Raw genomic sequence first — 72,089 nt, forward strand, 5'->3', positions numbered from 1 at the left:
TGAAAAAATCCAAAAATATGAAGGCCCCCGGTTTCGACAACACATTCAACATTGAGCTGAAACATTTGAGTATTCGCTCATTTGTCTTCTTAGCTAAACTTTTTAACAGGTGCTGGGAGCTTGGTTACTTCCCTTCAATGTGGAAGTTAGCTAAAGTTATCCCAGTTTTGAAACCGGGGAAAGATCCTTCCTTTTCCAAGAGCTATCGGCCCATCAGCTTACTCTCTGCCCTATCCAAACTGTTTGAAAAGTCAATACAAAGGCGAATTCTTGCTTTCGCAGATGAACAGGATATATTTCTGGAAGAACAGTTTGGGTTCCGGAAAGGAAGATCCACCATCCACCAACTCACAAGGGTTAACAACGTCATCCAGCAAAACAAATCAGTGTCCAAAACGACTGCCATGGCAATTCGATAATGTGTGGCATTCGATAATGTGTGGCACGATGGACTGGTGTTCAAACTGCATCGGTATAATTTTCCCATGTATCTTATTAAAATTATCAAAAATTATCTTGCATTCCAGGTTTCTCTGAATAATGTACTTTCAGAAAGATTTACTATTCTTGCTGGTGTACCCCAGGGAAGTATCCTAGGTCCTATTCTATACAACATTTTTACATCAGACATCCCACCTCTTCCGGGTGGTGGTGTTCTGTCACAATTTGCTGATGATACTGCCATTCTTTACAAAGGTCGTGTTATTAATGCTCTGAAGAATAAACTACAGACAGGTCTGGACGCTCTAACTGAATATTTTACAAGCTGGAAAATTGTGATCAATGCAGCAAAAACTCAGGTCATCTTGTTTCCACATTCAAGATCTCCAAAACTTGTTCCATCAGACGAATGCAGAATACGATTCGGTGATGAGGTCATTCAATGGTCCGATGAAGTTATCTATCTAGGACTCACCTTTGACAGACATCTGATATTCAAGTCACATGTTGACAAAATCGTTCAAAAATGCAGCATACTTATTAGATCTCTGTATCCGCTGATTTGTAGAACATCTAAACTGTGCCTGAAGAACCAGATGGCTGTCTATAAACAAATCATCTACCCCGCAATTGAATACGCAGTCCCTGTTTGGCGGGGCTGTGCACTAACACACAAACTTAGGCTTCAGCGCATTCAAAGTAAGATCTTAAAGATGATTCTAAGTCTGCCCCCTTGGACAAGGACTAGTGAAGTACATGAGATGGCCTCCCTGGATATACTAGAACAAAAATTCGAACAATACTGCACGAAATATGAAGAGAGGTGCTCAATCTCTGGAATACAAATAATTCAAAATTTGTACGTATTAGGTTAGGGATAGTTATAAGTAGGTAGATATTTTATTAATAATTAAAATAAATATTATGATTAAACATTAGTATGTGAAACAAGAGTAACTAAAACACCTATTATTAATAACGAATCGTATGAACAACAAAGATGAAAGGCCAAAGGGTCAAAACACTTGTACTGTAAAATGTTGATGTAATACACAAAAATAAGATTAATAAACAGATATTTATGCAAAAAATGAGGAATAGCGTCATTTAGGTTAAAGCAGCTACTCTGTACGTACGAGACACCGTCAGAACGATGGCTCCGAAAACAGGTAGAAAAGCAGATTTGTACCGTCACTAACACATTCAATTACGAACGGCAATGCGAAAGCGAATGTTGAACACATCTTTATACTAGTATGGGGTCGTGTGAAAATATGCCTTGCGAAACAGGGTTGCCATATATACAGATTAATCTGTATTATCATTATTATTATTAATAATATCATTATTATTATTATTATTAGAATCACTCTTGCATACCGAAGATCGTAGATACATTTCAGACCAGGCCATTGCAATTGTCTCGTACTGAAATTTCGAGAAGAATCAGATATCTTCGAAACTTCACTGGAGAATTCTTAAAAGTGAATACCATTTGAAGGTGGCAAAACTGAAACCAATCCGCACCCTGAATGAATGTGAGTTACGAGCTTATGGGACACCGATACCACTTGAAGTTACATATGCTCTTCATGCTTCGATAGAAGCATTTCTCGTTGTCAAAAAAGGGATTCGTTCCTTACTGGGAAGCGTATAGCACCGGAGTGGATCAGCGGAATGTCGGCTGTATCTAAAGGAAAAAACGATTTCAGTAGAGATGCTTTTAAATCTCCTTCCAGTTCCAATTTCATTTGCAGTTGCTTGTGTTATAAAGAAAAAAAGAAGAGGGAGAATAATAAAGCTTTTTTATTTTCTACCTCTCATATATAACATAGTTAACATGGTTAACTGATAATAAGTTATTCTCAAATTTCAGGTTGGTGGTAAACATGCGAGGACCAAATAAAGCAATAAAAAGGGAGTATTTCAGGCTTCCGTTGCTAGAGGAGATGAGGGTGAAGTTGTATGGAGCTAAGTTTTTCTCCAAACTAGACCTCTGTAACGTGTATTATCACCTTGAACTTTCGAAAGAATCCCGTGATTTAATCACATTCTTAACAGAAAATGGCATGTATCGGTTCACGAGGCTAATGTTCGGTGTTAATTGTGCACCTGAAATTTTTCAACGGGAAATGTGTCGTTTGTTAGAAAAAGCAGTTTTCCTAGAAATATTCGATCTGATAATGGACCACCGTTTAGTGGTGATGAGTATAAACGATACTGCATTGAAAGAGGTATTGACCGAATTTTTTCAACACCACTGTTTCCGCAACAGAATGGTTTAGTCGAAAACTACATGAAAGTAGTAAACAAAGCAATGATTGCAGCTGCAATGAATAACACGGATTTTAAAGCTGAACAACAAGCGGCAGTGAATGCGCACAATGCCGCGGCTCACACAGTCACAGGAGTCCCAACGGAGGAGGTTATGTTGGGGCGTAAGATCAAGCGAAGACTTCCACTGCTTTTTCACAAACAATCAGATTTTGACGAAAACTTGCTAGAACAACGAGATAATTCTGAAAAAATCAAAGCCAAAGAACGGGAAGACGCACGAAGGGGAGCGCGAGTGTGTCGTGTAAAACCCGGTGACGTTGGCTATAATTTCGCTTACATTTATAGATTCGCGTGCTTCCAACAGCTTCGCTTTTTCATCGATTGACCAATAAGATCGATGCTTTTCCGTTGATATATCGCTTGCTCCGTCAGAACCGGTGTCTACGTTAGGGAAATCCAGTATGTTGGAGATTTTTATCAGACAAAATAATACACTTCTAGCTATTGATCAACATTTCAATGATACATAATTGAAAATACATGACTATGAACATTTCAATCAATACGTAGAAATATTTCCAATCAATTAGTGAAATAATATTACTGATTGAAAATAAGCTGACTGAACTGTAAGTGTTCAAAAGCTGACCACATTTCTACTTGTGTTTACACTTGAGTTTCTAATTTGCACCCCTATATGTATAGAAAACAAATATGTGTTCAACATCAAAAATAAATTAGTCTCGAGTCAAATTGGTTTCTCCATCCGTGTGAAACAAACGATTTGTTATACTGAAGACGTGAGCAAAGTTCCATCTAATTGATACAACAAGGAATATCATTGTACCACAGCTAATAGGTAAAGTAAGGTAGGGTAAAGTAAATCTTTCACATCTTATTCCGGAGGACTCGGAAATAGTGGCCTAACGATTGGATAATGGAATTCACATATTTATCTCATAGAAGACGGTTTCAAAATTACAAAATTTTTGTCTCATTTCTTGACAGCGGCAAAATTACAATCAATTTATATTATTTATTCATATTGTTTTTGTTTCTATACCTCCGTCCAAGGAAGTTTATTGATGCAAAATATTATTTCTAGGTTTCTTTTCAATAAGTACTCTATCCATATTTAGATCAATATAAATTTGGATTAAAACCGAACTCAAATATCCATATACTTAAATTCATTACACAATAGTAAACCTGTTTGTCTAGTCTATTTGAATACATAAAATCACTATTTGAGATTATCTAAACCAAGACTACATTTTTCCATAATATTTTTCTAATTCTGCTATCTAAAATTTATTTAATCCTTTATAATGCTCCCTTTCAATCATCGAGAATCGAAAAATACCCTTGTTGACTGAGATGTCGAAAAATTTCTACCAGCCGTTTGTCCACTGCCTCTCCACCGCAGACCATCGTCCAGTGCTTCATTTCCGGTGAGTTCAAATCTTTCGCGAAGTGGAAAGAAAGCTGCGCACATTCTTCTTCCGGGCATATCATCCAAGGTAGGAAGTGTGCCGCCACGATACCTCCGTAGAGACCGAATTTACTCAAATGCTTCTGAAAATTTTCAAAAGTATACGGCTCTAGCCGTTGATCGTCCGGTTTGCACTTTAGAATACCTGTTAAGGTCATGATTAGGCTGTCGTGGTACTGTTTCAGTAAAGGATTCCAAAGGCGTTCCCTAAGACCAGTTGGCATACTCATGCACATGAAAAAAGTTAAATCGATCGATGGTGTGCCGTAGCGATTCTCTTGGAAATCGATCATTCTTAGGTCGGTTGGTTTACCGTTTTCGTATTTGAACAAAACATTGTTCCGATTGTAGTCACCGTGTAATATCACAGAGTATTCATCACGTTTCAAAAACTTCTGCATAAGATGGATAGGTTCTTTGGCATATTTGTTTTTTAGGTTGGTCATATCAAGTTTAAATTGTTTGCTATCCAACAAATTTGGATGTTTCTCTAAATATTGAAAAATTCGGTCCAAGCCTAATCTAAATAATACGGCATAGCTATGGAATATTTTATCACCATCTACATAATTCAATGGTGTTATTCCCTGTATTAGTTGATCCAAATGTTTATCATTTGTTAATCTCATTGCGTAGGTACAAGCGTGGAATTGAGCAATTTTTTTGGCCATTAGTATCAGATGATCTTCATCCAGATCATTTCGTGGTCCTGATTTGAATCCATCAAAGGAGATGTTCTCCATAACAAGTATCGTTTCGTACTGATTACTGTATCCAGGAAACTTTCCCGCCTTGCCAAATAGTACTCGAGGACACCACTCATTGCCACTGATATCACTTCCACTATTTGATAGCAGTTGTTTGAAGTGCGATAGTACTTCAGTATAGATGTAAATTTCATTCGAAAACTGAACTTTTGCATTGCAATTCTCGCGGAACTGGTCATCTCCTTTCATCACCTTCACCATAAAATTGAACGTTTGCTCGTCACTGGAAAATTAAAAGTAACTTTCGGTTACTTTTGATAGATTTAATAAACATATTCACTGACAAACCTTTGCTTATCTTTTCTTACTACTAATAGTAAGCGATGAATAGTTGACATAAATCCATCAAGATGCTCCGGAGTACTCAATTGCACATTCACTATTTCGTCGTCGGTCCGGTTCAACTCTTGTAGTATTTTACTCGTCAGAACTGTTTTCAAGAACTCTATTTTCTTTTGTTCCGACATTGTGTACTGCAGGCCTCAAGGAATGTGAATTCAATTGCGATCTTTCGAGCGGTTGCCAATATAATGATTGATATTTCGCAGAACCGGCGCCTTATCAATTCGTAAACATCGTTGACTTTGATTCGATGTTGGCATTGGTGATGTGGGCACAAACCACTGCATCAGTTTGTTTGACATAAGAGCTGATGCTAGCGGTCGTTACCAAAGGTGCCATTTACACAGATTTGTCTGTGTTATACAGATGTTGATATGCGCATACAGATATAATACAGAGTACAGATTTCATAAAAAGTAAGAGAGAAAAAAAGATTTTTCGGTTATCTATTAGTATTTGATTGCAGTGACCAGATATAATTTTATTAATCAACGGACAAATAAATCAAAATGGAAATCTTTTGTGCAGATATTTGATGAAGTCATGTCATTGTGACTATCAAACCTCGGCGACAATGGCTTAAAAAGATATGAAGAAAGATTTGTTCTATAACCATAATCTATTGGAACAACACCTTTTTATTGTAAAAAGTCCATTTTATTAGTGGATACAGATAATTACACATTTTTTAATAAAAATATCTGGCATCTCTGGTCGGTACTGAATCGCAGACCGGTGACAGGCAGTTTATTTTTCATATAGAATACAAACTTAACTGAAACGTCACCAAATATATAGCATGGTCCAAATAATGTGTGAAGGTGTTGGAGTAGGGAAATTTTTAGCGGGAAAATGTTGGAAGCAAGGAACACAATGAATCATGAAACACCAACTCAGCCACTTTTTTGATGTTTGCCTTGTAACTTTTTTCGGATGGTTCACTATTCGGAAAAATGGGGTTAAGATTGGACCCCTTGTAAATTTGTGTTAGGTTCATACACATTTTTTTGTGTGTACATATATATCCGTCCCCATTGCATCCATGTGTTTTTCTGAGTCGTCAAATTTCTCAATAGTTAAGGCTCTGGAAACTCAATTTTGTTAACGAATAAGACGTGAAGAAATCGAATAAAATGCATAATTGTTGATTTGTAGGTTGACTTTTCTTTACTTGCTTGAAATGATGCTGATTCGGGCCAGAGCGCATGCGTTGCAAATATTTAACTGGTGAGAACCGTGCCATCTGAACATCAAAACCAACATCCCAGAATCGTCGGTGGATTGAAATTGTCTCTCTTCGGGCGCTTTTTGGAAAACTTTTTTCATTCTCTATCTTAGTTCGTTAATGGAAAGATAGATGTCGCGCTGTAATGACGTTCGCTGTCATGATATTCAAATCACATTACTTTGGACAAATTCAGTAAATTAGTTTGAATTTTTTTTCGATTTTCAAAAAAGTGATAGAAAACAATGAAGGTATCCGACAGCTAGTAATATAGGTTTATTGTTACTAATCACTGATTATTTAATCGATTCGATTAGTGTGTCTAAGCGATCGAGGTCGAATTCGACCATTGCACAGTGGTCCCAGTCATATCAATGCACGCGTTTTTGGTTTGTGCTCCAGGGGTTGACTTTGGAGCTTTCCAGCGATATCAGATGTAGATTTTTAAACAGAAAACTACGGAAATTGTTTGCTTTGCTACTAGAAAGAAGGTTAACCCTGCTTTGCACCACTAAAGTTTCCAAGGAAAATGTCAATCTACAGAAATGACACTGCAACTATTTGGAGCGTTGGAGCCTTCATGCCATTAAAAGAAGCTCTGTTTGGAACAGTTTGCTTTTAGCCTTTCTCATCACGAAACTCAGTGAAACTCTCAACGGGTGAGCACGTTCTATCATGTTAGTGCGAGAAAGGATTTTTATCCGTACTTTGACGACTCGACGTAGCCACACAGCGAGATTTTCGCTTGTAGTCCAGTGAAAAGGAAATCCATTGGACTATAAACGAAAATTAACTGGCAATATAGCCTAAGTTGCTGTGCCATCAAATCGGCGTCATGTCAAGTGAGGTGACACCAACCTAAAAGAAAGAAGAACCGTTTCTCATACAGAAAGGCAATACAATCACTGTGAAAATCGACTGTCATTCGACTCAGCTCGACGAACAGGACAAATGTATGTGTGTGATAATTCCCCGGTAACCAAATAAGCACACACTAGTGTCGTATTATGACAGCAAATAATCGCTAACTGGCATTTCAATCGCATTTAAGACTGAATTAACGACTTTGGCCAAATATACGGCTATGCATAGATAATGCTTATTTATGGCTGGTGTGCATTATAAAAACTGAATTCTGATTGATTTACAACATATGAGCTTTCAGATTGCAGATATAGAGGTTTAAGAATTTTTGGAGCTCATAAAAGGCTAATTTAATGCCATTATTAGTGCTTGCTGGTTACTTGTCAATCACTTTTATCGGAGGTGGCAGAACCGATTTTCACAAACTTAGATTCAACTGAAATGTTTAGTATGCCATAAGAATATCCCAATTTTCATTCGGATCAAACCCCTGGTTTCGGAGGTAAAGTCCTTAGCGTAAAAATGTCAAGTTAAAAAAAAATTCATAAGTTACATCTTTATATTGGCTAGTGATTTTCTCTAGTTTGCAGATAATGATAGTCTGTAACCAAATTAACCATTGATAATCTCATACAGAGCTGGCAATAATCAACTCAGTGTTTCATCACCACCGAGTTCAGCTCACCTGCAAATCGGTTTCAAAAGCATCGCTGAACGAGTTGAGTAACTGGGTAACCATTTGTGCAGAGAAAACATCATCTCAACATCCTGGTGGCAAGCAATCAGCAGATAAGCGTTGAGTGCACGTTGAATATAAGAACCCACTGAGAGACGATTTGTGAGTAGTGATTTGATGTGTTTGAACATCAACACATTGAATCAAATTCTTATGACACTGTCTCGCGTGTATTCCCCATCCACCAGAGTTGCCATTGGCGACCAACGTTCGAATCGATGCCATTTCAATCCACGTCTCAAGACATGTTCTCGTATGCTGGAAAACGCATTCGCTTCAGTAGCTAGTTGTTTTTAGCTCGATACATGAAATTCAATCGTTTAAGGTATGCATCACGCTACGGATCGACATTTGTTTTCGTACATTAATGCTCGTGTTCGTTGTGAGTACCAGAAAAACCATAACCGAAAATCTGGGTTGTATTGGCAGCTCTGTGGTTTAAGCATACACTCACCGGTGTAGCTCGGTACAGTGATGCCAAACTCAGCACTCACTTTTTAAATCTAGGAATGAGAGTTAAATGCTATGAAATCAAAACTGAGAACCATCAATACCATCATAATTTGATGTCAGCGGTGCTCTGTATAGGTGAGTATGTTTGTTTAGATCAGCGATGAATTTCATTTTTACCATCAATTTACGGATTGCATCGTAAATCATGAGGTGAGCTGATGAATAGAAAAAATCGAATCTTATGAGCGAGTTTTTGACACCCTTGGTCTCATAAATGATTTGCTAAGTTTTATCCAAGTCCGACTATTGGTACATTTTTTTTCAAAATTCAAATCGTCATAGAGAATCGTAAAAAAGTTTGTAGATCATATTAGTTTATGGTTGAATGAAACGAATGTCATTATGCCGATGTCCAGCTTTCGGTTCCAGAAGTACCAACATTAGTAATCAAATGTGACAGGGTGGAGCTCACTTCACTTTTTCACATATGAATGAATAGATTTTGTGCTAACCCAAACCAGTTTCGTGAAAAGTCTTTGTTTGATGAAACTACCCTGGGTCAGTTTCAGTTTTCTCGAGCAAAAACGACATTAATGTATTACATCGAAAAACGTCAATCCGCTATGGATAATAAATCATCAATTTGTGGAGTTCTTGCAAAATAAATCATTGATTTGTGGAGTTCTTGCAAGATAGGATTGACGATTTTTCTCAGAGTATGTGCTATTTTTTTAAAACCTCTATGGAATAAAGTTTTGGAGCATTTGGTCGATGTTGAAAGATGACAAAAGAAGATTTGGTGGCTCACTTTAGTAAGAGATGGAGTAACAAGTCCATTAATAAAAGATGTAGGTACACTTAATATTCTTCCAAACAGAGTGAATTCGATTAATTAGCATTTATACATTTTGCTATATGAAATAGAACGTTGATTAGAATTCCAATAACGCCGATGCTTACTTTTCAGATTCCCTTTACATAGGGTAAATGATGCGTATGACGGTCAAGTAAGTCGAAGTGGAGGTAATCTACAGTATTAGCGATCATGAAATGAATTACTGTCATTACCCTCGTAAATAACAGCAGAATTTCATAGTGCCAATTTAATCGAATACAACCTTTTGCGACTACAAAGTCTAAATAACGGAATACACGGAAAGAAACCACCGGTAACCGGTGGCATGGCAAAACATTATGAAACCATCCATTTTATCTTCTCATGAAAATGTGACCATAATTCATAATTTTATGATGAATCTTTAATCAGTATATCATATTAAATCTGCTGAAATAAGCAATAATGTCTTCTGAAATAAGCAATAATTTGTGATAGATTAATGGAAAATTGCAATCGGAGTGCTATCGAAAACCGAAGAATACATTCGATTATATTCTTACCATCATTACCTTCTAACGGAAACTTAAGCTTAAAGCAGCGGCCCCGTAGAAATCACCTTTGTCTGGTGAAGGACGTTTGCCCGAATTGCCCAATGCTAGGGGCTATTCCTCAGCTAAGCCCGAACAAGCGGCAACGAGGTCGGACAGCAGGTCTTTAAAACTAATGAGGCTTAGCCGCATTAGACATTTCAAAATCGCAGTAAATTAGAACATATTCTATCAAGCAGCGTGTTAATCTGTTACGCCAAATGACTGTTATGTCAAATGTCGTAGCCCCGATATTATTCATATATAAACTGGGCGATTTTTTAATTGACACGGCTTACAAGAGAAATGTTGACTAAATTTTTATATGACATATGCTTCTGTGTCTTTTTCTCTAGAAAGAACCCGACTTTTGAAAGGAGTCCCGGTGACCCTTAGTCATATACCATTCGACTCAGCTGATTAGTAATCTGAAGAAGAGGTTCACCGTCATTCTCTTTACGGATGAGAAGCTGCGAAAGAGCGTGTCCAACAGTCGCACCAATTTTTCGTTCGTGAACTCAATTCATACGTGTTTCTCATCGCTTATTCTCATGTGGTGATTCGATAGCGAAGCTTTTATTGAAATTGTTTCACCTTTTTGTTAGTAGTTTTACTTATTTCATTTTTTTTTTTGCTAGCTTAATTTAAGAATTTAGTTTTTTAACGCATATGCAACCTTTTGGTGGTGAGCTCAGTTTGTTCATATCCTTTCTCTCATTTTCGAATATTCGTCAGCAAATAAGTAGTTCCACTAACATAATTAGCCTTCAATTTGAATGACTTCATATTTATCTCTTAGTATCTGGCTGTCTAGAGTTTGAGGAAAAAAACTAAACTAACTAAATTTCTTCACAAATTTAACAATGTGTGACTGTGACTGCTATTATAAATCGAATGGTTATTGTGAATAAGTTGTCATTTCCATTTTTGTGCATTATTCTTATTTCGAGGTAAGATTGGTGATTCGCTTGGCTTCAAATTGATTGACAACCGTCCCAAGAATTTAAAATGTACAGGATTCATACCACTTTTAAATGAAAATATTGCATTATTATAATATTGCGGAGCTACGCGTCGTTGTGAATCAGAAATTAATTAATTTATATTATTTACGATCCGATAGCTCTCACTTGGTCCTGGCCTTTAGTCAGTTGATGACAATTTGCAGGGGTGGCCAGGATGCTTAGCTGCAAGCAACCAAGCGGGTCCACAGGTTGCGGATAGTGGAACGGCCTCCAGATATGGAGGCTAGCTGCGATAGCAGTCCCGGACAAGAAGCGGAGGGAGGGGGGTATATGATGTGACGGTTTCTTGCAGCTGGCAACTGTAGAAGCGTCCCTAAATGTTACAAGCATCCGTACATTGCCTTGACAAGGCGAGTAGACGCCGCCTTAAAAGTGTCAGTCAATCAAAACCCCCTTGCAATGCGATCGTCTGTTTCCCATGTTAGGGACGGCTTAAACAGGGTCTGCCTGGTATTCAACGGCTGAATAAGAAATGCTATTCCTCGGAAGCTATATCTAAGATGGAAGCCCCATCCCAAGGATATTGGGACCTTAGGCTAACCACCTACTGTCGAAGAAAATCAAGAACTGTTACAGAAACCAATAGAGAAAGAATGATTTAACGCAACGACTCTTAGCACAAAACAACGAACAAGAATTGGAACATGGAATGTACTAACGCTAGCCCAATAGGGTAAATTGGCACAACTTGTCAGTGAGGCTTGACGCATGAAGCTCGAAATCCTGGGACTAAGTGAAGTACTACTGTATTCTGGTATACGAGGTCCCCGCTCCCCGTCAATGAGAAGATAATCGTTGCCAGATTTAGAACACGGGTCCGCAACTAAATCATAATCCAATGTTATGCGCCAACCGATGCTGCCGAGCTACAAGATAAGGAGAATCTTTACATCGGCCGGAAATGGAGACGGAGCCTTCTTGACGTCTGAAATAAACGCACCACCTTCTCATCGGAGAGATTCGTTTACGTATTGCGCGGGTCATGCGACAGGAGGAGAGGCTCGGGAGACGATTCAACACACGCCGATTAGAAGACCCAGTAGTTAAGAGGTCATTCGTGGAAGAACTGGAGACCAGAGCTGCGGGTATTCATGAAGGTGGTAGCGTGGAGGAACTGCGCATCCGGAGGAAGGAGTGGATCACGGATGATACCAAGCGGAAAGTCGAGGAGCAGAGAGACGCAAAAGTCGCGATAGAGCGAGCGAGAACCAGAGTAGCGAAGCGCCAAGCCCGCCAACAGTATTCGGCCCTTTCAAAGGAAGTAAAGCGCTCGTGCAGGTGGGATAAGCGAGTGTGGGTGGACTTCCTTGCCGAAGAAGGTGAGAAAGCCGCAACAACCGGCGATATCCGTCTCCTATTAATATTTCACGACGCTTTAGTGGAGCACGGATTAATACAAGGGTGACAGTGAAGGACGCGACTGGTCAGCTACTAACCGACCCCACTGACCAGTTAAAACGTTGGTTTGAACATTTCGAACAACTTCTTCAAGTTTTGACGGTCGACCAGTCATCAACATCTCGGCATGAGCCGCTAAGAGTGCGACGCATCTCTCGTGTCAGCTCCGAGGTGCCATCTTTACCGGAGATCAAAGCCGCCATCCAAAGCATGAAATCCAACAAGGGTCCTGGGGTCGATCGCATATCAGCGAAGATGCTCAAAGCTGACCTCTCGCTTTATGCTCAAATGTTGCATCAACTATTTCGGAATATCTGGGACACCACGACATTCCCGGTCGACTGGAAGCAGGGCGTCTTAGTGAGGGTCCCGAAGAAAGGAGACTCAACTGAATGCGACAATAGGAGAGGTATTATGTTACTGTGTATTGTTCTCAAAGTTCTGTGTAAAGTTATCCTCAACCGGATACAGCAGAAGATCGATGTGACCTTCCGACGACAGCAGGCAGGACCGACCGACTCAATCACGAAAACCTGTGGGGCGCTCTAAGGCGCAAGGGAATCCCAGATAAAATCGTCAACCTCATCGAAGCGCAGTATGAGGCTTTCGCGTGTAAAGTACTGCATAATGGAGCCTTGTCTGACTCTATTCGGGTAGTCTCTGGAGTGATGAAAAGATGTATTCTATCACCGCCGCTGTTCCTCATCGTGATAGACGAGATAATGGTTGGTGCCATTGGCCGTGTATCAAACCGTGGGCTGCTTTGGCAGCCTATCACTATGGAGCATCTCAACGACGTCGATTTGGCAGATGACGTTGTTCTAGTATCGCAACAGCGCTCTGACATGCAGAGTAAGCTCAACGATCTCGTCAAACGCTCCTCAGCGGTGGGTCTAAACATCAACGTCAGCAAGACTAAATCGTTGGATGTCAACGCGGCCAATCCATCCAACTTTACAGTAGCTGGTCAGGTAGTGGATGAAGTTGAAAGCTTTCAATATCTTGGCAGCCAGATAGCGTCAGACGGTGGGACCAAGAGCGACAAAGGCGCGCGGATTAAGAAGGCGAGGTCTGCCTTTGCGTGTCTATGAAATATCTGGAGATCAAATCAGATTCGTCTACGCACTAAGATCCGAATTTTCAACACAAACGTGAAATCTGTACTGTTGTACGCCAGTGAAACCTGGGGTATACCAGCTAAAAGCACGCGAAAGCTGCAGGTGTTTATCAACCGATGTCTGCGGCATATAATTAGTACCTGGTGGCCTGACAATTGGATTTCGAATGCCGAGCCCCATCGTCGTTGTCATCAGAAGCCGATATTGACTGAAATTCGGAAACGTAAGTGGCGGTGGGTCGGACACTCACTTCGAAAGAGCGGAAACGAAATCTGCAAGCAAGCGCTGGACTGGAATCCAGTCGGACATCGCATCAGAGGTAGACCTAGGGGCTCATGGCGGCGGAGCCTGAACAATTTAAGCGAGTCGATCAGAATTTGACCTGGGCCCAGGTCAAGGCGAAGGCAAACAATCGCCCATGGTGGAACTCTTTCTCGTTGGCCCTTTGCACCCCTGCCGTGCGCAGGACACATAAGTAAGATAACTCTCAGATTGTAATTTTCATTTAATCTATCACAAAGTATCGCACATTATTGGTTATTTCAGAAGATTTAATATGATATATTGATTAAAGATTCATCATAAAATCATGAATCATGGTCACACTTTCATGGGAAGATAAAAAGGTTAATTGTTTTGCCGTGGCACCGGTTACAGGTTTCTTTCCGTGTATTCCGTTATTTAGACTTTGTATTCGCTAAAGGTTGTGTTCGATTAAATTGGCACTGAAAATCTGCTGTTACTTACGTGGGGAATGACAGTAATTCATTTCATGATCGCTAATACTGTAGATTACCTCCACTTCGCATTACTTGACCGTCAAACGCATCATTTACTCTACATAAAAAGTAAGTAAGCAATTCCTCGGTCACTAGTAGTAGCGAATGATGAACTAATATTCCTTCCCGTCCCACATTGATGTCCATGAGTGTGGCCATCAGGTTGCACGTTGAACATGATTTACATCTCTCTAGTATCATGAATTTTATTCAATATTTAATTTGAACTGATTTCAGATCAATCACGAGAAGCTCGAACATGTGGCAACTGGCTTGTAATACCAGCGCCCTATGCATTGAATCGCCAACCCGGGTGCATTTCCTTAGCTTAAAATTTATTTTGAAAATTTGATTCCACACTTTAGCACCATTCTCGAATACTATATCACATATGAAAACCGAAAGTTCGAATTAAGAACACATACTTCAGTAGTCAAAATAAAACTTCCGTGACGCAACGTTTTGCTAAGTCCCTCCCTTCCCCTTGTCGCAATTTGTCACAATATTAGAAACCCCCTCCCCCTCATTAAAGCGTGACGTAATTTGTGCATGACACCTTAGAGACAAAGACTTTGTTTGAAATAATGCTGGTTGATTCAGTTCTCATACACTATTTCGATTGAGTCAATTGAACGAAATCGAAACCAAACGGAAACCTGTACTGCTGTATAAAAAATATAAGAGGAATTTCAATCATGGTCTTTTAACGATTCTGTACAACTACGAGTTGGTTGAGAAGAATATAGAAACAGAAGGGCAAGTTTCGCTAAGAAATATAGAACCCTAACTTAAAATTGCTTTGTGTTACCATAGCATGAAAATAAATTCTTTCCCAAAAACTGTAACTGTAATTCTGCTCGTGTATAGTTTTAACAATTTTGGCGATGATTATTTTTTATGAATTTAATGAATCCTTTTCAAACCTTAAAGACACTGAAAAGAAAAAGTGAATGGAATTGTTTCCGAATACAGAAAGTTTTGAGAATGCACTGATCACATGATATGTATCTTCACGTAACTTAAATTGTAAATTATGAACTAAATTTATAGAGAAAGTTTTGCGGTAGAGTTATTTGAATCAATTGTACTGAATTACTGCGATATTTCGAAAGCTTTATTTTGTCCAACACAATTTACATTTAAAAGTTACTGAGCATCTATAAACCTACATTTCAGTGGTGAATATTGACCGATTTATAATAAAATCATTCTCTGTTCTTGATATGAATAATTTTGCGAAATACTAAGGTAACTAACTTCTTACATTAACTTTTTTCCCGATCTTCTAGCTTCAGAGAAACAAGTTTATGTCCTTATTACAAATCTTCCCAGATTTTGATGAAACCCTTCCTTCACCCTGTTTTAGTTTTGTGATTTATGTACGACATCATTTAGGGTCGATGCCATAATATTTATGCAGCTCATACATTTCATAAACCATCGCAGATAGCTCGTTGTCAAGTGCAGCTCCACCGCGCTTCATCACATCCTCGATAATCTCTTCGGTTGACATACTTTCCATGGCAAATTTATCTTCCTGTGGTTCGTGTAAGATCCCTAAAAAGCTACATGCAATCGAAAATCCGTACGTTATGTAGCGAGCATATTCTTTCCGGAACGTGTCATAACTGAAATGCATCGAAATAGGCAACAGAAGATTTAATGATCAGTATTTTGTTTCAAAACTGAAAACACTTCTGTCAAATTCCGTGTCACAAACATCTGCTCACCTGTAATGCTGTGGCAAATCACCCGGACTGGTCTCAGTAATACTACAGAGCGTTTGTATCAGGTGGCTGTGATAGGTTCGGAAAATAGTTTCGAAATGCTTCTCCCGCACCGCATACCCGGTTGAATTGGCCATGAATACCACCAAATCAATCATTGGCGAGGCATAGCGGAGGGTTTGAAAATCGAACATCATAACGTGGGTTGGTTTTTCCGAATCCTGCAAGCAACACAGATTATAAAGTACCTATGACAAACCGAACCGATTATTTCTGACCGTTGCATCAGTATACTTGAACGCGATATTATTGCGTAAATAGTCACCGTGGCAGATAATCGCGAGGGGTTCCTGTGGTTGGACGCTTCGTTTTTGCATGCTCCATATATCTTCCATGACGGTTGCAAGTTTCTGCAAATATTCCCCCGGCACAGCATCCTTAAAACGGCTCTCACGCAAAGCTTTCACTGCACGTTTTGGACCGGTTTTCAACGCCTCAAGCCAACTCAGGTTACCAATTTCAACGGCGTATCGAGATTCCTTAAACTTCCCGATAATACTGTCAAATAACGCACGTTTGCGTTCCTTGAGGGCATAGCATTCACCATGAAACCGGGCTAGTTCACGAACTGTGGGGAAACAAAAAGTCAAAATTGATCAGTATTGCCGGAGTCCGAAGTAAACTTCAAACTTTTACCCGCCAGTAAACAATATTCCAACGGTAAGTTCACTACCATGGGAGCCATTTTCCAGCCATCAACAGTGAAATCACCTAGCACCATGATAGCTTCCCTAGATTTCCAATGCGAGTAGTAGTATCTGCAAGTAAGGCAATAGTAACTTATTCAACTTCATATGAAAACATATCAACTAGACGTACTTGGGATACAGTTCCGCCTTCCCAAGCGTTGGAATGATTTCAGTGTAGGCAACTGTTTCATTCTGGAACAAAGTGTTAAACTGACAGGCTTCATAAAAATCATCTGGGAGAGACGGAGAAACCTGTAAAAGATTTGAATTCGAATGTTTAATATCTGTGCTACAAAAAAAAAATACAGGGATTCGAAATTGGAACCGAGATCCTGCATAGCGTGATGAGCAAACCCTTTTTTTGTTGTCTACGCGGATTCGATTCCCTAGGGTCAGATTGTCTTTCTGACACGTGAATGACTCCAAGATAGAATTATCAATAATCCGAGCGAAACTGCAACAATGAGAATACCAATAGTCTACCTGGATTGGATAACTTCACACATTTCGATTTGGTTGAAAATTCGCACACGTTTTCAGTATAGAAAACTACATTTGTGGTATTAAAAATGTCTTGCTCTTCGTTTTTCGAGACCGGGTACCAATTAGAAATGTGTGTGTGTGTGTGTGTATGTGTGTGTATGTGCGAATGTGTGTATGTAACGCTTTTTTGCACTAACTTTTCTCGGAGATGACTAAACCGATTTTCACAAACATAGATTCAAATGGAAGGTCTTGTGGTCTCATACAAAATTCCTGAATACTATTTGGATCCGACTTCCGGTTCCAGAGTTTTGGGGTAAAATATGTGTTCTTACTTTTCTCATAGATGGCGCGACCGATTTTCACAAACCTAGGTTCAAATGTAAGGCCCTGTGGTAAAATGTGTTAAAAATTTTATACCATCACTCAAAAGGACGAAAACCCGTAAAAAGCTTTCTAAATCGACCTCGAATCTTCTCCAATTGATAGTTTTCATCAGTAGACGATCAAACAAACCGATTTCGGTTATTCTTTTAAGGATCGAAGAAAATTATTTTGAAGAATACCACAGTATTATATATGATAGTATGATGATTGATATGAGAAAGGCATCATTACACCACTAGGTGGATTAAAACAGGTTTTTTGTCATAATGCTGAAAGATAATAGCACAGTAATCAACGGATGGATTTGCATAATCTAGCCATCAATCGATTCAGAAATATTAAACATAAGCATGTATTGCAACGTCTTTTCGGTATTTGTTCAGTACACCATTGAAAAATCGGTTTAAATTGATTGTTTGCATAGACACGAGCCAATCTCAACATGCCATCATGATGTCATCCTCTTAACTTCGCGTCATGCATGAAAAAACAACCCCACTGTTCTGCACAGTAATGAACTTTCGCACAAAACGAAATCTATAAATATAGGCTCTGTCGTTTTTTACTTGCTCAGTCAGCGCCTGCCTTCATGCAGAGCGGAGATGGGTGGAATATTCGCTTTGTCATCCGCTCCATGAATAGTCAACGGTTCGATTCGCGGTGTTCAGTATCGAATCGACTTGCACTCGGCACAGTTCGATAATACCTTTTGTACATGTTCGTTCGCTTCGCACGAGCGGTATTTTTTTATATCCTTTATTTACTCCTAGCTTTACCGCGGCATTAATTTTCAATGTGTGTGTTTGCGTATAAAAAAAAATACTCCCACAGAATGGGCAATCTAACGTGTCAGTTTTTGCAATGGAATGAGTGGAAACATATGTTGGAGAAACCAAATGAATGAGAAAATCATTCTTATACAACCCGTGCCTACGTGCTACCATTTCGCCACCCTGAGCCTTGTTATAGACACGGCTTCACCACACGACTGGGTTTGGTAAAGCATACATCATGGTTTAAATCCTAGCCGCCTCACGACCGGTATCATATATTCAGGATGTTTGGATCTGTTCATCAGATAACGGCTCAAACACTGGGTAGAAGAGTATATTTATAATCACTTACTACCTTCTCTATTGTGGCAGTCGCTGGCTGGTTATCGTCCGTGACAGACCCCTATGAAGGCAGTTTTGATAGTCTGTCCTTTTCTACCATACGCAGATTGGTATGGGAAAATCAAACCGTAATTGTTTTTAACGATTTATTAATTTTTACGAACTGAACTCAGTTATGGCGATTTTACGACGAACCAACGAAAATTAATAAATCGATTTAACATGTCTTTCACGACTGGAGGCGTACGTTGGTAAGAATGTTGATTGCAAGTTTATCTATCAAAATAGAAGGGAAAACAAATGTCAGAAATAGTTTTTTACCACTGTTTAATTTAGTCTTTTAGCGTTCAAAGTAAGTCCCGGATTGGCGGGTCAATGCATAGGGCGCTGGTCTTACAAACTAGTTGTCGTATGTTCAAGCCCCGACCTGGAAGGATTCGTAGTGTCAGTAGAATCGTAGCACTAGCCAGGCAATGGTTCTGTACACTCTGAATCGGCTGCGAAGTCTGTTGAAACAGAAGGTCAAATTCCACTACAGGAATGTAATACCAAGGCGTTGCTTTGCTTTGCGTTCAAAGTAACCTTAACCCAACCCGGCTTAGTCAACATATCATCTTATAAAACAAAAAAATGATTATACGAAACAAATGGAAATAACTTTTCTTGTATTCGCAATTCAATTCTTGTAACAGATCCTAAAATTCTACAAATTACTTAAACTTATATGAGTTACCCATTCGCATAATGACGTTGAAATGAAATGCAGATGCGCTGTTTGTTTAGAAATGATACTTTCAGCACGAGCTGTCAAATCAATAGGAAAATTTTAAATTACTTCATGATTTCAAAGATTAACGGGCAAATTTATTTGAAAAAATCATAGCTGAAGCAAAAGAAAAAGTTTTTACTCTGAGATCGTGATGTCCATCTTAATTCATTGTGCGAATGTCATATACCATTCGACTCAGCTCGACGAACTGAGCAAATGTCTGTTTGTGTGTGTGTCCGTGTGTGTGTATGTATGGAACAAAAATATACACTCACTTTTCTCGGAGATGGCAAAACCGATTTTCACAAACTAAGATTCAAATGAAAGGTCTCATGCTCCCTCATGGTCATTCCGATCCGACTTCCGGTTTCGGAGATATAGAATAATATGCACCAATATATGGAAAAATATGCATTTACTGTTTTCAGAGATGGCTGAACTGATTTTTACAAACTAAGATTCAAATAAAAGGTTTTATGGCCCCATAGCTTGCTAATGAATTTCATTTGGATTGTTAAATAGGTTGTTTAATTGGTTCAATCGAAATAGAGCATGAGATAGTAAGTCTAGGTTTAACTAGGTTAAAAACTGTTCCAATTTCGAGGTCATATTTGTTGCTGGCAAACAAACCAGCTTCGGCTGTACCGGTCATCTGAATCCGGCTTTGGAAGAATTGAAAATTGTGATTAAAAACAGAAAAAAACTACCTCACTCACTTTTCTTCAAGATGGCCCAATCGCTTTCACAAACTTATAGGTTCAAAAGAAAAGTCTTACGGAATTCCTAAATTTGTTGTGGAAGCTTTGGGGCAAACAGGGTTTGTAGAGTTTGTTAAATTAAGTACGAACATTTCTATTTAATGAACAGTTGCTTTTGCGAATTCTGCAGTAAAATATATATATATGATGTTAAGAGTAATATGAGAAAGACATCATTACACCACTAGGTGGATTGAAACAGGTTTTAGACTTAGATTTCGAACGATAATAGCTATCCAACAAGCCATAGACTGTTAAAAATCGTCCATTTTTAACGGAGATATCGATATTTTTGTTTAAGCGACTTTTCGCCTTATTTCAGTAGTAGGAGTTTTACGCGCTTGATGATAAAGCGATGTTTTGGAACAAAGTGAAACAAGATTTTCAATACCGACTTCCGGTTCCGGAGATACAGGGTGATTAGCGTAAATCATTTCACATAAATTTATTGGGCTCACAGATTTTGAAAGTCGACGGCCAAATAAACTTATTTCAGTTTTACCGGTATTCGGTTTTCAATCCCAGAAGGTTCACGAAAATTTTATGTGGAACGCACTACGTGCTGCACTGACTTTCAACAATTTTTAATCTAATGAAATGGTTAAAAATACATTAGGCGAATTTTACTGACTTCGGTTACACCGATTTTCAAATTCCGTTCCCGAAAGTATTGGGAATAGGAAAGCCAAAACGAATTTAGTAAACATAAATTCAAATTAAAATAAACTTTAGCTACCATACAAAATTTAAATCCTATTTTATCCGATTCCGACTTCCAATTTTAAAATTACAGGGTGTTTTCAAAATTCAAATAGAAGATGATGATACCAAAAAATCTTCAAAGTTGGGCTCAAAACTATTTCAATTTATTCGTCATACTAATTTAAGGACATACGAACTATTTTTGGTTTTGCTGGTCTCCGAATACCGTTTCTAGAAGTACCATAAATAATGAGAAAAACTTTAAAGAGAAGCTCAATTCTATATCCCATGGAACGCTTAATCGATTATCACACGTTAAGATTGAAAGGAATAATTTTAAAAAGCAAAGTCTTGGCATTACATTCCTTTTTGTGAAATTTAGCCTTTCTGTTTCAACAGACTTCGCAGCCGATTCTTATTGTACAGAATCATTGCATGGCTAGTACTATGGATCCTACTGACACTAAGAATCCTTTCAGGTCGGGGCTCGAACATACGACAACTGGCTTGTAAGACCGGCGTCCTATGCATTGAACCGCCAACCGCCAAGGTTCCAACATTAATTTTAGGTTTCAAAATTTTAATTACAATTAATTTAAAACGACGGCCATTGAAATAATTTCATAAAAACTAAACACAACGAAAAATTTTCATTCACCTCATATTCAAAAGCCGTGCGTGGCTCGCGAGCCGCAAGTTCCCGAACCATGATCTTCGGTATGATCCTTGAAGTACACTGTTATGTTGTACTTGATGTTTTCTCGCTCCACGTAATGCATGTTGTTGTTGTCTTTAGCAAACTTAATTGCTTTACACTTTCTGTAGAACTGAGCATAGGTTGAACAATTCATCCTATTCGGTTGTAGTAACTGCACCTGTTTTAATTCAAGGTGCATTTAATCCTTAAGCATGATTTAGAATTTTTGTATTGTTGATCGAAAGCGAGCTCGTTTGAAGTCAACAGTGACGATAGTTTTTCGTATTGGCTAGAATCCCTTCCGTTCGTTTAGTTAACTGGTTGTTTTTTTATGGTTACTGATGAAATAACATTCTTGAAATTGAAGCCACATAGGTGACACTGTAAGAGCCGTCCAATCAGTAGTCGGAAGCGGCGGCCTTTTGCATGAAAATCGGCCGTCATTTGCCCGTTCTACCCAAAACTTTGCAGCTTTACCTTAGCTAAGTACATTTACTTTAGTAAGGAACATGCGTAAAACAAGATTTGAGCAGAAAACTCATCAAAACAAAACGCGTTAGACATATATTTGGCGCTCCGCTAATGGATAAGTACCAAAATAGTCATTGAAATACTAGAATATGACTGTACAGATCAAGAGCAAAAAATTTGCTCTCATCCCGGGTAGAAGTGATTTGCAAACCAATACCAAATTCTGTCATTAAAATCAAACATCTCAATGGTAGAAATTAACATTATTTAATTTGAAATAAGAGTTAAAATATCAAAAATCATAACAAAGCCTGCATGAGAAAATAGTAACAAAATAAAAAATTCTGTCATTGTAATATCAAACCAAGAACAAAATATTTATAGAAGATGAATTTGTTGATTATTTTATATTCTAGCATTTAGAATAGAGTAATATCTTAAGTATTTCTCTTATCTGATTCTGATGCAGTTTATTAAATGGTATTTTATTTAAAGATAAAACTACTGGGTCAATTTACTTAATGAAATTGAAATAGCTCATCAATAACGAAATAAGATATTATAACTAATTTTGATGTTGAATAGATATTGTACAATGTCTTGATCCCTTGATGAAATATCACGAAAATATCAAGTATCGCTCTGACAACACAGAAACATCAAGCCAAGATATGATGGTAAAATTTGTTATTATTTTGACCTTTGTTTGCTATTTACACCTACCCGGGATGTCATTTCTACCAGGAGTAGTAATTTCCGAGATATTTAAACTTGATGTTTGAAGAACTCATATTTTCGTTGAATAGTGAGTGCAGTGTTTAAAACGAACGGGATTTTTCAGTGTGTAACAATTAGCAAAGCATATGTTACTACTGTTTTCTATAACATTCGCCAATGAACAGTAGTATAACGGCAGCGCCTACTACGACACTGAACTTCACATCGGATCTATTCTTTCATATCAATTTAAAATTTACTGACTTTACTGAGATAATCACTGTTTGTAATACGATTATACTGATATTCAGAAATTTCGCAAGAAACTGATTTATGATATCAGTATTTTACGTTCTGTCTCGACACCCATACATGTTCACTTTTGTCGTTTATCCATTGAACATATTTTGAATGTAAGTGTTCTGTTCTATAATACAGTCAGCATTCATGAAAAAATTGACTGAATGATGACATATATAAACTTTCTTTCACTCAATTCATTAAAATAAAGTTAAACCGTTGGAACAATAAGAGCTGAAGCCGACAGCAAATATTTTTACGAAAAAACATACACACAAAACAAACACTCTGTACACACCTTCACGGCCAGCTGATAGATACGCGTCGTTGTGGCCTCTTTCGTGCTGCGCACCGTCACTTGCGCCTTAAACAGAACGGTTAACATGAATGTCCCATCCGGTTGCAGCGGTGTGACCTTCACAGCATCCAACTCAACGTCATCGTCGTTGCCGTCCACAACCTTGAACACCCGTCGCTTGACCATAGCCGGAACCAGCTCCGTTTCGATGTAGTTGATCGTTTTTTGCTCGGTGTCGGTCATCGTTAGCTACTACCTTTTTGCAGTGTGACAAACTAATTGAACTAATGCACGGGTTTCACAATTAGACATGCAAATTTATCGCTTTGATGATGCCAAAATAGGAAATAAATTATCAGTGCCCAGCCGATGATAAGAAACCGCGAACAGCACTGGTAAAGTAAGGTAGAAAACCTGATTGAACGGGAGCCAACTGATAAACTGATGACGGGAATTCAGTCAGATACGTTGACTCTCGACGCTCGCGCATTTTATGGCTGAGGCACGCGAAATGCTTAGAAGCACACATATAGCTTTGCGATAGTGTTGGACTGCGATTGATGACTTGCTTTTTTCGTGTTGAATGACCAGGAAAATCGCACATAGCGTTTTTTGACAGCGAACATACATTCAGACTCGGGGTTCGATTTTACCCCATTGGTCCGTCCCGTGTGTTTGATAGTTTGTTGGTGAGTCGTATGTGTGGTGTGAACGCGAATAATTTAATCACAACGCTCACGAGAGACACTCACGCAGACAATGTTTTGGCACAACAAACGGTTAAAGTATTTCATGTGTGGCGTCATAAGCCGGGTAGAAATTGTTTGTCTGTGATTCGTAGGCAGCTCGTGTTCTTCATCATCGTGCATTCTTTATTCATCGACTTTATAGATCGATGCAGCTTCACAGCGCTGTTTTCAGTGCTGCGATAGGATTTAGTTGTGACATATAAAATCTACGTATCATTTATTACAATGTTTTGAATACTACTGTTCACGTACATCAGTACATGATAGAATTTTACCAAACGTAATTCGTGATATGCGTGTTTTTCATGAATGATGTACAGTGCACAAGTCCAGGTGTAGTAACACAAAACATTTGAATTATGATAAATTAATTCTAAAATACGTCGTCTCAAATGCAAATCAACATCAGATTCAATCTTTCTTGGTTTACATAACACTTCTACAGTTTTCTACTGATAAGATGGCCTATGTGATTATTTTACAAACAGTCATGTCATTCGGTTAGTAATCATATAATTTTACGATTATTAAGCCTACAAATCAAATGATTGCGGTGTAATAGTGGTCATTATTTTTGCGTTAATTATCAGATGGAATGCTTTGCCTTTCTCTATAGAAAGGTATTAGAATTGCTGGAAAAACCGACTTTCGAACGGAGCCTCGGAGACCCATAATGTTATATACCATTCGACTCAGTTCGACGAGATCGGAAAATGTGTGTGTGTGTGTGCACATTTCGAAGATATTTATACGCGCTCAATTTTCTCAGAGATGGCTGAACCGATTTTAACAAACTTGGGCTCGTTTGAAAGCTACTGTCGGGCCATTGATCAAGTTCGAAGATCAAATGGCTGTGACTTTTGGTTCCGGAGATATGATTGTATAAGTGACGTAACCGACAAAACACGTTGATTTTTACCGCTCTTATATATATAAGGGTGCCGATATTTTGGGATCACCTCTAATTTCGTAAAGCGCTAGTGCTCAAAAGTTTAAGCTGACCGGCGGTTGAGGATTGAAAATTTTCGATCTTGAAAAAGTACCATAGGGGGGAGTACATGAAATTTCCAAAATCGAAAATTTTTTTTGATGCCGAAACTCTTAAAACTGCATGAAACATCGAAATTTAGTGTCATCTAGAAAAAATATTTTTTTTAAATCAACTTTCTGGGACTTTTTTTTTTCAAGTCCCAAAAAGTCGACTTTTTCAAAAAAAGTTTTTTTTCGAGATGACACTAAATCTCGACGTTTCATGCAATTCTAAGCCTTTTGGCATCAACCATTTTTTTTCGATTTCGAAAATTTCATGTACTCCCCCCTATGGTGATTTTTCAAGATATATGAAAATTCCACTAAGTGGACTGAGAAGGGTTATTTTTAGATTGGCATCAATGTTCTCACACAAATAGGCAACTCAAATGTAAGCAATAGTTTGGAAAAATGATGCTGACTTTGTGACATAAACACTGAAGCATGCTTTTGTGAACTACTCGAATCAATCTGAATCAATTGGTGTCAAAATTAGTATCCAAAATTATTTAATAAAAGTATGAAATATATTTTCATGAGACTTTTATGAAAGAAGAAAAAGGCATTATCACAACTACTCTAGCCTAAGATGGGTGTTTGCAGGTTCCACACTTTCCATACCAGATGGACTGGGCTATTGTTCCCAAATAATAACGCTGAAGGAAACCGATGTTATCATCGAAATGAAAGGCTCCTTTCTATCGAAATGATAGGATAGTTTATAAACCCAACGTCAAAGTCACCACAGAATTTCACTCTTGGGTAGGAAATGTGTTTCACCTGGTCACCAGTCATTCATTGGTTCCTGCATCCTTATCGTATCGGTATTTTGTCATTCTACCAACTGCTTCAATGAGTATAATGTCTTCGTTAATGAAACTTTCGTATATAGTCTTATATGTCTGAAACGGTACAAACGATTGTTACCTTAAGGGGCGGGTAGGGTCTAACACTTTTGAACAAATCATTTATTATTTTATTCGTATTTTCTCAAAGTAAAACACACCAAGAATATTCTGTGAAATTTTCAAGCCCATCGGAACAAAACTCAGCAAGTTATGGGCCTTTATCTTTGCTAATCCCATACTGCGAAGAAGTAAGAGCTCGGCACACAGGCCCAAGATTTCTGTTTCGATCGACTTAAAAACTCGACAAAAATGTTTTAGTATAACAAATTATAAAAGAAAGAATGTGAATTTTTGAAAATGTTAGACCCTACGGGCTCCCATGAGTAATAAATTGTTTCCATTGATTTTACAGACAAAAATTTTTAAACGCGTTTTTTATCGAAAGCACGTTTTGAAAGTCTGTGTCCATCGTCATTCAACAACTACTGAACCATTTTTTTTCAAATTTTACACACACTTTCTACATATAAAAAACCAGACCCCAACGTTTTCCTTTTCGTTGTTTGCTACTTTGGAGAGGTTTTACAGCTACAAAATGGCGATTTTTTTCGTAAAAAATCGTAGTTTTTACTTTGAACATCCACCAAAAATTAAAAACCTGTTTTAATCCGCCTAATGGTGTAATGATGCCTTTCTCATGTATAATATTGTGGTATTTTATTTTTCTCGTCGATTTTTGAAAGAAACCAAGGATTTGCTTATGCATGTACTAGTATAACATACAGAACGAAACAGTACTTTGCTCGCGTAGGTCATTCTTCAAAAAACGAAGTGGGTTCACTATTATATGCACTTTCGACACCGGAACCCGAGAACCGGAATAATCGAAGTCGGTTCTTACGGCCACCAACAAACATGACGTACAAACTCTAGTAGTTTTTATTCAAATTTTGAAGATTTTATACAATTTTGCCATCGCACTCTAAACGACGATTTAAATGTTTGTTGTGTTCGAAAATATGCAGTAATTTTTGGTAGGTCCATAAGACTTTTCATTTGAGCCTAAGATTGGGAATATCGGGTTTGAGTCCAGTTTAGGTTTACGGTTTTTGTTTCGCCGGTTCAAGTGACGGTGTACAACATTCAACTCACTTTACCATGTAACCTCTGAACCGGAAGTCGGATCCAGATGAAATTAAGAAATTCCATATGGGAAAATAAATCCATTTTGGTATATATGACCACTATATCCGGTGCTTCCGGAACCGGATACCGGGAACCAGGATAGCCGGAATCGGTTTGTTTAGTTGCCTACTGATAATGACTACCGATTTGTGTAATTTTGAGACCAGTTTAGGAAATTTTTTACGTGTTTTGTTTTGCCGGTTGAAGTGACGGTGTACAATATTGAACACACTTTACCATATAACTCTGGAACCTAAAGTCGGATCCGGATGAAATTAAGGAATTCCGTATGGGACCATGAGTCCTTTCACTTGAATCTAAGTTTGTCAAAATCGGTTCATCCATCTCCGAGGAAACCTAGTGAGATTATTTGACACACACACAGACGATGAACTGAGTCGAATGGTAAATGACACTTGGCCCTCTGGGTCAATTTTTACTAGTAGGTTTTCAAGTGATTGCATAACCTTTCTATATGAGAAAGGCAAAAATTAAAAAAAAAACAGAAACGTTGGGGTCTAGAAAAACTTTTACTCTATCTATGCTGCTTTAATTTGTTCACTTCTGATTAGTCTGCGCCGAGATACAGTGGATACCGCAAATCATGTTTTTTCAGAAGCGTTCTCAAAAATACCTCTTCACCGACTTATTTCTCAATATTTTTCCACGAAAAAATAACAAAATGTTGTTCAAATGATCCGTTTTATCATGCAAAACATTTGAAACTATTTTGTTGCACGATAATTCTGAAAAATTCTCAGAAATGATGATATTTTTCATCATTTAGACCCTTCCTCTCCCTTAATTACTTTAAAATGATATCTATATGTTTGGTCAACTTTTGTAATCTGCTCTAATTGTTTGTATCTTTGCCAATGTTACGCATGAGAAAGATATATCAGAAAAATAAACAGCATTTTTTTTTGTTTCAATTATAGAGGCTTTAACATCTTAGGTCATTCGCCTCTTCGGACCAGAAAATCTTTCTGACCCTATGTGCGGGGTTGGGAATCGAACCCAGGCGGGCTGCGTGAAAGGCATCGACTATCCCATCACGCTATACCCGTCCCCGTATAAACAGCATTGAAAAAACCTTTTTTAATCCTCCTAGTGGTGTAATGATGTCTATCTCATATTACTTATGTTTTCAAAAACATCACCAGAAGATTCTGTCAAGATTTTTTTTCAAACTTGAATGAAATTAAAAACTTTCTTTGGTATGAACTATGATCATTATCAAAAGCGGCTGCGTTTTCTTCTTGTTCCGTATCACCATGTACCGATTTTGCATCATTTTGTATGACAGTTTGAATCACCCTATCATTTCGGAATCGGAAGTCGAATCTGGATGAAAGTGCACTTTATCTTTTAAGACACTGAAAGCTGTAATTTGAATTATGATATCGGTTTAACCGTTGCTGCGAACTCGAAATGTCTTCCGTTTTTAGAGCTTTTCCTCCGGCAATAACCGGTGCGTTCGGAAGCGGAAACCGGGTTCTGGTAGTCCAAAGGTAGATGTATATATCAACCAACTAACAGGTACTGCCAACTAGATGAATTTACCAGTAAAGTTTATAAAAATGTGCATCTCGTTTCGCCATCGCTGTAATACTGGAACCGGAAGTCAAATGTATCGAATTTTTAAAGAATTTTAAGACCTTTCATTTGCATCTTAGTTTGTGAAAATCGGTTAAGAAATTTCCGAGAAAATTGAATGCGCATTTTCTCATAGATTTGCAAATATTTCCTTTTAATTCCGGAACCGAAAGTCGAATAAAGGTAAAATTCAATAGCAATGTATGGAGCCATAAGACCTTTCGTTTGAATCTAAGTTTGTGAAAATCGGTTCTGAGAAAAGTGAATGATTTTTTTTGTGCATATCACCTTGTGACTCCGAAACCGGAAGTCGGATCGGGATAAAATTCAATAGCGATCTATGGGAACTTTTATTTGAATCTGAGTTTGTAAAAATCAATAAAAAAAGAGAAAGGCAAAATATCTTCGATTTTTTCTCAATTTAAATTTTATTGGACTCATTATCCTGATCTGGGATGCTTTGTTGGTGCGAAAATCTACAATCTTGAAAGTGATAATAAATGTATTTTTTTGCCTTCGTATGAATGATGATTGGTTAGTGAGTGAAAAATTAGTATAACTAAGTAAAAGTAACGAATGTCTAAGAAAGTGCCAAGCAATCTACAACGCAATCTAAGAGAGAACTACATTTAACATGTAAGCCAATTACTAGGTGTGCAGAATTTAGACGATGTTGTCCCCGCCGTTTGCGTCTTTCAACGGTAGCAAAGAGGACATGATTCGGTCATCATATGGTCAAATTACTTCAAAAGAGATGAAATTTTATTTATAGTTTGCTTCTCTTCCATAAATCAAAGCATAGATTTTGTTCTAACATGGACAATGTCTGTCAAGTTTTAAATATTCAGAAAAAGGAACATATCCATTTTATTGCTATTCCTAGCGTTACCAGTTTAAGTAGTAAACTCAATGAATCGTTCTGAAAATTTCACAGAATACTCTCCACCTAATTTCAAAGGCATTGTCAGGTGAATTTTTTGATATTTATCACCGTTTCCAAGAAAAAATAGTAAATAGTAAATAGTTTCCGGGAAAATAGTAAAAATACCTCACGTCTTAAACCACAGCCTTTAATGTCTACTATGGTGCCGATTGGATAGCACCATAGAAGACATTTTGATTGCTCAAGAATTCAAAACATGGACGTCAAGCGACTTAGTACCAGGTATAGTGGTATAAGAATGTGCCGGTAATGAACATCTTTAATATTCTTCAAGTCATTGAACAAACATCACCATATTTTGTCGCATGTTGTACCATAAAGTGATGATTTGTGGAAAGCAATATATTTTTGGTGGTCAAGATGAAGCAGAAAGTAATGGTCATCACTTTGAATTATATTTTCCATACAACCTACCTTAACCAAACTGTGAAATGTTTTAAAATGATTATAAAAGCTATTGTCACACTTTCCTATTGAAAGAAATGGTTTTAAGTTCTTCGTTTATCGTTTTTGTCGTGAATACGACTTACTTTACTATGGGACGCCTTTTCAAAATGTACCCTCTGAGAGAGTGATAAGTTTTTGATCGTGAATATCTCTTGTTGTATCTAACGAATCAACATAATTTCTGCTACATGCCATCGGAAATATGATCACAATTTTATGATAAAATTTTCAGTTGTGTGACATAATCTCAAATAGTTCAAAATTAAACTTTTCTGAAATGTTTGGTATAAACGAGTATTAAAGAGGATAATTCATAAGGCGCGTTTGCCTTTCTCGTATTTTGAAAGCTCATAGCTCAGTGATCTGTGGAAGGATTTATATAATCTAACTACCAATAGAATCGAAATTTTTCAACTTAAACGTGTATAACAACAGCATTTAAGTTTTTCAATACTACACTAATGAAAAACCTGTCTCATTTGACCCATGTCAACACCAGCCAATCAGCACGCGTTCTGAAGAAGAGAACAAAATATCTGCTACTGTACAAAAAAACGTTCGAGAAAAATGTTCCGAAAAGTGCTTAATATCGTAGTGAGTTCCACAATTTGGTCCTTCTGAAAGGCAGGAATAAATCCCGTACAGCATCCTGATAGTTTCTTTCAAAATTCTATATACTGCTATTTTTATAGCCTTCAGGACCGCCCATTAGTGAAAAAGCTACAAACGAAATCACGTAAAAAGAAACCTCTTAACAAAAATTGCATCAGTTTAGATTCTACCGCCACTGCGGGCAGATGTGTTGTGTGTCGTTTGCAAAGCTAGTTTCGCTTCCGACAAGAGCGATTACGTCACAGCTGCTAGTCGTTTGCATTGGTGAAAAAACAACGAAAAGGGGGCAACGGTGGAGAGCATCACACAAAATCAACCGTTTTAATGGCTCCAAAAGTTTTCTAAAGAACTGTTGGGATTTCTTCTTCGCAAATCAAAGGTAAATATCCTCAGTTTAGTGCTAATCCAGAAAGATTAGATTTGTGCACTTTTCGCTGTGTGAAATTCCCAGTAATCGAGATCAAGTGAGCCTTCTTTGTTTTTGCGAAAAATGTGAAAAAGGGGAATGCTTGCATAATTCATACAATTGATCAACTAATTGATTTTCGGAAGTGTTAAGGAACATGTCAGTTGTTTTCGTATTCACGACATCCAGTTATGTCTCTGACATTACCCACCCGCCTTTTTTTCATTTAAAATAAACTCACTTTTCAATTTAGGAGACATTTTCGTCTCAAGATTTACAGTTCGTCATGTTATCTACTTATCGATTCGTCTCAAAACATGATCACTATTTCGCACGATTACACTACCATTGAATGCTGGATGACTTCATAATTAGTAATGTTCACTTGTCACTTGTTTAATTAACGATTTAAAACTTCAAAAACTACCCGACAAACAATAAAAGTCTTTAAAAATATGAGATGAAAGTTTTTCACTCAGTTCACTTGATTGCGCTTTGTTTTCATCTCATTTGGTTTCGCAAAGTTGCCAAGTTTTCTCAAAATGTTACAAAAAATAAATTGTTTTTCTTCTTCAAACTATTATCAAAAAGTATGTTATTGGTATTCGTGGCATTAGTTTAATTATATTATTGATATTAATACTTCAATAAAACTGTTCTTGCTTCGAATATTACCAGAAAGAGCGTGTTAAATACTAATGAAATAACCATTGTGGCAAATCTAGTAGCACTGGTTTCATTCCGCTATACGTCAACATAACGCTGTAAAGTGTGTGTGTTTCATCGGCTGTGCACAGAGATGCCAGATATTTTCATAGAAAATATGTATTCCGTTGCATAGAAAGTCGATATCTGCTCTATCTGTTTTCACTAATGAAATGATGTTAACAGATAGTTCTTTATATCTCCGTGTAAGTCATTGCCCCGCTCACGAGAATATTCAACGAGTTAATATATACAATTGATTAATAGGCTTTTAAAGAATCACTGCAATCAAATACTAATAGATACTCAGAGAGAAAAATCTAATTTTTTACTTCTCACTTTCTATGAACCTGTACAAATCTGTATTAAATTTAGGAAATTTGTATAAAATCTGCACTTTTATTTAAATCAGTATGCGAACGCAAAAATCTGTACAACACAAATAAATCTGTATAAATGGCATCTCTGTCTCTACACTTTGTTTTAATAAGGGCTAATAAATAAATAGTAACAATTACATTTTAGTTTTTATTTAAAGTTCACCAAATTAACTTTACAGTAAAGTTTTAAATTCAAAGCGAAAGGTAACGGAAACGACCGAAAAATTTTCAGACGTTGAAATGATTTCAAACTGGTTCTAAAAATATTGTGGGTTGTCTCATAGTTTGCATTAGGCCGTTTTTAAGAAGAATTCCGACATATTGAACCTGAGAGTGTAATAGTGGAATATTTTGTTTTGATTGTTATCGCCATTGCTAATTTATAGGATGAATAAAGGATCAACGATAGGATAGATAAAAATCCATTGAGATGGAATTAGGAGCAGAGTAGTGAACACATCATAAGTGTTTTTTCAAGAAATGTGAATCAATTCTCAACGTGGAGCAAGGCGAATGAAGCAATAATATGAAATAGTTATAGTGATTTTAGTGGCTAAATCGGGGTTTGAAGGCGACGTCCTTACAAATGAGATGAAATAGGGAGCCCTTACCCTATTTCATTTTATAAAAAAAGCTCACTGTATGCTGATGTACCTAGTATATAAAGGGTGATTTTTTAACAGGTATTAGATTTGATTTTCAAAAAAATAAATCTTTATTGGAATCGATAGAACGATCAATATAATTTAATGTTCGTAGATGATTTCAAGCAAATGTTGGCGGCGGCTCCGCTTTGGATGGCCCATGCGCAAGGTACAATCTTGGCACACTCTCTTCAGCATTTCTATCGGTATTTCACGAATAAATGTTTCAATATTGGTTTCCAGTGCGTCAATCGTTGCTGGTTTATCCTAGTAGACATGATCTCTTAACATGGTTAGGCGTTAAATCACACGATTTATGCGGCCAATTGACGGGCCCAAAACGAAAGATAAAGTGTTCACGTATATGTCGGAAAACGATATTTTAAGTGGTTCCTAAAGATGGCAACTTTCGGTTTATGTATAATCCTTGAATGCTGTTACAATATGGATATTTTCGGATCGGATTTGATAATTTGATACCGGAAAACGATGTTTAGGTGCGTTCCAAAAATCAATATGGTGAATTTAGGTGTATCGATATACCATGAAGTAGAGGTGTAGATTTGAAAAGTAGATGTGTTTAAAAAAAACGGTTTTTGGAATCGGTTTTTACTGGAGACCATCAGTTCATCGATATTGTTTGAATATTGTACTAAATGAATAATTTTGAAACAACCATAAGAAGTAGATGTCTATAACGCCTTGCATTATAATTCCATATTGCTATAGTCGTATTGTATGATTTCAATATTTAATTGAACAACTGAAAGTCTTGATTTTATAAATAAAAGCGACTTCAAACATAAATCTTTTGCTTCAAGTCAGTGTGTGTCAAGTGTTCTCAACATATTTTTATTTTCAGTGTTACATAGATCACACATTTTTTAGTGTACGTGATAAAATCTAAAAAAGTATTGTCACTCTCATCACAACATATTTGTTATCGTTTCCAAATTTTCAGTACCTACTCATCAAACCCCTCCCGAAAATAATCATATTGTAAGGGTTTTTAAGATATATCAATAAACCAGAAGTTACCAGCTTGGATTTTGAAATGACCCCAAACATAATTTTCTTGCACCTACTTATCACATCCTTTCCGAAAAGGGTCATATGATTGGGGGTTTCCACATTCATTACACAAAACATTTTTCACGAACAAAATTCCGAATAACGTAAACCTTGTTTTAGCAACTACTACCATTTACGAACTCCCGTTTAGTTCTAAAATGGAGGTTTTGGTGTACTTAGTTCTTATTCAGTATTTTTTGCGTCCTTACATTATCTGCTTTATATCCCCGATGATGTGACTGATCATTGGCATAATAGGTAACGTTTATCAACACTGTCTCAGCACCAGCTATCATAATCTTCATATATATGTTATGTTCATTACAACCGTTTGGCTGGCTTGATAGGTGAAAAAACAAACTGAGCGAATTGAGTTGAGATTACCTCTGAAATTTTCACTGAATGGGGTATAACCAAAGGTACAAAGGTTCAGCAATCCTTGGAACTCACTTTCGATATCACCATCTTCAGTACTAGATTCCGGGATACTAAACTTTCTTCTATCGCGCCAAGGAATATAGAAATAGTTGAACAAAGAACATCGAGTATTGCAGAGACGAATATCTTCAGCTTTTGAATTCGTTAAAGCATCCTCAGTGGCATTCGACGAAACAATTCGTTTCTAGTCAATGATTTTGGATGTTCTACTCTAACTTGTAGTTCTCCTTTGAAGTTTTTCTTTCCAATTCAAAAAACAGCACATATTCAAAAATCGTTTACCTGGTTTTTCGGTACCGGGCTCTTTAATAGATACCGGCCTGTCCGATCTCGCGAACTTAATCCTATATAGTTATACTCAAACACTTCCAGCAGGTTTCCCGAACCTGTGTGTAGCAAGTGGAAATTGATCTGGGAAATAGAAACACATAATTTCCATTACATATGTAAATGAGAATGTGGACCACTGGGAGTAGCACGAATTTTCTCATTTATCGCCATCTTAAGCCTAGTTTGTTGTTACGAGATGAAAGCAGAGGCACGTTTTCTGCTTCCGATAGTGGAAGCCACTCGCCAGTGGATTGCAACTATGTGGAAACAATACAGCAGGATAATTGGAAAAGTACTGTTGTACCTTTTATCCTATCGTTTTGCCTAAACTGGTTTCTACCGATGCCTGTATCTAATTACTATGGGTAAAAGTGCTTTGGGATTCGATTAGCTGGAATTCATTTGCTCTTGGTGCTAGCAAACATACAACATCAATACAATACCTAAAGGGCAGGAATGTTGGTTTGGCTTTCTTAATGCAAGTATTTCTTTTGTTCTCTTTATCTAACCCATTGCCTCCACAATTTCCGATAGGTCTTGTGTTGAAGATGAATAGCGCACTTGAATGATTAAAGGGAAAATCAATTTGGATAAACTTCAAACTCATAGTTAGGATTTAAGTTAGTATGTTAACTTCTCGTGTATTTTTCGTGACATTTAAGACGATAAGGATTGGAGACGGTTAAATGTCAATGAAAGTCGGAATCGGATAAATTTAAATATGAGCTTAATGGAGCGTAAGTTCTTTCATTTAAGCTTAAGTTTGTGCCGAAAAGTATTTGAAATCGTTGGAATAAGAGAATACCAACCTTCCTTCACTCACTGTACTCTCGTTTACATTCCTCTATCTGACTATCACTGTTTCGATTTATATCGCATGGTCCTTCAAATGTTTTCCAATAAAAGTATTTATGCCTATTTGCGTATAAGCTAACCTATGTAACCATGACGCATTATACAGAAATTATCAGTATCTAACGGGGAAAAGAAATTGAAAAACTTGATGCGAATGCAATAATGTAATGAGAACCGCGAAAATGTTACCGCAGAGACGGGACTCGAACCCGTGGCTAACTCCTAGTCGGGCAATTGTTTTACCAATTAAACTGCCCTGCATACGAAAACACATGAAGAAAAGTCTAAAGTCCAATTGACTAGACGGAACCCAAACATGCTTCGCTGTGCTTGGTTACTACGGCATTCTCTTTTCCAGTTCTATATCTACCGAAACAAATTCAACAAAACACAGAATTTGTTCGGGAGTTACGGAGTAAAATGTGCAAAAAAATGAAGAAAAAGTGCACTCGAGACCGCTCAACCGATTCTTTTCAACAAATATTCAAATTAAAGGTCTTATTGGTCCCATAGGTTGCTGTTGAATTTCATCCGGATCCGACTTCGGGTTCGGGAGTTACGGGGTAAACTGTGCAAAATGGACTAAAAGCGTACCGTACAAAAATTCGTGAACGTTATTTGGCATCTCAGACAAAATTCCTGAATTTTATTTGAATAGGACTTCTGGTTCCGGAGTTATGGGGTAAAATGTGCAAAAAATGGAAATAAGTGTAAAGCGGGTAAAGTGTGTTAAACATTTTATACCATCACTTGAAAGGGCGAAACAAATTACTTAAAAAAAATCTAAATCGACATCAAAACTGCTCCAATCGGTAGTCATTATCAATAGACGGCCAAACAAAGCGATTCCGGTTATTTCTTCAAGAAGCGAATAAAATTATTTTGAAGAATACCACCAGTATTATCTATGATATTTTAATATTTAACCAATGTTTTTGTAATAAACAACAACTTCACACCATCTTTTGTTCGTTAATAATAGAATTGGAAAAAACACTCAAACAGTGAAAAAGTTATTGGATAATCTGTAAAAATTTCGTAGTGCTATCGAAGTGTGAAATTTTAAAAATGCTCCCGTAGTCCTACGTCGAAAAGTTTCTCTTACTTAACAAGTTTTCTTGTCCATATTGAATATATCGAACAACTAGCGATAGAGTGTTCTGTGGAATCTCCTTAAAAATTGAGTTTCATGGGATTATTGGACAATGTCGACTTTCCATAAATTTTGACATTCTGTTTAGCTTAATTTTCAATAAAAGGTCACTGGACATAAAATTGAGTTTGGACAAGAAAAAGTTTTTGTTAGTCAAAACTTGTTGCCTTCCTCCATGGAAAAGCAATAGAATTGCTGGAAAATTTCCGACTTTTGATCGAAACTCCGGAGATCTTTGATGTTATGCACCATTCATACAATTCTCTCTGCTTAATTTTTCGAAGATTTAAATAAACTTAAGCTTGTTTGGAAGCCACTTTTGAGTTGTGAATCACCTTCAATGACCAAATGGCTGTTACTTTCGGTTTCGGAGATACAATCGTACAAGTGATGTAACCGACAAAACACACTTTGTGTCGTGGGTACGACTTACTTTACTATAGGACGCCTTTTCAAAATTTACCCTCTGAGAGAGAGATAAGTTTTGGTTGTATCTAACGTATCAACATAATTTTCGCTACATCGGAAATATGATCACAATTTTATGATAAAGTTTTTCAGTTGTGTGACATTATCTCAAATAATTCAAAATTAAACTTTGAGAGACAGAACAAAATATCTGCTGCTGTTTTTTTTATACTATATCGGTATAAAAGATGAAGATTCGACTTTTCTCATCATTTTCTGAGCAACAGTTGTTGAAGCAAGACGTACGGGAGAGTAAAATCAAAGACCTCATGCTTATTGAGTGAAGCGAGCGCCGAACAGCAGAATTGTTCCGAAGAAAAGTCGCAGCCGGGTTCACAACAAAACCACACCAAAAGCCTGCAAGTTAAAGTTTGCGACGAGTTTACCGAATGTACACACCAAGAGTCATCTCAGATCTAAATGCAGATCCTGTTGGTCGTGAAAATTCAATGCACTTTTCAGTTCCACAGATCATCATTAGGAATTAATTGAATTTTCTCCATTGCCTATAAAAAGCATCAGAATCATCAAATAGAAGTTGAAAAATGTTTGCGTCAACACTAATCCATTCGATTACGACGGCGACGCTATTACGCAATGCGAAAATGAAAGTATTGATGTAGAACACATCTTTATACAGGATCAGGGTCATTTCGCCAAAAGCCATTTCGCCGAAAGTCGTTTCACCGAAAGTCATTTCGCCGAAAGGGTTATTTCGCCGAATGACATTTCGCCGAATGGGTCACTTCGCCGAATGCCATTTCGCCGAATGTCATTTCGCCGAATGCCATTTCGCCGAATGCCATTTCGCCGAAAGCCATTTCGCCGAAAGGGTCATTTTGCCGAATCCTGAAATCGTCTTGAAATCGTAATTAGAATTGATTTAAATTAAAGACAAACGAAAGATGATAGCGTTAACGCCCGTTTTGTTGACCTACCATTGTACTTCTTGAATAATGATTGATTCATAAAAGCAGAAAGTACTTCCCAAGAAAACTTGTTGACTATTAGCTAGTAAGCATCAAATCAATTGCATAGGTGTATCTACCAGGCAAATGTAGGTGGTATTTTCCGTTTATTAAGTGAAAATGAAAAAATACTAATGCGGCTACGCCACATCGTTTTGGTTCATGTGCTGTCCGACCTCGCTACCGCTCGTTCGGACCTAACTAAAGCAAAGAAACCTAGCTTTGAGTAGACCGGGCAAACGAGGCGGTTACAGGTTTGTATGCAAGAGGCCGCCGCTTCCGACGGCTTCGGTTATGTGGCTGCGCCACATCAGTTATACTGGAGACATAACATGCAGGAGATATGACCCTTACGGCGAAATGACCCTTTCGGCGAAACGACTTTCGGCGAAATGACCTATTCGGCAAAACGACTTTCGGCGAAATGGCATTCGGCGAAACGACTTTCGGTGAAATGGCTTTCGGCGATATGACCCGCTCCCCTTTATACACCCAATCCTCTATTTACGTAATAATTGGGACTATGTAAATCGAATTATGACGTAAAAAAAGTTCACATTATTTGGAATTTTAAACGTAAAAAAAGTTTACGTTATTTGGAATTTCCAACGTAAAAAAGTTTACGCTAATTGGAATTTCCAACGTAAAAAAAGTTTTCCATATGTATATGTATTATTAGATATGTATAATATATTGGATAGTTATGGAACGAAACGAACGGATAGTTATGGAACGAGTATTTACAGGAAAAAGATGTTCTAAGCAGCATCAATTTCCAAGATGGCGACTTCCGGTTTATTGATATTCCTTTAAAACACCTAACAATATGGATATTTTCGGAACGGGATTGGTGAGTAGATGTCGGAAAACGATGTTTGAGGTGGTTCTGAATTCCAAGATGCCGACTTCCGGTTTATTGATTTTCCTTGAAAACCCTTACAACATGGGTATTTTCGGAGCTGGTTTAGTGCATATTGCGTAGAAAAGAATGTTTGAATATTACTGGATTGCTGATCGTATCCTATATAGTATTATTATTTCCGAAATGGGAAGAGTCGCTTACAACAAACTATGTTGTGCCTCTAAAAATCACGTGATATACTGTAAGTCCAAGTGTTCCACTCTGTACTCCAGCTGCTTGTCAAAAGTGAGCCTACGTGCCACAACCTGTGCAACTTCATGAAAACGGAAGTGTCAATAACAACTTGATGAATAAAAATGCGGTTTTCAATATAGATGCCTCAAAACAAGATAATATTAAGTTCATTGATTTCATGAGCAAGTACATGAAGTTGGATACGAAATCTGCTCCTTCACAAGCTTCTACGCTTGGAGGTACATGTATTGATCTCGTATTGGTTAGACATGTCAATGTAGAAAGCCGTAGATATATTTCTTACTTTTCATATCATAGGCCTATTGTATCATTGTTGAACCCAGCGATTTAAAGTTTTCTTCATTGGAAACTTATAACCGGTTGTGAACGCTATACCTGCGCAAATCATATCAGTATCTCATCCACGGACAATAGGTCAGCTTGAAAATCGATGACGGAAGTCAGCGGTATCCATCGAAATTCGAATTCAACTCGTCACTCTTCAACACGAACTCATCCATAAAAGGTTCTTTTCAGAACCACCATTATTTCATGAGGAAAATTTATAGAAATTACTTCGTACTATTTTATTGTGTGTCGGAATGTTTGATGTAACTTATCCGTAATTTCGTGTAGGTGCATCGTTTCAAATTCTAGTAGTGAAGAAGGGGAATGCTTGTAAAATTCACACAATCGATCAACTAACTGAGATTCGGAAGCGTGAAGGAAGCGTACCAATTTCATTCGTATTCACGACGTCCAGTTATGTCTGTGACATGATCCACCCGCGTTTTTTCTTACCGCTCACTTTTCTCGGAGATGGCTGAACCAATTTCAACAAACTTAGAATTTTTTGACTGATAAGTCTTTGATGAATTTCGAAAATCAATTATCTACCACGTTTAGTTCCGGAGATATAATGGCATAAGTGATAAAAACGACAAAACTACTACTTAATTTTCTCGGATACGGGATGAAACGATCTCAATACTTTCAGGCTCTCTCGAGATAAATGTTGGGTTGTAGTTTGAGTTCGAAGATCATTTGGCTAACACTCCATCAGTTTTTGGAGTTATATTGTAGAAGCCAAATGAATGAAAAGCTAACAGAAAAGGTGATTTATTGAAAAAGATACGCTCAGAGACAGGACTCGAACCTGCGTTCTTATGCATTCCGTGCATACGCGCTACCATTTCGTCACTCTGAATCTTGTCATAGACACTCTAAAACGCCAGTCAGACATAGTAGAATTTTTTGATCAAGCATTGAGTATTTATAATCACTTGTCACCTTTTGTAATGGTGCCAGTGATGGCCAGGATGTAGACCATGTTCGATGTACGTTCTACTGTGTATGACTGGCGTTTTTGAGTGTCTATAACAAGATTCAGAGTGACGAAATGGTAGCGCGTATGCACGGAATGCATAAGAACGCAGGTTCGAGTCCTGTCTCTGAGCGTATCTTTTTCAATAAATCACCTTTTCTGTTAGCTTTTCATTCATTTGGCTTCTACAATATATGTTTCCGCTCAGTCATTGCAAAAACTGAACTTAGTTATGGCGCCTTTACGTCAAACTAAAATTAATAAATCGTAACACTCCATGTTTCGGAGACTCAATCGTACAAGTGACGTAACCCACAATTCGTTTTTTGATCCGCACAATTATTTCTGGACGTGACTAATGATCAAGTTTTAATATATTATTGATGACAAATTTTGCTCGAGAAATGTGAATAGATGACGTATACGCTGAAGCATGTTTTTGTTTAGTAACCGAATTAATCGAAATGAATTTGTATCATAAAAGGCCCGAATTCGTGTTAAAAATTAAGATGATAAGATTAGATATATTGACAAGAAGTAGACATTATCACATCACTAGGTGGATTAGGAACAGATCTTTTCAATGAAGTTTCAAACGGGAAAAAAATCTAATTAAATAGTTCTGTAAAGTTTCGAACGACTCTTCCCAAGAATTCATTCGAGAGCTACGTTGGAGATTACTTGAGTTTTCATATTGATACAAGCAATAGAAAATTTGATTCAAGTTCCACATTTAAATGCTGTGGTAAGATATCATATAGTCGAATCACAGCATTCGAAAAACTAGTCAGTAATTCGTATTAGATTTAAGATTTCGACAACATTTTGTTTCGATTATATCGCTTACGTGCGGACTTTTTTGCTTCGAGCATTTCCTAAGACAGCATTTAATTCAATTTATTCGATAATATACTTGAAATGCATAAAAACATCAATATTTATGCTCAAAGTTTAACTGGATAGTTTTGCCAGAGAACTTTCTACGATATTTCATAGTTTGTTGTTGAAGTGTTATGAGCAGTTTATCAAACATCGCTCTCTAATTTATCATCCTACCGTACGAAGTTTGCCAAATTTATTCCCAGTTGTATCTGGCTGCTGCTGCCAGTGTGTCAGAACTTCTTTACTTTGATGATACGACATCTGCCAAGTAAATGCAGCTTGCACAACCAAGTATTTATTTGCATGGTCAACACTCAAACTAACTTAAAATCTTCGTTTCAATTGTATTATTTACTATGCATTTAAACTTACTTCGAACCTTGTACTTCACAAGTGATTTACCGTACAGGTGATTTATATTCCAACCAACATGGCATGCTCACACCGGTTCTACTTCTATTCCGACGGGCAGACCTGTCTCTCGTTTCACCATTTTCCGTCATCGTGCCATCGCACAGCATCTTCTCTTTCGTGGAGTACCTACATGAAATCTGTCTAAACCCTTTCGGCCGTATCGACCGAGTCCGTCGGTGCACAGAACCGTAATCTTATTAAATTCATGCAAATTGGGAATTCTGTTCAACTTTTTAGTTCGCCAGAATCCATTCCGTCGCATGCTTCGAAGGTGGAACAAACCGCAGTGGTTCGTGCATGGCAAGTCAAGATGATAATTAGCCTTCCCGCTAGTTTCAAATTTTACACTCCATAATTCCAATCTCCCGGCTATACAACATTCGCAATGGAATAAAAACCGACCCGTGGGTGGCAGGGAAGACGGCTGCAAACTATTGCCAAAAAAAAAAACTTTTCTGCACGGTTACTTGCTCATAAAACGCATAACACCGACCGCATTAACTCTATTATGAAAATGTGTCGCCATAAAATATGCACGATGTAATTTTCCGTAGCGCACACTTTTCACTCACGGCACAAGGAGCGATGAAAAGCGGTTCGTTTTGCAGAATGACAATGAGTGGCTGAGTCCGCACTGACTTCATGTACTGACAGTCAGTGACACTGTCCGTGTTGCGATGGGATGCTGCGATAGTAACTACTGCCCTAACGGGACGAGACGTCCGTGTCAGCGGTGTGCAAGAGAGTGTGTCGGAAGGAGCTTTAGCAGTAGTCGGACAAGCTTTCAATAAGCCTATGGTAGTTTGCACTACAGGAGGATTATTTAATTAAAACTTCACAAAAATTTGCGCTGGTAGTGCAGGTAGTCGGGAGTTGACAGGTACCGTTTAGTATTACAACACCTCGGAGGCGGAATGTAGCACCTAAATCGATTAGCCCTTGATTCTAATTGTCGGAAAATTCAACCTGCCATAACTCTGGGCGAAATGGAATGGGTTTCCTGCTCGTGGGAAACGTAGCAAATTGTCTAGTCGAAATGATTGATACAATTGAAACTTGTTGGTGGTTTTTGTCTTTCTCTATAGAAAGAGTGTAAAATAACTGAGAAACACGATTCTTGATCGAAGACCATTAGTTTTACTAAGTGGAATTTTTTATAACCATTTTTTAAATTTAATTACTTTCCAACCTCCAATGAGAAACATGAAGATAATACTATTCGGTAATTGAACAAGTTCTCACGCCTTCTCGTGTGTCTATGGTCTATGGTCAATAGAATGGCGTGTGGAATGTTTGGATTTGTTTGGTAAACAATACAACATTGGATGCAAACTGGAGTATTGGTAAGATCGGAAAAGGTCAATTGTTTGTACAAAATTGAAGAACATAAATTAAATACGTGTCCATTGATTGGCATTCACATAGGATAGAAAGTCTTTATGTCATGTTTGAATCCATTTGATGCAAACAATGCATTCATGAGGGGCTGGTTGATGGAATGGTGAATCAGCGAATATGCATAATGAACCAAGAATATGAAACATCAAATTATTTCATGTCACTTCAAATTTTTTCATGTCATCAAATCCACAGCTGACGCAGAGTTCCTACAAGAGCAGTTGAATAATTTGACTAACTGGTGTAATATCAACAGAATGGTTTTGAACACCTCCAAATGCTCCGTCATCTCTTTTAGTCGCAAACAGTATATAGTCAGTTTCGACGATAATATTTCAAAAATTGTTCTGGAACGTACACCGTCTGTCAAGGACCTTGGTGTCCTCCTGGACTCTAAGTTAAATTTAAAGGAGCACATTGAGTTTACTATCTCCAATGCCTCCAAGCTGCTAAGATTCATTTTCCGCGTCACTAAAGAATTCGATGATGTCCAACAAAAGAAACAAATAAACAGATGACCAAATAAACAAATAAACAAATAAACAAATAAACAAATAAACAAATAAACAAATAAACAAATAAACAAATAAACAAATAAACAAATAAACAAATAAACAAATAAACAAATAAACAAATAAACAAATAAACAAATAAACAAATAAACAAATAAACAAATAAACAAATAAACAAATAAACAAATAAACAAATAAACAAATAAACAAATAAACAAATAAACAAATAAACAAATAAACAAATAAACAAATAAACAAATAAACAAATAAACAAATAAACAAATAAACAAATAAACAAATAAACAAATAAACAAATAAACAAATAAACAAATAAACAAATAAACAAATAAACAAATAAACAAATAAACAAATAAACAAATAAACAAATAAACAAATAAACAAATAAACAAATAAACAAATAAACAAATAAACAAATAAACAAATAAACAAATAAACAAATAAACAAATAAACAAATAAACAAATAAACAAATAAACAAATAAACAAATAAACAAATAAACAAATAAACAAATAAACAAATAAACAAATAAACAAATAAACAAATAAACAAATAAACAAATAAACAAATAAACAAATAAACAAATAAACAAATAAACAAATAAACAAATAAACAAATAAACAAATAAACAAATAAACAAATAAACAAATAAACAAATAAACAAATAAACAAATAAACAAATAAACAAATAAACAAATAAACAAATAAACAAATAAACAAATAAACAAATAAACAAATAAACAAATAAACAAATAAACAAATAAACAAATAAACAAATAAACAAATACACAAATAAACAAATAAACAAATAAACAAATAAACAAATAAACAAATAAACAAATAAACAAATAAACAAATAAACAAATAAACAAATAAACAAATAAACAAATAAACAAATAAACAAATAAACAAATAAACAAATAAACAAATAAACAAATAAACAAATAAACAAATAAACAAATAAACAAATAAACAAATAAACAAATAAACAAATAAACAAATAAACAAATAAACAAATAAACAAATAAACAAATAAACAAATAAACAAATAAACAAATAAACAAATAAACAAATAAACAAATAAACAAATAAACAAATAAACAAATAAACAAATAAACAAATAAACAAATAAACAAATAAACAAATAAACAAATAAACAAATAAACAAATAAACAAATAAACAAATAAACAAATAAACAAATAAACAAATAAACAAATAAACAAATAAACAAATAAACAAATAAACAAATAAACAAATAAACAAATAAACAAATAAACAAATAAACAAATAAACAAATAAACAAATAAACAAATAAACAAATAAACAAATAAACAAATAAACAAATAAACAAATAAACAAATAAACAAATAAACAAATAAACAAATAAACAAATAAACAAATAAACAAATAAACAAATAAACAAATAAACAAATAAACAAATAAACAAATAAACAAATAAACAAATAAACAAATAAACAAATAAACAAATAAACAAATAAACAAATAAACAAATAAACAAATAAACAAATAAACAAATAAACAAAAAACAAATAAACAAATAAACAAATAAACAAATAAACAAATAAACAAATAAACAAATAAACAAATAAACAAATAAACAAATAAACAAATAAACAAATAAACAAATAAACAAATAAACAAATAAACAAATAAACAAATAAACAAATAAACAAATAAACAAATAAACAAATAAACAAATAAACAAATAAACAAATAAACAAATAAACAAATAAACAAATAAACAAATAAACAAATAAACAAATAAACAAATAAACAAATAAACAAATAAACAAATAAACAAATAAACAAATAAACAAATAAACAAATAAACAAATAAACAAATAAACAAATAAACAAATAAACAAATAAACAAATAAACAAATAAACAAATAAACAAATAAACAAATAAACAAATAAACAAATAAACAAATAAACAAATAAACAAATAAACAAATAAACAAATAAACAAATAAACAAATAAACAAATAAACAAATAAACAAATAAACAAATAAACAAATAAACAAATAAACAAATAAACAAATAAACAAATAAACAAATAAACAAATAAACAAATAAACAAATACACAAATAAACAAATAAACAAATAAACAAATAAACAAATAAACAAATAAACAAATAAACAAATAAACAAGTAAACAAATAAACAAATAAACAAATAAACAAATAAACAAATACACAAATAAACAAATAAACAAATAAACAAATAAACAAATAAACAAATAAACAAATAAACAAATAAACAAATAAACAAATAAACAAATAAACAAATAAACAAATAAACAAATAAACAAATAAACAAATAAACAAATAAACAAATAAACAAATAAACAAATAAACAAATAAACAAATAAACAAATAAACAAATAAACAAATAAACAAATAAACAAATAAACAAATAAACAAATAAACAAATAAACAAATAAACAAATAAACAAATAAACAAATAAACAAATAAACAAATAAACAAATAAACAAATAAACAAATAAACAAATAAACAAATAAACAAATAAACAAATAAACAAATAAACAAATAAACAAATAAACAAATAAACAAATAAACAAATAAACAAATAAACAAATAAACAAATAAACAAATAAACAAATAAACAAATAAACAAATAAACAAATAAACAAATAAACAAATAAACAAATAAACAAATAAACAAATAAACAAATAAACAAATAAACAAATAAACAAATAAACAAATAAGCAAATAAACAAATAAGCAAATAAACAAATAAACAAATAAACAAATAAACAAATAAACAAATAAACAAATAAACAAATAAACAAATAAACAAATAAACAAATAAACAAATAAACAAATAAACAAATAAACAAATAAACAAATAAACAAATAAACAAATAAACAAATAAACAAATAAACAAATAAACAAATAAACAAATAAACAAATAAACAAATAAACAAATAAACAAATAAACAAATAAACAAATAAACAAATAAACAAATAAACAAATAAACAAATAAACAAATAAACAAATAAACAAATAAACAAATAAACAAATAAACAAATAAACAAATAAACAAATAAACAAATAAACAAATAAACAAATAAACAAATAAACAAATAAACAAATAAACAAATAAACAAATAAACAAATAAACAAATAAACAAATAAACAAATAAACAAATAAACAAATAAACAAATAAACAAATAAACAAATAAACAAATAAACAAATAAACAAATAAACAAATAAACAAATAAACAAATAAACAAATAAACAAATAAACAAATAAACAAATTAACAAATAAACAAATTAACAAATAAACAAATAAACAAATAAACAAATAAACAAATAAACAAATAAACAAATAAACAAATAAACAAATAAACAAATAAACAAATAAACAAATAAACAAATAAACAAATAAACAAATAAACAAATAAACAAATAAACAAATAAACAAATAAACAAATAAACAAATAAACAAATAAACAAATAAACAAATAAACAAATAAACAAATAAACAAATAAACAAATAAACAAATAAACAAATAAACAAATAAACAAATAAACAAATAAACAAATAAACAAATAAACAAATAAACAAATAAACAAATAAACAAATAAACAAATAAACAAATAAACAAATAAACAAATAAACAAATAAACAAATAAACAAATAAACAAATAAACAAATAAACAAATAAACAAATAAACAAATAAACAAATAAACAAATAAACAAATAAACAAATAAACAAATAAACAAATAAACAAATAAACAAATAAACAAATAAACAAATAAACAAATAAACAAATAAACAAATAAACAAATAAACAAATAAACAAATAAACAAATAAACAAATAAACAAATAAACAAATAAACAAATAAACAAATAAACAAATAAACAAATAAACAAATAAACAAATAAACAAATAAACAAATAAACAAATAAACAAATAAACAAATAAACAAATAAACAAATAAACAAATAAACAAATAAACAAATAAACAAATAAACAAATAAACAAATAAACAAATAAACAAATAAACAAATAAACAAATAAACAAATAAACAAATAAACAAATAAAGAAATAAACAAATAAACAAATAAACAAATAAACAAATAAACAAATAAACAAATAAACAAATAAACAAATAAACAAATACACAAATAAACAAATAAACAAATAAACAAATAAACAAATAAACAAATAAACAAATAAACAAATAAACAAATAAACAAATAAACAAATAAACAAATAAACAAATAAACAAATAAACAAATAAACAAATAAACAAACACACAAATAAACAAATAAACAAATAAACAAATAAACAAATAAACAAATAAACAAATAAACAAATAAACAAATAAACAAATAAACAAATAAACATATAAACAAATAAACAAATAAACAAATAAACAAATAAACAAATAAACAAATACACAAATAAACAAATAAACAAATAAACAAATAAACAAATAAACAAATAAACAAATAAACAAATAAACAAATAAACAAATAAACAAATAAACATATAAACAAATAAACAAATAAACAAATAAACAAATTAACAAATCATAGCATGGCCCATTGATTGCTACTGCTATTGACAAATCTTTTAAGGAAACGAAAGTTGCAATTCGAGAAGAGCTCTCGACCTCTTCTCTGGAATTGTTAAAAGAAATGCGAAACTCTCAAAAACTCCTCAACATTAAGTATGTATGGCCGGGCCGAGGAGAAGTAATATTAATAAAAAAGGAAGACCATTCAAAAACGGAAAAAATCGCAATAAAATTGACCTAGATCGTATTAAAAACTTTTATAAATCTGCTGAATCAGTGTCTTCCTCCCCAGAATTAGTTGCTCCCAAACGAAAACGAACTTGATCTCGAAGCCTGCAGTATGATTTTCATGTTTCTATGTTTTTTGTTTTTATTGTTAAATTTTATTTTCATATTTTTAATTTTTTTTTCTTTAAATCGTAATTTTTGTTGTTTTGTCTTCCTTTTTATAAATGGATAATACGACGACAAATTACTTTCACGATAGTATTTATAGGTTCAACGATAACTACAGCAGTAATGACAAACATACACTTACGATTCTGCAGTGGAATGTGAGGGGTATTAACAATATTTCTAAATTTGACGAAATCTTAATGAACCTTGAAAATTTTAAAACTTCTATAGATATCATAGTAATCGGAGAAACCTGGCTGAAGAATGATAATTGTTCCCTCTACGAAATACCGCATTAAAGCTTGCTTCATTTGGAATTGGAACAAACTTTTGCTCATATTGTGGCGCTCCTGGTGGACGGATTTCGAAGCTCTTGGCGCCCACGTGTCGGGAATTTTGTCAGCTTCACGTATGATTTTTGACATTCCGAAAATCGACTGTACTTTGTAAACAATCAACATGGAAGCCGAAAGAAGGAAAAAAAATTGTGCACAGTTATTTGGAAAATCCATTGTGGTCTGCATCTAGGCTAGCTAAACAGCTGAAATTGCCCAGAAATACCGTATGGCGCGTTATAAACGGTATAAGAAAACATTGACGACCGGAAATTGCGTGGTAAGATTTTGAAGACGATTAAGAGGAATCCTAATCTGTCGTACCGTGATTTGGTCAGAAAATTCGGTGCTGCCCATAGTACCGTGAGGAGAACTCGACTCAGGGAAGGAATCAAGTCGTATCGAGCTAGCAAACAGCCAAATCGGACCATGAAACAGAATAGTGTGGTCAAAATTCGTGCTCGGAAACTATATGACCAGGTACTGACCAAGTTCAACGGGTGTCTTCTGATCGACGATGAAACCTGTGTCAAGGCTGACTTCGGTCATATCCCAGGTCAAAAATTTTACTTGGCAACGGCTCGGAGGGATGTTCCAGCCAAATTTAAATTTGTTTTTGCCGACAAATTTGACAGAAAATTTATGATTTGGCCGGGCATTTGCAGCTGCGGCAAAAAAACGAAAGTTTTCGTTACAAATAAGACAAATGACATCGGAACTATACCAAAAAGAGTGTCTCCAAAAACGAATTTTGCCGTTCATTCGATCCCACGTAATGTAATGTTTTGGCCAGATTTGGCAAGCTGTCACTACAGCAAAGCCGGTTAAGAATGGTATGCAGAGAAAGTGGTTCAGTTTGTTCCGAAAAACCTTAACCCACTCAACTGCCCCCAGTTCCGCCCTATTGAGAAATACTGGGCAATCATGAAGAGGAGACTCAAGGCAAAGGAAAACGTTGTCAAAGACATCAATCAGATGACGACCTGGTGGAATAAGATAGCTAAAACGATGGACGAAGAAGCTGTGCGCCGCCTACTGAGCCGTGTTACAGGAAAAATTCGAGAATTCCTTCAAAACCGTGACGAATAATTTTATCCGTATTTTTTCTTAAAAGTATGAAGAAAACGCTACATTTGTATAAAAAAAGATCTTGAATACAATAATAAATAACTGAAATACAGGCATTCTTTCTTTGTAGAGATAATTCCAGTGGAGGCTTAGCAATATATGATATGATATGCATAGACTAATAAAAAAATATACATTCGATGGATTTCATTATCTAAATATCGAATTATGTTTTAACGGACATTATTATGACATTCATGGTGTGTATCGTCCCCCTAGTTTTGACTTCAATAAATTTTCTGTCTATTTAGAAAGCTTGATGCGTTCTGTCCAACCGAAGCATACGTGTTTTATTGTAGGTGATATAAATGTTCCAATAAATCTCGTCAATACCAACATTGTGACGAGATATATGGCTTTGCTAGAGTCCTATGACTTTTCGTGTACAAATTGTTTTACAACCAGACCAATTAGCGATTTGATGACACTAACCGGATTAGTAACGACACAATATATAATGAGTTAAGTGACCACTCTCTAATCTTAACGACCTTCAAATTATTTGTTGAGAGGGAACCAATGACCTTAACGAAAAAAAAAATTGTTAACAATCGTCAATTGAATCAAGAGTTCTTCAATTTCATTAATAACATTAATATCATAGACGACGTTGAAACTGTTCTACAAAATATAGTACATAAGAGAATAATTTCAAAAAAAGTTAAAATTAAAGGCTCTCATTGTCCATGGATGAATTTGGGTCTATGGACACTGGTAAAAATAAAACGTAATTATCTTCATCGTGTTAAAGCAAACCCACAGGACCAACACCTTAAACAAATGCTATTACATATATCTAAAAAGATCGATATCATGAAAAGGAATAGCAAGAAAACATATTATGAAAACCTTATTACAAAGACACCTCATTCAAAATTCTGGAGAATAATAAATAATAATTAAAAATACATTCGGAAAAACGAAAAAAAGTGACAAGATAAATTTGATTCACAATGGTAACAAAATTAATGTAAACTCTGAAGTTTGTGAGATATTCAACAAATTTTTCTCTAATTTCGGCAAAGAATTAGCTGATAATATTCGTATAAACCCAACTGTTTGTCCCACTGATAATGTTCGTCGTGTTAGTGACTCTATATTTCTACGTCCGTCATCTTCTAACGAAGTCATTCTACTGATACAAAATTTGGACAATAGAAAGAGCAGTGGCCCCGACAACATCTCTGCAAGTGTGCTAAAAAGTAACCCTGTTATATTTTCTAGAATTCTCTCTCAATGTTTCAATGTAATTGTTCAGACTGGCTATTACCCTGACTGCCTCAAAGTGACTAAAGTTATTCCTGTTTACAAGTCTGGTGATCGTTATGATTGTAATAATTATCGTCCTATATCGACTCTGTCTGTCTTCAACAAAATCTTTGAAAAACTATTGGTAAATAGACTCCTCTAATTTTTAAACAAACATAGTGTCCTTTATAAATTTCAGTATGGCTTTAGACAAGGTTCTAGCACACATACCGCTATCGTGGAATTAGTAGACAATATAATGAGCGAGATTGACCAAAAAAACATGATTGGTGCCTTATTTTTAGATCTCAAAAAAGCCTTTGACACTTTGGATCACAGTATTCTCTTGGACAAACTTCAGTGCTACGGCATCAGGGGCATCGCGAACTCTATTATCAGTAGCTACTTGACGAACAGAAAACAATTCGTGTCCATCGAGGGCGACTGTAGCAATCTTGCTGCCATAAACATTGGAGTGCCACAGGGTAGCAATATAGGACCACTATTATTTCTTTTGTATATTAATGATATAGGTAACCTGCAACTCACAGAGACTCCGCGGTTATTTGCCGACGACACAGCTCTATTTTATCCTAACAATGACATCAATGCTATTAAAAACTCAATGGAGAGCGATTAAAGTATTTTAGATCAATATTTTAGTACAAATTTATTATCCTTAAATCTTATAAAAACTAAATATATGATTTTCCGGCCTATAAGGAAAATAATACCAATCCATCGTCATCCTAAATTAGGACATTATATTATTGAAAAAGTTGACTGTTTCAAATATTTGGGTGTATATTTTGACCCCACGTTAACCTGGATTCACCATATTAAATCTACTGAAAAACATGTGGCATCCTACTGCGGTATTTTGTGGAGGGTCAAGTCATATGTTCCTAAGCGTGCACTTTTAAACTTTTATTTTGCTTACATCCATTCACAGCTCATTTATTTGGTATCGGTGTGGGGTCGCGCCGCTAGCTCTCATCTAAAAAAAAAAATCAAACTCTTCAAAACAGGTGTCTCAAAATCATCTTCAATAAACCCCTACTGTTTTAAAGCTTATTGTTATACTCCGATAATACCCATAACATCTTACCTCTGGCATACTTATGTGATGTTCAAACATTACTGTTCGTTCATGATATCCTACACAACCCCTCAACTCACCATAATTTACAGTTTCCAACTTTAACTCACTCTCGAACTACACGTCGTAGTAACAACCTGCTTCGCGTTCGAGCAGTCACAAACATTGGTCAAAGAAGGATTCTGCTGACACTGGGATCACGTCACGATTCGTCACGATTCGGCACGTCAGAAAAGACATTGCACTCCGTTGCAAAACAAAAAGTGTTCTGTAAGTAGCAGAAACTTTACGTCTGCTTAGCGGTTCAAATTGAACTGCCGAGTTTAGCACTAAGCAGTTCAATTTGAACTGCTCTGCACTAATGAGTCAAAGACGAAACGTAAAAATAATACTAGGATCATTCCTAGTCGGGGCTCGAGAATACGACAACCGGCTTGTAAGATCAGCACTCTATGCATTAAACCGCCAACTCGGGTAAATACGGTAACAATGAGTCGTTTTTGATTCTCGAATATGTCGGTATCAAAAGACCCAAATTTACACGATGTTTTCTAGATGTGTAGTCCGATGCTCGTTGCTTCTAGAGACCTCGGGTATCACTGCGTCTCCACGTTTATCAAAGGATAGGAGATGTATTAGTAGGGATGAAAGAAGATCTGGGATATGTCTCAGTAAACAATACGATTTGAATAGAAAGTTCTGTGCACGAAATAATAATCCTTCGGAATTCGTAAAACTTCAGATAGTCGGTTGTCAGAATTTCTGCTTCCTTTTTGTATTTACGCGTATTAAAAAGCGTACCATTTATAATATTGAACCATTGTATTGAAACTTTCCTTGCAAACCAATATTTTGAAATTCCGAACGAATATTCATTCCATTCTAATACGCGATACGCTAATAAATATTTTTTTATTCTATGATAGTGACTAGAGAAAAACAAAATTAAAATAAGTAATGTTAGTGAACCGTCTACTTCGCAAGCGTGTCAACAACTTTCAATTTTGAATGAATGGAGGTGTTCAATCTACTTGAAGTGTTTTTATATTTATCAGTTTTTATAAACAGTCAGTTATAATGAAGCTATGTCTAAAAAACCTGTTTTAATCCACCTAGTGGTGTAATGATGCCTTTCTCATATCAATCATACTATCATATATAATACTGTGGTATTCTTCAAAATAATTCTCTGCGATTCTTGAAAGAATAACCGAAATCGGTTTGTTTGACCGTCTACTGATAAAAACTATCCATTGGAAAAGATTTGAGGTCGATTTAGAATTTTTTTATAGGTTTTTCCCCATTTTCAGTGATGGTACACAATTTTTAACACACTTTACCCTTTATTTCCGGATCCGGAAGTCGGATCCGCATGAAATTCAGGAATTACGCATGGGACCACAAGACCTTTCATTTGAATCTAAGTTTGTGAAAATCGGTCGCGCCATCTATGACAAAAATTAGAACACATATTTTCTTTTTTTTTGCACATTTTACCCCATAACTCCCGGCCACTTTTTATTGGCTGCTCGGCCATCCATGGAAGTTGACCATCAATGTCAATTTCCCTCTCTGAGCAGCCTAGATAGCCGTGTAGTGTCGGTAGCGGTTTCCCAACTGGCTAAGAATAACGCTACGGTCCACCTGTACCGGTGGTATAAGTCCACCAAACAGGTAAGCCGTGTGGCATCCGGCGGAATTATTTTTTACCAAGAATTGATCCACTGGTTTCCTGTTCCATGTCGTAAAAGGCCACAAAAATAGGAACTCCTAAGTCAAGGTGTATTTCCGTGCCGATGGCTGAATGGCTGCAGGAGGTTAAACAATGCAGTCGTGAACGGAATATCTTGGGATTTTCCCTTACTGTGTTAAGCGAAGCTCTGGCACAGTGGACGACTTCTTTCTTCGCAACTCGTGGGATTTTAATGATTAAAACATTTAAAAAAATCCTTACATGGTTCGCTATAGGCGATTATAAGCCAATATATTTGGTTTCTTGTAGTTGTTGTACGGTAAGTGCTGGAGGTGGAGTGTTTGTTACTTTAATTGATAATGGTTAGAGTAGCACAAATCAATCTCCAGCATAAACGTACAGCAACTATGAATCTATCCAGACTTCTGCAAGAAGGTAAAGCTTCTTTAGCTTTGGTTCAAGAACCATATTTCCAAAAGGGAAACTTCTACGTTGGAAAATTGTTAAACCCAGTCTTTGTTGCCTTTAACAAGACCGGAATGACTAATCCACGTGAAATGCCTCGAGCATGCATACTTGCAAATAGTGCTCTCGATGTCTCTCTCATATCGGAGCTCACAACTCGGGATATTTGTGCTGTCACAGTTGGTATGACTACTGATGGCATAGACAGGAAATATGTCTATTGTTCGGCATATTTGCCGCATAACCAACCTTCGCCAAGCGATGACTTCAAAAAGGTTGTATCATACTGCTGCAAAAGTGATTTACCGCTTGTAATCGGCAGTGACATAAATGCTCACCATATCATTTGGGGCAGCACAGATATAAATTCGAGAGGCTCTGATATGATGGAATTTGTGAGCAGTACAAACCTGCACATAGTCAATGCAGGAAACCGTCCAACTTTTGCGAGATCTGGCAGAGAGGAGGTTTTGGACGTAACTCTCTGCTCTGATAGAATTGCGCATGAGTTGGTGAATTGGCTCGTCTCCGATGAGCTCGAACCTTCGTTGTCTGATCATAAGTACATATTCTTTGATCATTCAAACGTTAAATTTGATATTATCACATATCGTAATCCCAAATCTACAAACTGGGACCTCTATGAAGAGGGCTTGGCGACTAGATTTTACGGGTACCAACCAACAATTGAAACCCCAATTGATTTGGAAAATGTTGTCGACAAGACAAACTCACTCATAGTTGCAGCATATGAAGAGGCTTGTCCACTTCGTATTGTGCGAGCTACTAGAGGAACTCCTTGGTGGAATGCTGAACTTGCTAGACTAAGGAAACTATGCAGAAGAGCTTGGAACCACCGTCGCAGAAATGGGTCGGAGGCATTCGTGTTGGCTCGAAGGGCTTACAAAAATGCTCTTCGATCGTCTGAGCGAAGTGGTTGGAAAAGCCTCTGCACAAATGTCTCTAGTCTCAACGAGGCTAGCAGATTAAATAAGTTACTTTCGAAGTCTAAGGACTTTAATGTCAGTTTCTTAAGAACTTCAGATGGTGAACACTTGTCTGATGAAGGTGATGTACTTCACTATCTTTTTAACACTCACTTTCCAGGATGTATGGATCCATCACCGACAGCTCTTCCCGAGACTTTTTCAGGTAGTTACGATTCTTGGGCCCTTGCTCGAAGCGTTGTGACGATTGAATCGGTCAAATGGGCAGTTGAGAGTTTTGCTCCGTACAAGTCTCCTGGAAAGGATGGAGTTTTCCCAGTGTTACTGCAGAAAGGGTATGAACATTTCAAACATGTTTTGAAGAAAATACTTACTTTTAGTCTTGCGACAGGATATATTCCAAGAGCCTGGCAGGAAATAATTGTCAAATTTATTCCCAAAGGCGGCCGCGGCACTTATGAGGAAGCGAAGAGTTTCAGGCCTATCAGTCTAAGCTCATTTCTTCTTAAAACAGTGGAACGCATAGTCGATCACTATATCAGAGATGTTAGTTTGGGCCTGCATCCGCTACATGGAATGCAACATGCTTACCAGCGTGGAAAGTCCACTACAACCCTGTTACATGATGTTGTGTACAACATTGAAAAAGCTTTCTCACAAAAGCAATCTTGCTTGGGAGTTTTCCTAGATATTGAAGGTGCCTTTGATAACGTGTCTTTCAATTCAATTCTGGAAGCAGCCCGTGGTCATGGCATACCTTCAAGTATCACAAATTGGATACACGCAATGCTTAGCAATCGACTTCTTTGTTCATCGCTTCGGCAAGCAGAGATTAGAAAGCTAAGTGTCTGTGGGTGTCCTCAAGGTGGTGTACTATCCCCACTTTTATGGAACCTTGTCGCTGATGGTTTGTTAAGGAAACTTAATAACCTTGGATTTCCGACTTATGGTTTTGCCGACGATTATCATATATTGATGACCGGTATAAGCATTAACACTCTCTTTGATTTAATGCAGCAAGCCCTGCGATCTGTTGAACAATGGTGTTGTCAGGTTGGATTATCTGTAAATCCGGGCAAAACATCAATGGTGCTTTTCACTCATCGTAGGATAATCAGAGGAGCTCGTCCGTTGCAGTTCTTTGGTTCAGAGGTCACTGTGGTCGAACAAGTTAAATACGTCGGGGTTATTCTTGACTCAAAACTGAATTGGTCTGCTCACATTGACTTCAGAATTAAAAGAGCTTGCATGGCTTTCGGCCAATGTAGACGAGCTTTTGGAAAATCATGGGGACTCAAACCCAGATATATTAATTGGATCTACACAACTATTGTTAGACCAATTTTAGCATATGGATGTCTTGTATGGTGGCAGAAAGGAGAAGTCGCGACAGTTCAGTCAAAGCTAAATCATCTCCAAAGGATGGTCCTAATGGCGATGACAGGAGCATTCACGACAACTCCTACTGCTGCTCTAGAGGCGCTACTGTGCATTAAACCACTACATGTGTTCCTAAAACAAGAAGCATTATCTTGTGCATACCGTCTTAAGGTTACAGGGCTTTGGAACAGTAACCCATTAGATTATGCTACCAGCCACACTCGCTTGTGGTCTCAAATGGTTACGTGGGATGAGTATTTACTCGCTCCTAGTGACCTAACTCTCACATGCAGTTTTCCTTTCAAAACATTCAATGTGAGCTATCCTTTTCGTGAGGAATGGTTGTCTGGTTGTCTGGAACGACAACTTGATGAACACATAGTTTGTTATACGGACGGTTCTCTGTTGAATGGTCGTGCTGGTGCTGGTGTCTACTGTCGTGAAATGAGGCTGGAGCAGTCTCATTCACTTGGTAGATACTGTACTGTGTTTCAAGCAGAAATCTACGCGATTCTGTGTGGAGTACAATCGGCACTTCAGCAGAGGATCTGTGGTAAGCGAATTTATTTTTGTTCCGACAGTCAGGCAGCCTTAAAAGCACTCAGTTCGAATGACTCACGGTCGAATCTAGTGATCGCATGTCGAACTCAAATTGAAGACCTCAGCATTTCAAATGCTGTTTACTTCTTATGGGTACCCGGCCATTCTGGTATTACTGGAAATGAATGGGCTGATGAGTTGGCTAGAGCTGGTGCAACGAATGATTTCGTTGGTCCTGAACCAGCTTTACCACTTTCAACTAGTTGGATAAAGCACAAGATTCGTTCTTGGGCTGTATCCAAACATGCCAGCTACTGGCGCAGCTTGCAAACTTGCGCTCAGACAAAAGCATTTCTACCAGATTTAAATCTGAAAATGTCAAAGTGTCTACTGCATTTCTCCAAGCATCATTGCAGTATTCTGGTCAGAGCTCTGACTGGACATTGCAAACTCAATTATCACATGGCTACTATTCAACGTGCTGAGTATTATTCGTGTGATTTGTGTGAATGCGATTATGGTACTTCATATCATCTGATATGTAACTGTCCCGCATTGACGCAGCTACGTATCCGGGTTTTTGGTTCTCCATACATGGTTGAGTCTGTGTATGCGGAGCTAAAATTGAAGGATATTCTCTCGTTTCTTACCCAATGTGGTAAGGAGCTATAGTCAGAAGGGTTCATCGTTCTTCCTGGAGTGAATGAATCCCTTCTGTATTTACCTTAAATTGGGTTTAGCAGATTGTTTGGCATCTTTTAGGGGGTGCCGAATTTACTTCTGCTCGTACATACTGCGAATCGTTCTGCATTCTTCCGGGAGTGCAGAATGGTGTCGCTTTTGTAAGATCTTCAAATCCTCTCGGGAGTTGGAGGTTTTATTAACAGCGGACTGTTCGGGACCTCGTAGAGGTTCAGAATTTACTTCTGCTTCCACTAAAAGTGATCCTCAGCAGATTGTTCGGCATCCCTTAGGGGTGCAGAATTTACTTCTGCTTTTATGTGTTTTTGTGTCGTCAATTTTTCCCATCCTCCTAGTCCAACCCTTACCATTTCCTTTCAATCCTTCCCTCTTATATATCGGGAAAATGATGCTAAAAACAAATTGATGGCAAGGCACAAATCTCCAAATATCAAGGGGAACGTGCCATTTGAGCCAATTTGTTCTGATTCCTGATTCCTGATTCAATCTACTTGAAGTGTTTTTATATTTATCAGTTTTTATAAACAGTCAGTTATAATGAAGCTATGTCTAAAAAACCTGTTTTAATCCACCTAGTGGTGTAATGATGCCTTTCTCATATCAATCATACTATCATATATAATACTGTGGTATTCTTCAAAATAATTCTCTGCGATTCTTGAAAGAATAACCGAAATCGGTTTGTTTGACCGTCTACTGATAAAAACTATCCATTGGAAAAGATTTGAGGTCGATTTAGAATTTTTTTATAGGTTTTTCCCCATTTTCAGTGATGGTACACAATTTTTAACACACTTTACCCTTTATTTCCGGATCCGGAAGTCGGATCCGCATGAAATTCAGGAATTACGCATGGGACCACAAGACCTTTCATTTGAATCTAAGTTTGTGAAAATCGGTCGCGCCATCTATGACAAAAATTAGAACACATATTTTCTTTTTTTTTGCACATTTTACCCCATAACTCCCGAACCAGAAGTCGGATCCAAATAATATTTAGGAATTTTGTATGGGACCTCAAGACATTTCATTTGAACCTAAGTTAGTGAAAATCGGTTCAGCCATCTCTGAGAAAAAAGTTAGTGCACTTATTTTAACAATTTTTTGCACATTTTACCCCATAATTCCGGAACCGAAAGTCGGATCCAAATTATATTTAGGAATTTTGTATGGGACCACAAGACCTCTCATTTGAATCTAAGTTTGTGAAAATCGGTCGCGCCATCTATGACAAAAATTAGAACACATATTTTCTTTTTTTTTGCACATTTTACCCCATAACTCCCGAACCGGAAGTCGGATCCAAATAATATTCAGGAATTTTGTATGGGACCACAAGACCTTTCATTTAAACCTAAGTTTGTGAAAATCATCTCTGAGAAAAGTTAGTGCATTTATTTTCACAATTTTTTGCACATTTTACCCCATAATTCCCGAACCGGAAGTCGGATCCAAATGAAATTCAGGAATTTTGTATGGGACCACAAGACCTTTCATTTGAACCTAAGTTTGTGAAAATCGGTTTAGCCATCTCTGAGAAAAGTTAGTGCAAAAAAACGTTACATACACACAAACGCACATACACACACACACATACACACACACTAACGAAGAAGTGCATGAGCACAGCCTCCCCCGAAGTATTGAGCTTAGCTTAGTTCCGGGGGGATCAAGGCAAGATGTCCAAGGTGTTTTAGTGGGTAAGGTTCAGCCAGTCCCACTCGCTGGTTCACAATAGCGGTAGCTTGACAACTACTGAGCGCGTGAACTGGGAAAGTACATAAGTAGGTATTTCACCTTGTAAAAAAAAAAAAAAAAAAAAAAACATACACACACACAGACATTTTGCGTACACGACGAACTGAGTTGAATGGTATATGACACTCGGCCCTCCGGGCCTCGGTTCAAAAGTCGGTTTTCACAGTGATTGCATAACCTTTCTATATGAGAAAGCCAAAACCTATGTGAAACCAAAATGTAAAAAACATAAATTATCTCACCTGTTAGTGGAAAATAACACATAGATGGCGTTAGTTTGATTGCAGTCTTTTTTTTTCAGTCAATACTAACTTTTAAAAGACAGCTGTTGAAATTTCATGATATTCTATTCATTAGTTTGGGAAAACAATTTCGTGTTTTAATTTTACACAGGACCTTAATGGGAAAATATACCGGTCAAGCAAAGCAATGTCTTGGAAAGTGTTATGAAGACTCCGCTACACCAGAAACAACAATAAAACGATGGTTTGCTAACTTCAAACGTGGTCGTTGAGACACCGATGGTGCAGAACGCAGTGGATGTCCAAATGAGGCGATATCACTAGAAAACTTTAAAAAAAAAACCACAAAACCCACAATTCGTGAATTAGCTGACATCGTAAAAATATCAAAAGAACGTGTTGGCTTCGAATTGCATTAGAATTTGACTATGAGAAAGCTCTGTTCGAAGTTTGTGACGCGTTTGCTCACTGTTGATAAAAAACGAGAACGTATTGATGATTTTGATCATGGTCAAACATGTTTACACGTAACAAACTGCATTTTTCGCGTCGATATGTGACAATGGATGAGACTTGGATTCATCACTTCATTCCGGAATCAAGACGATCGTCATCTGAGTAGACAGCAACTGGCGAACCTCATCCAAAGCACCCGAAAGTACAACTATAACATGAATAGATTATAGTCTCGGTATTTTGGGATGTGCGTGGGGTAATATTTATCCACTATCTTGAGAAAGGAAATACCATTAACAGTGAGTGTTATATAGCGTTATTGGAGCGTTTGAAGGCGGAAATTGCAAAGAAACGACTGCATATGGCCAAGAAACAATTTTTGTTTCATCAGGACAACGCACCGTGTCACAAGTCAATGCAAACAATGACCAAACAACATAGATTGGACTTCGAATTGCTACCACCAATTGCCACCACATCGCCAGATTTGGCTCCCAGCAACTACTGGCTGTTTACAGATCTGAAAAAAATAATGCTCACTGGTAAGAAATTTTGCACGAATGAAGAGGTTATCGCTGAAATTGAGCCCTATTTTGAGGCAAAGGATTAATCGTTCTACAAAAGTGGTATGGAAATGTTCGAACGACGCTGGAATGATTGCGTTGGTCTTGATGGAGATTACGTTGATGAATAGTGTTAATTTTGAACCAAAAAATCATGTTCTTTTTGTTAGGCCAGGGACTTTTCGGCCCCTGTGTTATAGTATCAAAGATAAACTCAACATAAACTGATCTGCGATTTTATATGCATCATTTGAATAGGACCCCTCACTGAACTCGGTTTACCGCCGGTTTCAGTTCAATTATCATTAACATCAAAATAACAAGCGTCTTCTCACTACATGCGTTGTAACTATAGCAATGTCTGTTCATGTATTAATAATATCAAGTTATATACGCTTTTTAACGAAGGATCATTAAAATTGCACTGTTACTGAGTTTATTGGTTCACGGTTACTCATTCAACATCTTCTCTTGAATCACTGTTTATAAATTTTAATAATTTTGTATGTTCTCATTCTTGAAAATTATCATTATGATATGAAACCGTTTCATTTGTCCAGGTCTATATCTTGAGATTGTTCGTATCCGAAATTGATCTTTTAAACAACTTTGAAATAATCATAATTGACTTCTATTTTGTTTAAGGCACCAAAATAGAGCATAACTAATTGTTCTGAAAGAATCTAATTGTCAATTTTGTCAGCATTCTGAAAGAATCTAATTGTCAATTTTCTAAGCGGTTAAAATAGAGTAAATTTGTAATTAATGTAATTATTACTTTGCTTTATTTTTGTATTTATTAAAAAAAGCCTTGGTATTACTTTCCTGTAGTGGAATTTGACCTTCTGTTTCAACAGACTTCGCAGCCGATTCAGAGTATACAGAACCATTGCATGGCCAGTGCTACGATTCTACTGACACTACGAATCCTTCCAGGTCGGGGCTCGAACATACGACAACTGGTTTGTAAGACTAGCACCCTATGCATTGAACCACCAACCCGGGACAATTTGTATTCAATATGGGATTCTGTTACATTTTTATTGTGATCGTGTCGGTTTAATTTTTTTAGAGAATATAAAACCAATATTCCCAAACCTAGGATCAAATGAAGGGTTTTATGATACCATGCAAGCTCCCGAATTTAGATCGGATGTGACATCCGACCTCAAAATAACACGATAATAAGTGTTTCCAATATCAAACTGTCGCTCAAAGTACACCAAAAACGTACAAAATCTCTCAAAACTAAGGCGTAATGCACAAATTACGTCATACCAAATATTAATAATGTTTATCCATCTCATCCTCCTGTCAGGAATCAGTACAAATTGGCTCAAATAACAAGTTCCTCTGGTTAATTGAAGATTTGTGCATTGTGTGATTTATTAAAGAGACTGGTAACATGCTGAGATTATTGAATTTTTAAAGATGCTTTAATAAATACAAAATTATTCACAGAAACAAATAATGACATTTACACGAACGGTAAATCAAAAGTAATATCAAATAGATGTTAGTTGAATCAAATACTTGATTGAAATCCATCGTCGAAGTACACTAAACTGGAATGCATTGATATTTCAACAAAAAACTGTATTTCTGAATTAACGCTTAGTATCGCTGCTAAAGTATATTGAAAAAAAAAACTGTGTAGTATTTTTATATTCATTTTTCTGCTTCAAATATGTGAATGAAAAATGGTGTACATTCACAAAATATTTTTATCTGTGTTGTTCTCTAAAAGTTGTAGTTGTCTATCAAGAATCAAAAAAAGGTGTTTTCGAAAAATACTCATTATTATATATGAGAATATGAGTACAATATAGATTAAAACAGAATTTTTCTTCTTCTGTTTGCCTTGCATTATCAATGCGACAACATTGAATTTATTCCGAAATGTGGAAAAAGTTTACCTAAAACACTAGTTATGAGAACAACTGGGCTAAACAGACCTCAAAAATGCATTGCGGTTATTCGTACTGCCTGCAATGGATGCACTGAGGTTTTCATCATAATAACAAGTTTCGGTAACAACATGTGATTAGGGACTATCGTACGAATATCTAAAAAATAATACCCATTGCTCGGCTCTGTAGCTTTCCAAGTACACAATAATAGATGAGAACTTATAGATGGATTCTTTCTAACGAAAATCAACTGAATCATGATCACAAATCACGAATATCTTTTAATTAAAGGTATTTATATTTGTTTACGTTTAATGGTCATCCTTTACAATAAAGCCCAAAATAAAGAGAAATTGGATCAAAAACCTTTTCCAATCCACCTAGTGGTGTAGTGATGCCTTTCTCATATTACTTATGTTTTCAAAAATATCACTAGAAGAATCTGTCAAGATTTTTTTTCAATCTTGAATAAAATCAAAAACTCTCTTTAGTATAAACTACCATCACCTTTCCAATTTGAGAATAGTTATGTTATATTAATATTGATTTAAATTTGGCCACCCTGAACGCCATACAAAGTTGAACAAAGCACGCTGTGTGCTAGGTGGGTGCGTTTTCTTTTTCCGTACCAGCTCGTATCGATGCGTACCGACGTTGCATCATTTTTTATGACAGTTTGAAAGTTTTGATACTCATTGCCCTATAATTTCAGAACCGGAAGTCGGATCTAGATGTAATTGCACAGAATCTTTTAAGATAATAAAAGGTTTAATTTCAATTATGATTTGTGAAAATCGGTTTAACCGCTGCTGAAAAATCGATGTGAGTACCGTTTTTGGAGCTTTTCTTCACTATTACCGGTGGTAAATTCATCTTACGGGGCACCTCGTTTCGCCATCTCTTGTGAAAAAATCCTCATGATATTGGATTTTTTACTTATCGCACTGTAATACCGGAACCGGAAGTCGGATCTGAATCATCATTTAGAGGACTTTTTAAAGAATTTTAATACCTTTCATTTGCATCTTAGTTTGAAAATCTGCTAAGAACTTTCCGAGAAAATTGAGTGCGAATTTTCGCATTATGTCTTATAATTCCGGAGCCGGAAGTCGGATCGAGATAAAATTCAATAGCGATCTATGGGACCATAAAACCTTCCGTTTGAATCTTAGTTTGTGAAAATAGGTCACTCCATGTCTTAAAAAAGTGAGTGATAGTTTTGCCTTTCTCATATAGAAAGGCTATACAATCGCTGTGAAAACCAACTTCACAACCGAGGCACGGAGGGCCGAGTGTCATATACCATTCAACTCAGTTCGTCGAGTTCACAAAATGTCTATGTGTGTATGTAACACATAGATCAATAAGTCCCGAGACTAACAATGGAAACAACATTTTTTTGCAAATTTTTTTTTTATTCATCAACATAATCACCTTTTAAGGTGATACAATGGTTCCAACGTTTTTCCAATTTTTCAATACCATGTTTATAAAAGAATTTATCTTTCGCTTCAAAATAAGCTTCAGTTTCAGCGATGTTCTCCTCATTGGAGCCAAATCTTTTTCCCTGGAGCAGTTTTTTAAGATCAACAAAGAGCCAGTAGTCACTGGGGGCTAAATCTAACGAGTATGGGGGGTGGGGAAACAGATCAAAGCCCAATTCGTTCAATTTCGCCATTGTTTTCATCGACTTGTAGCAGGGTGCATTGTCTTGATGGAAAAGGATTTTTTTTTCTCTGCATGTGCGGTCGATTTCCTTCTTCAAACGCACCAGTAAGTCAATATAATACTCACTGTTGATCGATTTACCTTTTTCGAGGTAGTCAATGAAAATCACACCATGCGTATCCCAAAAAACTGACGCCATGACTTTGCCAGCTGACTGCTGCGTTTTCGGACGCTTCGGACGGCTTTCGCCAGCTGTGCGCCACTCAGATGACTGCCGCTTCGACTCTGGAGTGTAGTGATGTATCCATGTTTCGTTCATGGTCACGTAACGACGCAAGAAATCTTTTTGTTGCGAGTAAATAGCGATAAACTGGCTTCTGAATCATCGACTCGTTGCTGTTTTTGTTCCATCGAAAGCAATCGCGGCTCCCACTTGGAAAAAACCTTTTTCTTGCTCAATTTTCCATGAAGGATAGTAAATACACTTCTATATTATATCTGTGTCATCTCAGCAATCTCACGGAGCTTCACTTTACGATCTTTCATTGTAATTTTTGTCACTTCACTCACATTTTCCGGTGTAACGGCTTCCACAGGTCTACCCGAGCGTTCCGCGTCATTTGTGTCGGTACGACCACGTTTAAACTCGGCGAACCACCGACAAATCGTTGCTTTTGATGGACAAGAGTCCGGATAACATTTTTCAATCCATTGTTTCGCTTGCACGGTGTTTTTACCCATTAAAAAACAATGTTTTATAAAAACACGAAACTCGGTTTTTTCCATTTTTTGAACAAACTACAAAACGACTTTACTCCAACCTCGATAACTCAGCTGTTTCTGGTCGGATCGACTTAAAATTTGGACCCGTTTCAAGCAAAGGTGAGTACTCTAGAAAGACGTGGTTACTGATTTACTACGAGCGCCATCTCTGCTTTAGTCTCGGGACTTATTGATCCATGTGTTATGTGTGTGTGACAAATAATATCACTCAATTTTCTCAGATATTGCTGAATCGATTTAAACAAACTGTTCCGGAATTACAAGGAAATATGTGCTAATTTATTAGAAAAATGTGTACTTAATTTTCTCGGAAATTTCTTAACCGATTTTTACAAACTAAGAAGAAAATAAAAGGTCTTGAAATTCTTTGAAAAGTCCGCAAAAAAATGATTCATATCCGACTTCCGGTTCCGGTATTATAGTGCGATTAACGAAAATTTTCAATTTCATGAGTGTTTTTTCACAAGCAATGGTGAAACGAGGTGCACATTTATATAAAATTTACTGCTAAATTCATCTAGTTGGCAGATCTTGTTAGTTAGTGATGTCACCCTGTAATTCTGGAACCAGAAATCTGAGAAAAGTGAATGACATTATTTGTCATATACACACATACACACACAGACATTGCCCTCCGGGCCTCGGTTCAAAAATCGGTTCTCACTGGGATAGTATAGCCTTCCTATATGAGAAAGGCAACAAAGCATGAAATTGCGATCAGTATTATTATCATCCCAGGATTCTACTGATATTTTTGCGTAAGAAATACATAGTTTAAATATATTGAAAGTCATAGAAATAATTCAGTAATGTTGCCTTTTTATCATCTGTTGTCCGTTGCGCTTTGACTCAAAGATAAAAATGGGAAAAACTGGCTTCGAATATTAACGGGTAGGTTGCACACGTATTATACATTTTTCACATTAATTATTCTGTGATATTGTAGCATCATATCTCTTCCGAATGGCCGACGTGATACTCAGTAGATACCTACGGGGAAGAAATTGCACTCGGTGGGTTGTTGGTGCAACCTTGGAACATGTGCTTTCAGTGAGAACTAAAGAGGGACTGAACGATCCACGATCGAGTATCCTGAAAATCTACTATTTGTTTGGTTCGGGAGACGGAGTATGCACCAACAAAATAGTATGAAATAGATGTTGTTTCTTTGTGCCGAAGTGATGCTAATCATGACTATTAGAACAGTTATATCACTTCATTAAATCTGATTATGCTATGTGCAGTTGACTATCATTTCTCTGATTGGCACTAGTTCTGTATTCTGTTCATCTTGTAAACTTGGCTAACTTGCTCATGATGGATTCTGCCTTCGATAATCTGCAATTTTTCACCCGTCAGTTTTAATATTTGTTATACCGCGTGAGAGGAAGTCATTTGTTTACGGTTTTGCTACCCAAACCCCCTCAAATTCCACGCCACTCAATGGTAAGGTTATATTTTCAGTCATTCGCACCGGAACGGCATTCGAGCCGAGCCAATTCACATGCAGTAAATAAATTAAAGTTTTGACACCTCGGTGTCATTTTTATTTTTCGCGTAGTTTGGTTCAGTGTGTGTACGTGCTCGATTCATCCATTGTATCACCTTTGTTCCGGTAGGCTCTCCTACCCAACAGTTTATGGAGTGCGTCAGTGCAACGGTGCAGTGCAAGCCGTAGACCATAATTCTTCCCATGTCATCTCTAAATTAGTTAAATTTGCCGAAAATGATGAACGCAACTCGCACAATTGTGCAATGGTAAATCACTATGATTGAGTGTATCGTTCCAGAGATATAACGTGTCCCTTTTTGTTCTCGATTGCTGCAATAGACGCGCATCATTCGCTTGATTATCGTGCATCAGGTAGAATAATTATATTTATGGCTTTCGATTGCATTCATTTTCCTGCCCATACAATCATCTCGACGATTATGTTTCGCACCCAGCGCCAATTTGCTGGAAGGTATCGATTAGTGATAACGATGTTCATCTGCTTCCAAATTATAATATTTGTAAAGAAAGTGCTTGAATGGAACGGTGAATCTGTGCCATCAGTAATTTACACTGGCCCCGTTTTATCCATCAAATTTAGCAGCACAGGTATGAATCAAATGCAGTCTAGTTTATGTTGTTCGGAAAAAACGTCCATCGACTGCAAAATTAACTATCGAAGCATACCGAAGACAAAGCGTCGCTTTTCAGAGATGTGTGTGAATTGAGAAATCACCGCAGTTGTCGGTTCTTGCAGGAAATCAATCTATCCTTCAAGAAATTATTGTCGGTTTTACTACACATGATGGATAGGCGGGTCCGATGACCGTGAAATAATGAGGAAATTAATATTCCACGTCACCGATAACCATCTACCGATTGTCGATTCAGGACCGATAACAAAACCGAAGCAGACCAGTTCTTCGATTTCCTGAAGAGTACTTCGCAATTTCCGGCGTGTTGGTAATTGCAAAGCAGAATAAGGCATCGTGTTTTCGATTTTGCCACCCGCAAACCATGATGGATTTATTCAGTTTTCCGGTTAGATGAGTATGGGTTAGTTAAAGGTAAATTCCGAATTTTTCGGTGTCAAATTCGTTGCATTCATTCATTAGAATAACTGTAATTAAACGTTTAAAAACTTTATTCATGCTTTAAAATTCACGTGCGAAAGTTCGCCTGTGCCCATTAAAATTTTGCCTTCATGTCTGCAACGCTTTGGTGTATTTCGACGGCAATCGTGATGCAGGCGAAAAGATGAAAGTAATAAAATGGATCATTTGAAGTTTAATCCTGTTTCAACCTTGACTCGGCTTTATTCTCTGCCTTGTATGAAAAAAAAATGAACGGCTGAGTAATGGAATGGAACGAGACTGGAAAGTAGAAAAGTTGCAGAATAACAAAATGTTTCACTTCCGCCTCCCTTTATTGCATGTCTCCACTGAATTTATTGCATGTCTCATAGTAACAGCTTTATTAAAAAACTCATAGCTTTTTCAAAACCTAGTAGTAAAGGGTTCAATAAAAGTCATCTCATCAATTAGCACTCGTATGTCCATGATTATTTTCTAACTGATTTGTAGTACATATTTTGTTTTTCGTTGAGTTGAGGTTTTATCGACTTCAACGAAAAGGGTAATATCAGTACTTTCATTCAAACAAGTGCAATTTCGCGTATTCTACTTGTCATTCAATATTTCGTAACGGGTCCTTTATTTTCAATTACAGTCGCGCATCTCCCAGGCAGGTAGTCAATGAGTCTCATCGCAACTGTTTCTCAAGCCCTCTAAATTAGTACACACAGCTGATCCTCATTTTAAACATCCTCACGATCAATTCTCTTGTTCACGATCACCCACAGGTTCTCGATAGGGTTAAGATCCGGAGTGCAGGATCTTTATCATTTTTCAACCACTACTTGACCAGATTGGCGGTGTGCTTGAGAACGATATTTTGTTGAGATATCCATTTCAATGGATAATTCTTATTCTTGTTTCGTATTAGGAAGCATGACATATTGCTGGACGTTATTGTACATGATATGGTCCACTGGTTAAACTTCCACTCTTCACTGAAAAGAGCAAGCCGCATTTTTTGCCACATGCCAGAAAATAACCGCATCTTACCAAAGTAACAAATCGAATTTCTCCTCCTCTTCTACGAATAAACGCCACAATGCAAATTAGCCTAGAAATTTTTATTTAGCGAAATTTTCAATATTAGTGAACTATAAAAAGCGAAACTACTGTTCCACTTGTTTTCGTTATTATCGTTTAGCCTTTTGTGGTCCATATAAAAAAACAGGGCGATACTTAAATTGCTAGGAAGCGCGAAACTATACTCATTGTATAATCGAAATGATTTCCGAACTTTTTACAACTAGAATTAATACACTTATAAATTCAAAAATATAGTTTTATCTACCCGAATCAACGCGACCTAACCACTGTTTTAACGATTTTATTTTTCATATTTTGAATTCACTCTTATATATAGAAACGACATAGTCCTACGTCAAAATGGGTGATATCAGTTCAGTGAATAGTAGTACGGATATCACACACATTTCATTAAGTTTCGGGAATGCCAATCCCTCTCAAAGAGTAAAGGGGAGCCTTCCCGAGTAGAGTGTGAGATCAAAAAGAAAACTGAATTTAATGTTGTGCTGTTCGTATATATCGATTACTAAATTTGCTATCGTTTTGGTCGTTTTAACGGTTAAAAGATCAAAATCGAAAGCAAAAAAAATGCTGTGTGACATCAAACTGAAAACTAATTTTGCTCTCCGTGAATGCGCATTGAAAACTTTATATGATGTAGATTTTCTCGAAATGACACTCAGCATAATTTAAAAATAGAACAGCCAAAACAGATCCGGGATAGTTTACATTTAGGCGATATTACTCGCAAGCAAGAAAAAATATTGCATGCAAACTCCATATTAGTAGCAAGCAAGAAAAAAGATTCTACGCAATCTCCCACTACAGGCTGCGGAAAGAATCCAGTTTCGAACTTAGGTGATTTGGAATGCGAACCTTTTGCGATTGCTATGGACTGTGAGTGTTAGCTATAAGTAGTTGGAAAATGTTCGGTTATATGACAAGCAGTGTTGTTTCACAAAGTTGTATACAGGTAGTTTCTGTCAATGCACACTCGTTGCGTCGCTTTCATCCCGCATCCACCATGAATAGCAGTGTGGCTATTTGAGCACAGTATAAAAATGTTCTCTTTGTCCTTCTTATATCCAAAGCTGTATCATTGAAACATTGTAACATTAAATTGAGTTATCTACTTGATCGCACACAACTCGCACATGTAATCATTTTGAAATACGAATTTAGAGGCTCTGAAGACCAAACTTTTACAGTGAAGCCTTCTACAACACAGGGAACGTGAATTAGGAATCCGGCAAAAAGATATCCCAGATCATTTGTTTTTTCGACTTATTGGGACAATGAACGATTATCTCGCTTCTGACCACAGATAGAACCAGAATCTCTTCAGTAAATTTAGTCCTGTGACTCAAAATTATATGCAGATTTGGTTAGACGGTTTCTTTGGAAAAGTGTATTAAAGTTTCAAGATATATTAGATGATTGATGAAATACTTCTCATTGAATCTAACGTAAGTGAGTATATGAATTTTTAAGCATTTATAACTTGACATGAGAATTCTTTTGAAGAGTGAGTTTTTGGACTACTTAGGAATATACAAATTAAACATATATTTTCTTGGTGGCTCCTATATGCTACTAAAGTATTATTAATAATTAGCTCTAGGTTCTGAAATTTGAGACATTCAATGTTCGATGTTCGAACTTCGTAAACAATGATTTTTTCCATACTGTTGGATATAAAATTATGGGTATTTTCAGAACGGGTTTGGCGAGTAGATTATATTCGCCATCCAGGTCCCCGATTTCTGGATGCACTGAGAATAATGGTCTAAAAACTTTGGGATGAACTTCGCGACGTCGTATGATTACAAATATCGAAACATTTTTTTTTAAACTGAACGCAAATATTGTTACTGGATCGGATACTTAACGTATCTAGGAGGAAATCGATGACGTCAAATATATTACTCATATCAAATTCTGAAATAAGCTCCTTCTACGGCAGACGATCAGCGAGATGGGAATGCCAAAGCCACTACATATTCAGATTGACCTGCTTCAGACAAACGTGGTACCGACGATCGCCAATATATCTAATGCCTCCCAGACGTGTGGTTTGACACTAATATTCTCGTGGTTAAAAATAAGGAGCATTATTTGCGTAAAAGTTGAAAAAATGATGAAAAAATCATGTCTGCGCGGTTATGGTTACGGTCAACTGCAGGATCTCGGCAGAATGTCAAAGCATTTTTGTAAAAGGCAACATAGGATTGAAGGAATAATTCTTCCATTGAAATTTAATTTTGTATTTTTGTGCTGCCATTTGAAATTTGCTAATTTTAATATTTTCATTTTTTGAATTTCACAAAACTTTTGCCTTTAAACAGCAAAATGATAACATAATGTGATAATAATTGAAAATTTGATGAGTGAATATCATATAAGGATTTCAATCTGATGTTGCTATCATAACCAATTTCAATTTGTTCTCATTTTCATGTTAGACTTTACTCGGGTTGTCAATGATCAAATTAATCTCAAAAGTTGTCCATTTTATCCAAACCTAAATTTTAGGATGCGCACTGTAGAGGACG

At 36.0% G+C, this 72,089-nt stretch overlaps 3 protein-coding genes across 3 annotated transcripts; 1 reads left to right on the forward strand and 2 right to left on the reverse strand.

Moving 5' to 3' along the window:
• Positions 1-3,688: 3,688 nt before the first annotated feature.
• On the reverse strand, positions 3,689-5,593 carry LOC131431180 (uncharacterized). The gene is made up of 2 exons (XM_058596743.1): positions 5,266-5,593; positions 3,689-5,200 (listed from the first exon to the last, which is right to left on the reverse strand). Exons 1-2 carry the CDS (start codon positions 5,442-5,444, stop codon positions 4,057-4,059), a joined length of 1,323 nt encoding a protein of 440 aa, XP_058452726.1. The 5' UTR covers positions 5,445-5,593; the 3' UTR covers positions 3,689-4,056.
• A 6,436-nt stretch (positions 5,594-12,029) lies between these two features.
• Positions 12,030-13,536, forward strand: LOC131428765 (uncharacterized). The gene is made up of 3 exons (XM_058592809.1): positions 12,030-12,366; positions 12,540-12,854; positions 12,917-13,536. The coding sequence occupies exons 1-3, from the start codon at positions 12,030-12,032 to the stop codon at positions 13,534-13,536; spliced, it is 1,272 nt and encodes a 423-aa protein (XP_058448792.1).
• Positions 13,537-15,320: 1,784 nt separating this feature from the next.
• LOC131430751 (uncharacterized) lies at positions 15,321-23,994 on the reverse strand. Its single transcript, XM_058595950.1, has 6 exons — positions 23,516-23,994; positions 16,949-17,070; positions 16,766-16,887; positions 16,348-16,697; positions 16,073-16,290; positions 15,321-15,970 (listed from the first exon to the last, which is right to left on the reverse strand). The coding sequence occupies exons 1-6, from the start codon at positions 23,756-23,758 to the stop codon at positions 15,730-15,732; spliced, it is 1,296 nt and encodes a 431-aa protein (XP_058451933.1). The 5' UTR covers positions 23,759-23,994; the 3' UTR covers positions 15,321-15,729.
• Positions 23,995-72,089: the final 48,095 nt, after the last annotated feature.

The sequence above is a fragment of the Malaya genurostris genome, chromosome 2 (genome assembly GCF_030247185.1).
Source record: "Malaya genurostris strain Urasoe2022 chromosome 2, Malgen_1.1, whole genome shotgun sequence".
Lineage (NCBI taxonomy): Eukaryota > Metazoa > Arthropoda > Insecta > Diptera > Culicidae > Malaya > Malaya genurostris.

Excerpts from the sequence above, each read along its gene's own strand:
- LOC131428765 (XM_058592809.1), top strand. The coding sequence starts at position 12,030 with ATGCGACAGGAGGAGAGGCTCGGGAGACGATTCAACACACGCCGATTA. Across the intron at positions 12,367-12,539 it reads GGACTTCCTTGCCGAAGAAG|TTTTGACGGTCGACCAGTCA; the intron begins GTGAGAAAGCCG and ends AACTTCTTCAAG. Across the intron at positions 12,855-12,916 it reads TGAATGCGACAATAGGAGAG|CAGAAGATCGATGTGACCTT; the intron begins GTATTATGTTAC and ends AACCGGATACAG.
- LOC131430751 (XM_058595950.1), bottom strand. The coding sequence starts at position 23,758 with ATGACCGACACCGAGCAAAAAACGATCAACTACATCGAAACGGAGCTG. Across the intron at positions 16,698-16,765 it reads GGAATATTGTTTACTGGCGG|TTCGTGAACTAGCCCGGTTT; the intron begins GTAAAAGTTTGA and ends GTTTCCCCACAG. Across the intron at positions 15,971-16,072 it reads GATTTGCCACAGCATTACAG|TTATGACACGTTCCGGAAAG; the intron begins GTGAGCAGATGT and ends GATGCATTTCAG.
- LOC131431180 (XM_058596743.1), bottom strand. The coding sequence starts at position 5,444 with ATGTCGGAACAAAAGAAAATAGAGTTCTTGAAAACAGTTCTGACGAGT. Across the intron at positions 5,201-5,265 it reads GTAAGAAAAGATAAGCAAAG|TGACGAGCAAACGTTCAATT; the intron begins GTTTGTCAGTGA and ends TTAATTTTCCAG.